Here is a 72089-nt window from a genome sequence, read left to right on the forward strand (position 1 = left end):
TGTAAAACATCATACTCGAGAATATTCCAGCAAGCATAATAGAAATCATTGGTAAAGTCGTTGGGACTTGGGGACTTGTGTTTAGAAATTTCCATAATAATTTCTTCGACTTTCTACATTGTGATTTCCTTCAAAAGGAGATCATTTTGTTCCCTTGTTACAAGTTTGGGAATGTGCTCTTTTATTTTCCTAATAGAAGGCCTTTTGTCCATAACCATTTATGTGACCGTGACTTGGAAATTATTCATGTGTTCCTAGGTTATTTCATCATTTCCTTCCACTTTTTGTTGATTGGGTGTTTTGATTCTTGATATTATATTACTTTTCATGTGGTTTATGATGAATCTGTGAATAATTACTATTTTTTTCTCCCTCCTTAAGACATTGTACTTGAGATTTTTGTATCAACATGATTTCCTCTTGCTTCAATATTTCCTCCACCTAGAGTGAGTGATTGATTCTTGATGTTCCAATTCCTCAAATATTCCATTTGATATTATTGTTTGTTGGATGGTGGCCATCTCTTATTCTAGCTTTAGTTTTTCTTTGCGGAAGCTACTAAAATATTCAATATTCTATTTCTTGGTATTTATTTTGAGATATTTTAACTATTATTGGAAGTGATACATAAAGGTCCCAAGAAAGCGATTTAAACGTTATGTTTATCACTTTGAAATGATTTAAATTTTACTTTAAATTGAGTTATATACATATGTGTTAGAAACTAGGAAAATACTAAGAGAGGGGTTGAATCAATATTATAGGAGTTTAAAAAAAAAAAAACACTTGCAATTATATTAGGACACCAAGAAATACTTTAGCAATTAATTCAGATGAGCATGGAAAGAATAAAAATATTGGCATACATAGTACACATAGATTCTTCAAATTATTTATTCAATATCTTCATAAGGCAAGCTACAACTTGATATTACAAAGTTCTATGCCTACAACTAGTAGGAATAAACTACTCCTTGATTTATCAATTACCACTAGAAGGAGCTACAGCCCCTGATTTTATCAACTTCTACTAAAAGGAGGTTCAACCCTTGAACATTTACTAGCAACTATTGGAAGGAGCTACAACTGCTAAATATTTACTAACAGCTGGAAGGAGCTACATCTCATGATATGCAAGCTACAACTTGCTTGAACTCAGTGATTCATCTTTCATACAATTCTCATACCTATAGGTTGGCCCCTTCACCCATAAAACTAAGGGCCATGACCTCGGCCTTAGTTCATGAGCACTTATCTGACCTATTCCTACCACCTATGTGTCCACATCCCTCTGGTGTCCAATCAAATAATTACATGTGTTCGTCAAACCCCTGACACATTCTACATAGTATGTCATATGTTCATTGGGTGTCACATCACAAGTTCGTCAGGTGTTGGAGAAAACTTGTTGTTGGTTTTCCAACCACCCCTTGATTGGATTGGTGGTTAAGATGGGGGGGGGGGGGTGTTATTAACCTTCGTGGTTGATCTCAAGATCAACGGTATGATTATTACCACGAATGGTTGACCCCACTATTATTAAACCTTGAGTGTGCTTTCCCCCACACATTTTCATCGATGTGTTGGTGGGGAGGCATGGTAGCAGATTTGCCCAACTACATGCCTGAGATTTAATGTTGCCCTTCAGCTAGCTTCTCCACCAGGTTTGAAGTTCTTATTATTTTGTTTGATCACCATACTGCTGATACCAATTGTTAGAAATTAGGACAATACTGAGAGGCGGGGTGAATCAATATTGTAGGAATTTTAAAAACTTTCTTTCACTTGCAATTATATTAGGACACCAATAAATACTTCAGTGATTAATTCATATGAGCATGGAAATAATCAACATAACTAGCACAAATAGTCCACAAATATTCTTCAAATGATTTCTTTAATATCTTCACAAGGAAAGCAACAACTTGTTATTCAAAGTTCTCTGGCTACAACCAACAGGAAGAAACTACTCCCTGATTTATCAGCTACCACTAAAAGGAGATACAACCCATGAGTTTATCAGCTTCTACTGAAAGGAGATTGAACCCCTGAACATTTATCAAAAACTATTGGAAGGACATAAAACCCCTTAATATTTACCAGCAACAACTGGAAGGAGATGCAACCCTTGATCTGCAGGATACAACTTGTTTGACCTCATTGATTCATCTTTCAAACATTTTTCATGCTCAAATCAAGAAGGCCAAATACTTAAACAGTTAATTTTTTCTTCACATCAAACCTTCAACACAACCACCTTTAGCAATATCTGATTACTCGTAAATCCACCATCCACTCCTACAACATCAATCCATCCAAATTCACACAATACACTTCACACTTCTTAATTCACGCACTAATCTTTCTCAATCGATTATGCTTATAAAGAAATTTTCATTTTAAATTTAGCTTCTTAGAATTTTGGTTATCCTTTTTCCCTTCTTGTGTGAATCTTTTGTTAATTGGTCTTCTTAGTGTGGTCGAACTATTTTCAGTCTATTGTTTTGATACAAATCACTGAGTCTAACTGAGTTAAACTTCTTAATTTTACATTTAAAACTTTAACTAAGTTCACCTCTTGTCATAATTTCTTCAAGTGTTCTCTTGTTGTCTTGATGTTCATCATGTTTAAACATGAGTTCTGCATGTGTGCAACTCAATTTCTACCTCTGCATGTTGTTCTGAAACTTAATCTCTAAGTTATTTTGTTTATTTTAGGCAATCAGTGAGTTTGTAGGTTTTAACTGTGAGTTTCCAACTTTATTTGGATATTAAATATGGAAAAAATGCAAATATTATGCTAATTATAGCATCTTCCACAAAGTGCCACTTAGTTTAGGCTAAACCCATCTCTTTGTAAACAATGAAATATCTCAAACTCTACCAAAAACTATGTCAGTTTTCTCCATTCACCATCAAATTAGCCCATGAAACTATAGGTTGGTCCCTTTGCCCATACAACCAAGGGCCATGACCTCAGACTTAGTTCCTAAGCACTTAGAAAACCTATCTTTGCCACCTGTGTGTCCACATCCTTCTACCAGCCGATCAAATAAGGCCATGTGTTCATCGGACCCTTGATTCTTGTCACACAGTCTATCATATGTCCACCAGAGGTCACATCACATGTATGTTGGGTGTCGAAGAAAACTCAATGGTGGTTTGAGGACCCCATGAGAATTTTGGTGGTTAAGAAGAGGGGGGGTTTCCGCTATTGTCCTCTACCATTTCTCCCAAGATCAGTACTATGACTATTATGGCCAAGAGAGGAGCCCACTACATTTAAACATCAAGTGCACTTTCCCCCACGCATTTTCACCAATGTGACAATGAGGAGGTGACATATCTTCCCAACTACATGCCCAACATATAAATTTCCCTTATTCCAGTCCTTCTACCAGATGCTCCACCAGGTTTGGCCAAATTCTAGATTAAACTACAACTAGGACCAACAACAAAACTTTTAGCTACATTCTTTGACTTTTAGGGTTTCATCTTTGATTGCTAATATATTCTAATCCAGGAGGGAATTTATAAACTTCCATATACCACTAGAAATATATTTCATATATATATCAGTGGGTTCCAACTACTCTTGAAGTAATTTTTTGTACTATAAATTACTTAGAATTCATTACACCTTCTCCATCTTTGCCTTTAACATTCATGTGTTGATCTTCATTTTTCTTACAGTGATCTATGCATTTACCTTCATCCACTTATCCTTTGCCATTATCTTCATCACCATTTCCATACATTTTCCATCAATGACAACATACTTCTAACATTCTCTCCCTTTGACATTGATGGCAACATCAAATTAAAAGAAAATAAAAACAAAGGGTACTTCTTATTTGTTCTCCTCCTTTGGGTGTTTCTCCCCCTGAAATGCACTCCTCTTTTGATGTAGAATTGTTGTGGTGTACTTCTCCTTTCTGTATAAGTCTTCTCTTATTTAATCACCAATACATCACCCTCTTTGTTTGAAGTTCTTTTTCTTTTGTTTGATCGCCATGCATCTCCCCCTTGGACATCAATGGCAAAGACATTAATGGTCTCCCCCTGCAACCTTGCTTCTCCACTCAACAGTATCCTCCTATCATATTGATCTTGTGGGCCTGGTATTTGCATATTTATATGTTGAATATTGTTTGTTTCCTTTCATCCTATGTTGAATAATGTTTATTTCCTTTCATCCTATATAAGGAAGATATAATGGAGGGAGACAAGAGGAAATACTCCCAGTCTCTGCGTTAAATACTCAAACATGATTCTTTGACATGTTGATGGCACTAGTATTATCACAAATAATAGGAGTAGATTGATCATACAACACTTGTACATCTTGCAAATTCTCCTTTATCCATAAGAACTAAGTGCAACAAGAAGCTACTACTATGTATTCTAATTCAACGGTAGATAGAGAGATTGAAAATTGCTTCTTGCTCAACCATGAAACTAGACATTCTCCAAGAAAGAAAGCACCACCAGTTGTGCTCTTTCAGTCCTCTACATCACCTACCCAATCAACATCAGTATAAATAGTGAGTGAAAATTTTTTACCTCTTAGGTACCAAAGTCCATAGTCCATCGTGGCTTTGAGATATTTGGGAATCCTCTTGGATGCTAGAAGATGGCTCTGTCCTAGGGCTACTTGAAATATTCCAACAATACCTACTGCCTGCATAATGTATGGTCATGAGGCTGTCAAATATAATAGGTTGCCAATAATAGACCTGTATAAAGCCTGGTTAACTTTAGTTATTCATCAGTCTTTCTAAGCTTGTAAATTGTAACCATTGGTGTTCTCACTAAACAACACTCCTCCATTCCAATCTTCTTCACTATTTCATTGAAATTTTTTCTTTGTGAGATAAAAATCCCATTGGAAGACCCCCCAAAGTGATTTGGTGATTAGGCCAGGGGGGTCTGCTATTAACCTTCATCATTGATCTCAAGATCGGTGTTATGATTATTACTGCCAATAGAAGACCCCCACTGCTATTAAGCCTTGATTGCACTTGCCCTCACACATTTTCACCAATGTGTCATTAGGCAAGCATGGCAACAAATCCACAAAACTGCATGCCTAGCATTTAATGTTTCCCTTCTACTAGTCCTTCCACAAGTTTCTCTGCTAGATTTGGGTGAATGCCAAATCAAACTGCTACTGTGACCAAAACCAAAACTTTTAGCTGCATCCTTTGAATTTTAGGGATTCATCTTTGACTATTAATATATTCTAATTTAGAAGAGAATTTATAAACTTCCTCTTGATGTTGTGATCAAAAACCTCCAAAAATTTTCCCACACTTTAATTTTGTAGCATACTAAGGATCCTACGATCTGCCATTCCATTGTTGATTCATGTTTTGTAAAGTGTTTAAGCCTTCTTCTAAGCTTTAACTATCAAAGTCACTTGCACACACTGCTAAGTCTTCGATGAGTTCATGAGAACACTTCCTTTATGCAAGCATGGTTTAATGAATAGGCATAACATCGTCCATCAAGACAATGCTTGTGTGATGTTCAACTCATGTTGAAAGACAATGCACACTTTTATTGACAATCGCCCTCACTTTGATGCGTATGTAATTCTATTTTGGTGAGTTTTCTCAGTTGTCATATTTTGCACCATTTTTCTTTCATGGTGTCACTTTCACTTTTGTGGCTGTTATTCTGACTTTATAATAAGTTTTTTTTTCATGTTATCTTCACTATGGCATGTGTATCTTTTAAGGTCATTTCCATTTTGCAAGTGTCATCTTCATGTTTTCGTCCTGTCACGGGTATTGCTTTTGTGTCTTTAGTCCTGCATGTATCACACCTTTGCACATCACCAAAATTAGCTATGGCACACTTTTCTGCATAAGAAATTCTTACATATCATTGGAACATGCGCCAGACATAATCCTACAACTTAGTGTACCTTTTGGTCATAGTCATCACAATTGTTGTAACTTGGTTTCTAAGTGTTGTAATGTGTCGTTTCAACTATTGCACCTAGAAATAGGTGTCGCTTTGTTGTTTTGTTAGGGTGTGACTATTTTTCATCAGTCCTTTGCATTCCATTGGCTTGTATTGATGGAATTTATGTGTGTGACATATGTTTGATTCCTTTTAGGATGCATTTCTTTATCCTACTCTATTGGTCCCGCACTTAGCCATTGTGAGAGTTCTTATTGCACCTTCATCCCAGTGCAAGTTCTATGGGAATTTATCCTCTTACTAGGTGATAACTACAACTTATTTATGAGCCTCATTGACATATCTCTCCTCCCATACTTGTGCACTAAGTCTTTTCTAAGGTCTCCTCCCTCTCACAATGCATTAATATTTCCTAAGGATAAGTCACCTAGCCTTGTGCTGCCTCCCTCAGTTAAAAGCGTATTCCAATTGAATCAATATCCATTGTTGGAGAGAATTGCTCCCTTCCAATCCTGAGCGCATTTTAAAATAATGAAGCACACTTCAAATGCTCAGTGAAAAAGTGAACTTCAGAATAAAAAGGACCTTCTCTCCTCTAAAAAGCGCACTCTGAACAAACAAGGACCTTCTTGCTTTAAAAATCACACTCTGGGAGCCTGAGCACACTTTCGAACAACAAGCGCACTTCGGGACCATGAGTGCACTCCTTTGACTAGAAGAATTGTGCCCTCCTTAAGTGCATCGCACAAGCACGAAGCATGAAGCTTCATTCTTCTCTTAGAGTGCATGGCACACTCACAAAGCACGAATCCTTAGAGAACATGGCACAATCACGAAGCACAAAATTGCATCCCTCCTTATGAGCACATGGCATAGTCATGAAGCCTAAATCTTGAGTGCACTCCTTCAGCACAAAGAATTGTTCCTTCTTTTAGCACATGAGCACATCCTGAAGGTTTGAGTGTTTCTCCTTCGTCTCTTTGGAATGCACCCTCGTTGTTATCATGAGTGCATGAGTGCACCTTAAAGGCCTGGAGGCCTAAAGCCTCACTCCTTCATCTCTTTGAAGTGTGCCCTTGCACCCTCTTATTCTCTTTGAGCGCATGAGCGCACCTTGAAGGCCTGAAGCCTCACTCCTTCATCTCTTCGTAGTTTTCCCTTACACCCTTGATGTTCTCTCTCTCTTGTTTGAGCGCACAAGTGCACCTTGAAGGCCTCTTGTGAGCTTTGTTGAGTTTAGATGCGCCCTCCTAATCAAGCCTTCTTATCTTAACCCTCTCACACACCTATCATGAGAAGATAATTATTTGAGCTAGGTAGTCATAGAATAGATGTTTTAAGATGGATTTTGCCTTTCCATGAATGATATTCTCTCATAGGATTACTATCTCATGATGACAAGATGATGCTCAAAGTAGATAGCAAGAGGAAAGCTTAAATAAATGCCTATGGAGAAGAAGAACAAAGGGGAGCTATTATGGAGACATGAAGCATATCATGGACTGAGAAATAAAGAAGACATTGCATGATGACTCAGAGGATTCTGATATTGATGAAATCCCCCTTGGAGAGTGAATATGAGAAACAGAGCAAATATTCCATGAAGATTGATCTGTAATGAAACTTGAAGGTGATGGAAAAATTGCAAGTAAATTTTTTATGTATTTTAGGCAATGGATCACTTTGAAAAACACATAAAATATTGGTTTTTAAACTTATTTAACAGCATAAACAGAGACAAAAGACCATATCATAAAAACATGACAACAAAAATTATAAAGGATTTCACCCCTCTATTGGGCTACATCCCCTGGTCTAACTTCCAATGTTGGGCCTCTTTCATTAAGTGATCAAATTTGTATTTATGTGGATTTACAATGCTTAAAATGTAAAAATTATGTCTCCAATGGCTTCAAAATAGTCAAAAACCCCTAGTTGGGCTTTTGTTGGGATCAATTTGGTCAAAACCCGAAGAAGTTATATTCTCTAGAAGTTTTCCCTCTTAACTAATCTACAAATTGGACAGATTTTTTTATCCATTTGTTGCTGGTGCTGGACCCACCAACATGTCAGGGATCTCCCCGATAGAAAGTCCCAATTATACCTCATATCGTTTGGGGTAGGACTCCCAGCAGTAGGTCGTATGGTATCGCCTTGGCAGTGGTTTCACACAGAGGAAAGTAAGATGTCCCTGCTGGTAGCAAGGGTGTGACGTATGCAGCAAGTCAAGGAAGGTGCATGAGCAGTTCTAACACATGGAGGGTGAGGTGAGTGCGCCCCTTGGAAACCTGTGAAAGCACAAAGTTAAGAAGGGAACACACAAGCTAAGATGCATCACAACATGGAAGGCAAGTGAGCTAGCAATCCAAAGTGATGGTTAAACCAACAACACGTTTTAGTAAGATTCATATATACATATACATAAAATAGCTACACATGCATGCATAAGCAAACAGATACATATATCATTTAGAGGAAACAAGATAGCTGAAATACAATATGACATATGCATGAAACATGTTGGATCTGTTATACTAAGAAGTGTAAATTCCAGTCATACAATACATCCATGTCCATCCACTAGTTCCGATAACGGAACATTACAGTCACTACCGCCTGGTCCTCCAAAGTGATATACTAGCTCTGCATAGTGGAGAAGCCAAGGATCGTTACAATATTGTCCAAGCTCTCTCTAAGATAGTCCTATCGGAAGCTTAGCTGACCAAAAGCCTCTACAATGAGTTATGAGGGACTATATATAGAAAAGGGTGGGGTGACCCTTGACATTCCCCTTTGTGATTGTTCATCTTTCCTCATGACTCTTCAACTACTCTATGATTTTTACATTCAACTATCGACACTTGAACTTCCACTAGACAAGACGTTACATTACAATGAACATGTGCCCATGTGAGACAAAATGGCTTGAGCAATCCATGCAAGACATCGCTGACACTCTAACCGTCGACCAACTCTTTGACATCCTTGTGATGGTCGAAGGTGGTGAGCAGATGCCAAGCTTGGTCGTCTGTGCGCTCAGTAGTGACATCTTGCTGAAGCGAACTCTTACCTTTGTTGCATCCAGGTACACTGATATGGATCCTCCATCCAACTCGTCTGATAGCATGTGCATGGTCATCTTGGGTGCGACTGGACCAGCAACATGTTGATGCATAGTGTCTGTGCTGATCTCCAAGCATGTGCTGGTGGTCATGCACATCAACTTGTCAAAATACATGTTCAACTCCAGTTGGACTTGCTTCTTGTCTTTGCCTCGATGAGTGTGCCAAATGGGTGGGATCGCATGCGTGTGCATAATGACATGCATGTTGTTGAATTCCCTTGCATGCAATCAACAACACTACTCACCTTGTCTACTCCATGCCAGCTGCTGGGATGGATCTATAACTTGTACGAGCACAGTTTCATCTGTCTATGCATGTTGCACCCCATGTTGTACCTATTCGTACTACAACTCATTCTCGTCCTTGCAGCTCATGTTCTTCCTTGAGTCATTGCTTCAGCACATGCAACTCCTTCTCTATTTTTTTCTATGCCTTCGCACGATCTTCATGTCGTGCCGTCACCTCATGGCCTCAATCTCCAAAGCTGTTTTCATCATGAGTGGATCTGCTTTGAACTTGCAGCTTTGCTTTGCCTCTATGTTGTCAACAACCTTTCTCTTCCATTCATCACGTGTGGGTGTGATGCCTTTTGTTGCTGCTGATGGTGCTGCTAATTGTGATGCTACTGCCATTGATCTTGATATCCTTGTCCATGAACAACTTGATGTCTTTGTGGATAGGCAAGTTCATAGACACTTGATCGACTGCATCCCCAGTTGCGCTCTTAACAGTTTCTTTGACTTTGCTCTCCTGGAAGTCGTTGTACTTGTGCTGCTGAGAGACAGATGAACACCTATGATTCCTGAAGACATGGCAACACTCATGGCAAGCAATTTGTTAGTCGAACCTCAAAACAAACTTGAAGACTGGTTTGCAACATACCTATGTGATTGAACGTGAAGGTTGTGCAATTTCCACCATGAGGTCGGGAGACTGACTGCCAAAACTGCGTAAGGCATAGTCTGGGCTATCAGGAGGCTGACTGACTGCTGGAATTGCGCAATGCACAGTCCATCCTGGCCTGCTGAGGACTAAAACTGCATGATGCGCAATTTCAATCAACAGTGACATGCAACCAGCAAACGACATTACGCAGTTTCTGGCGCCAACACCTCCAAGAATTGCGCTAGACTTGCGCAATTTCTAGATGGAAGGAAGAGCCTTCGCTTCCTGAAATGCACAGTGCTAGCCGGGCAAGGCACGGTTTGTGCCAAGGCAACCCAGTCTGGCCGACGGACGACTGAAAACATGAGAAGTCTGAATGCATGGTGAGATGAGTGCAAACAAGAGTGAATGATCATACATGCAAATATCAAGTGCGGGATTCAGAAAACAGGAAAGCATGTATGTGTGTGAAGCGAGTTGCCGCTACGGCGACCGCCCGTGCAAAAAAAACTCATGCATGCAACAACAATGCGATGCAAACAAAAACTGAAACGATGCTTCTACAAGCTAACATACATCAAAAAGACAACAAACGCTCACTAAAATCAAGCACATAACACTCACACAAAGAGAAACACAGAAAGTGATAGAAACGCAACGCAAGACATGAAAGGCGGGCTTACCCCAAAACAATTGAGCCGAATGTGTTGACGACTCCTAGATGCAATGTGGGATGTCAGAGCTGCAAGGTCAATGTGAGGAATGAGCTTTGCAGTATTCGGTTGATGAGTTTTGATAAAATTGAGGTTGTGACGTGCAAGCCACAAATCTAGGAAAAGTGACACTTTGCGAGAGGTTTCTGAAATGATCCTTGCATGTAACCTCCAGCTACTAAAAATAGATCTCTAAATCAAGGGATGCCTTTGCATGTTGCCTTGGGAGAAGCATTCCATGCATGTAAATCAGTTTTTCTTGGTCCCGGATGGAACTGGTCAACCCAATGGCACATGCAGTAGCCTGATCAGCTAAGGGGAAAATTTGTGCATTTCTGGGAGGGAGCTAGCCTGGCTTCCCAGAAGGATTGCGCAATTTCTGGGCTGAGCAGCTAACTGCTACATAGAATTGTGCAATTTCTGGGCTGAGCAGCTAACTGCTACCTAGAATTGCGCAATTTCTGGGGCTGAGCAGCTGACTACTGGGACATATTGCACAGTTTTTCCAGTGAAGGTTGACAAGAAGGATTGCGTAATTCTGGAGTCCAGTAGGTTGCTAGTCAGGATTGAATAATTTCTGGAGGGAAGGCTAGTTCCCCTCCAGAATTGCACAATTTCTTGAGGAAGTTTCTCAGTTTGCAGCTGGACCAAGTCCGTAGGAACATCCTATGAGGGGAATGCAACAAGCTATCATGCACAGGCTGGCAATCTACTAGAAAACCACTGAAGTTTGAGTACTTGACAGGGAAAGACATGCTGCTGAGGATGGTTGTTAGGGAGGCTCCAAAACAAAGCTAAGGCAAAATTTTAGAGGGTGGTTGTAGCCACTACAACACCATCCTACGAATCTACCTTTTTCGGGGCTCGCTAAGCGCCAATTTCTCCTTGCACCGACGAGATTCGCGTCAAATGGGGTGGAAAATTCCACTTACTTTAACTGCCCAATAAGGCCTGTGGTGGAAAAATTGGGCCACATGGGGCCATGCACCCAAGGGCTGGGGCTAACCGCCTGCCCCTATCGGCATAGCCCTCAAATATTCGGCAATTAGTTCTATGGCTGCCATATAACCAATGACGTTCCTGTTTTTCTGCGCACAAACAATGAACTCTGACAAGCTCTCATTGTGGTCATATGGTAGCGTTGAAATCGTGGGTTGGTCCCTATTTCTCTATGCTTGATGGTCGAGCCCTCCTCTACGAATGTGATGTGGTTACATGGTGATAAGGTGACCGAGGGCTAGTCCCCAAACTCTACCCAGCAATTGTTGGCGCTCTGGGTGTGTATGTTGTGGTCCGGTGATTATAACATGTGGTGTCGGAACCTTGGGCTAGGGCTAAGCCCAATCCCTTGACTCCCCTGCCTATTGTCTCATGGGCATGGGGTGATTAGGGGCCAAGGCTTAGATCCAACCCTGTCCCCCAATACCAACCTACATTCAATTTAAATATAATTGTGCCACTATACATAACAATAAACACCATGTGCACAAGCGGTAAGGCATTGCATTGTTGGTTCAGAGATGTTGTGTTCAAATTTCCCTGAGGCAGTTTGGCTATACAAAAAAATTATTGAACCCTCAGGTTGCCACGTGGCAGCGCATGAGTGGTCCACATGGCATCCCATCATTGGTCCAACTCAAAACTTCATTCACCAATCAAATGCACTGAAAATTTGACCAATGCGGTGAGGCCAAGTGGATGCCTGCCACTGGCCCAAGAAACATAGTCAACCTGTCCAGTCACCCTGCCCAGTCAGAGTACGGTATTCCCAATCAGCAGTTCTGCAACCAACCTGCAAATTTTTACCTGTTTCGAAAAATGATCAGAATGCGATATCGAGAGCATACAATATCAGTTTTGAGTGATTCAAGTTGCGTTGGATTCAGGAGAGTCACATAGTCATATATGGACAAAATGTCTTTAGGATAAGTCCAAAAGTCACATAGAGAAGTCAAAAGGTCATTTATAAATCCAAGAGTTGTTTAGAAGTCCAAAATACATAGTGGAAGTCCAAGAGTCATGTGGATAGTTCAAAGTTCATGAATATATCAAAGGTCATTCCTCTTGTTATAAAAGAAACCTCATAACTCAAGGAAATGGATTTTTGGAGGCTAAGATTTGGATATCTAGTCATGGATTCTTTACTTGGCGTAGGAGAGAATAACTATTCTTTGGAGAAGCAAGAAGTGACTTAATGTTCCACTGTTGGAACTAGTGCCTCATCATTGTAACTATGTACTTGGATCTTTCACCTAATTGAAGCTCTATGAGCCAACACATTTTCATGCATGTATTGCAAATTTTTTAGGACTATCATTGGGATGTTTACGATGTATGTTGCGTTCATATGTACTGGAGAAATTGAACTACTTCGATGGCTTGAGTACCCATATTATTGAATGTGTGTTGTATTCACTTCAACATCACTATGTGAACTATTTTTCTAATGAATATTTGTATGCTCTTATGTGTCTCTATTAGGTTAGTACTATTAATTTCCTTCTATAGCTTCATTTTTCTCCCCCCTCGTGAAATTCTCCTTTTACACATTACAGTTGGTGTTTCACAATGTCAACTTACTTTCTTATTCAAGGTTTATGTATATAATCTCTTATGTTATCCATTGAAACCAAGATGAACCTTTGTGTTATGTTGGCCGGGTTGATACTCTAGATGACTCTTCGATTCCAAACAGTGTGAGGTATAATTGGGAGTTTACATTAGGGAGACCTCATGTATGTTGGTGGTATCTAGCACCGTCAACATTTTTGCGCTAGAAGAAGGGCCAGATGACAAGATGTTCCCTTTGAGTTTGTGTTGAATCTCTTATCTTTAATGGCTCATTCTCAAATCATAACCGTAGAGTGTTTTTCTAATCTACCTGATGTTAAAATTTAAATCTCCATGAAAATTGTTCATGTCTTGTCTCAATTCAGGTTTTATGGCAAGGGTGGTACACTTTTGTCCAAACACATAAATGATTTTCTTGGTTTTTGTAAATCTCTTGAAGTCAATGATGAAGATGTTATTTGTATTCTATTCACCCTCACTCTTGAAGGTTGTGTTAATCAATGGTTTCATACCTTACCATTTGTTTCCATTCATTATTTTTGTTAATTTCTTAAGGAAATTCATCCAGATTTTGATAGTTATGATTATCAAGAAGTTTATAAAAGAATTAATCGGCGTAGAATGGATCCTAATGAATCAATTGATGATTTTTCTAATAGATTCCTTCAATTATGTTATGAGTTTTGTGAAGAAGATATGGATTGGGATTACTTAAAGAATTTTTTTTAACATTTATCTCTTTGAATTAGTGTGAATATAAACCACCAAATGTTCCTATTCTTCCTACTTTCAGAAAATTTGAGACACCCCCAATCTTAAAGGAATAGCCTATTGTTCCTTTTGTTCCTTGTCCTCCTCTTTTTCTCGTACCAATTTGGTTGCCTCCTTGTGATAATTTTGAAGTTGGGAAATCTGCAAATAAAATTCCTAATCCATCTTCTCAACGATCATCCATTTCCCATTATCCATTTCCCCTTGATTTGCTTGATAAGGCTCTTCTAAATCAAAGTATCGATCAAGATCAAGGCAGTCAAATTTCACAGGTAGAGGAGAAGCAAGGTGAGTATTCATTCGATCTTTATTTTCTTTTTTAGAATCCTCCATAGTTGAATTGAGGCTTTTGTGATCCATGTCAAGATTAAGAGAATTCTTCGGCTAAAATCAAATGATAGAATATTTGTCGACGTGTTTCGAACCAACCAGTGTGGTTCATCATCAGGACAAGTTGAAGAATTAGATCTAGAATGCATGTTAAATAGCTAGAGCAGAACTTCCAAAAGCTATAATTATTGACCAGGTAACGGCTAAATTGACTACCTAACGGCTATATTAGACTAGGAAATGGCTAGTTTGACTGGACACAGGGAAAAGGGGGCAAAAGACCAAATTGTAACTGAATTTGACCAAACTAGCCATTTCCTTGTCTAATATAGTCGTTAGGTAGTCAATTTAGCCGTTACCTGGTCAATAATTATAGTTGTTGGAAGTTCTGCTCTAACTATTTAACATGCATTTAGATCTGATTCTTCAACTTGTCCTGATGATGAACCACACTAGTTGGTTTGAAATGTGTCAAAAAATATTCTATCATGTGATTTTAGCCGAAGAATCCTCCATGTCGATATTATGATCTCTCATCCTTGGTGATTTTGAACCTAGCAATCTTGGTTATGTATTAAATGAAATTGATTTTTCTAATCAATCTGAATTCTTGGACAACCTCCATTATGTTGATTATGACTATGTTATTGTGTATAATGATGGTTTCCCTAGTGCACCTTTTGATCTTTCAGTTTCTAAAGAGAACTTTGTTTCAAAATATTTATATGTTGAACATAATTTATTTAAAGAAGATGTTCTTATTAGAAATCCCTCTTCACCTCACTATCCCTTGTGTCCAACCTTTTGTAAGGCATTAACTTGTGATGGAGATACTCCATCTAATGAGTTGGATTTTGAATTGACACATGGTAGTGAGATCATTCGTGATGAAGAGGAAAGTAAAGAAATATTTGAGTCTCGTTTCCATCCCTTATCATATTTAATTTTGCATGAATAAAATTCTTCCATTCGGGTTACTCATGAGATTTGTTCATTCTATCCATCTTTGGATATGCAATTGGAAGAACCTTATGACTTGGGTAATTTGTTTGTTGAAGATGTAAGTTATGACCAAATCAATGATGTAAATGGATACCATTTGGATAGTAGTGGTCTTAATGAAATTATTGGTAATAGTTTTCCTTGCACCATACATAATCTAATTCAATCCTCAAAATGCAATTTTACAATTCTTGAAAGTCTCGGAACTCACCAAAAAGTTGAGCCACTTCAACTTCTGTTGATGGTTATGTCAGGTTCTCGCAACTCTGGTAAGGCCCCCTAACCCAAAAATCTAGTGAGTTATTGTTAGTTGAACTTAGTTAATTGAGTTGTAGTCATTAATTGATCTAATTGAAGGTCATTTGAGTAGTTAAGACTGTTGTTAACTCGCTAATCTCTCAGTTAACTACTCAATCAACTAAAAATAGACACAATCATGCATGGAATTCGAATTTCCTAGTGGAGGTGGAGGAAAAGGCATGTTTTTTACTGTTGAGTGTACATTTATTTTGCACTAAGCAGGTGATCATTTCCTCAAACTATTGCACAATAGGGACTAATTCCTCTAGGATTGCACAAGGAAATAGGAGATTAGTTGTGGGTTGAATTGGCTAAGTGTTGGCCAGAGAAGGTCAGGAAGCAAGAGAACAAGATTACAGTGCAAGGTGTGCTTCAGATTTGAAGCAAGACATTGCAATTTTTTATCTTTTCATCTGAATAAATGCAAAGCAGTGGAGGTGTTTTTCCTAGTTGGGTTCCCATAGAAATCACAGTGTACTTGTGGTTTTTCTTATTGCATGTCTATGCATGTTGTTTTAAATAGTGATTTTCATTCTGTATATTAATAGAGTACAATGTGTATCTCCTGATTTCAGTGAAATTTCTTGAGCAATTGTAATTTCTATCAGATTTATACAGTTCAAGATATATCATATTCTAATCCTATCTACCAAAAACCGTATGCACAACTTAAAATTATTTTTCACCCCTTTCGAAGGGTATTTAAACTTTGAGCTAAAGGGAGATTATAAAGAGATTAAAATCAATATAATAATGGAAAATTTAACCATTTCCTCCAATTTCAAAACATATATGGACATTTGGGAGAAGAAGATGAAATTGGTTATTTACAAGAAAGAATATTTGCATGTGTTGGAAATGAAGGGAGGGAATAGCTTATAAAAATGTAGTTTTTGTGAACTAAGGATTGGAAATTTTTTGTTAACCAAGATAGGAGAGGTGATAGCAGAAAAAATAAGGGAAACCATGGGATGGATTGGAACACCAAACTAGTGGATCCATTAATTTTCTACAAGCTTGTATTGTGGCCTCTCTTTCCTCCTAGATATGGAAAATGTAGCCACATATTCTTGCGAAATTTTAGATGGAATGGAAGGTTTCGTAGATTTCCTCCCTCACTAAAATTAATTTGAGTATTTTTATATTGGTGCGATCAAAACATTATGTGAATTTTTCCTACTTGTTTATATGTTTATATATCTTAAAAATGTATTACATATTTCAAAAGTTTGCAATTGTTTGTTGATAAATGGATATGTTGTTATTTAATGCCTTGCACATTTATTATTTTCTTCGATAAATTTTCTTGAAAATGGTTACATGATTTTTTATAAATCCCATCACATTTTATTTTTCCAATTCTTGAATATCTAAGATTATCTCTCTTTAATATTTCCAACATTTACAAATATTTACATTTTCAATGTAACAACGCTCATTAAAAAACTCATGTGAAAATATATAAGACCACGGTTGATGGGACACGTATTCCAAGTTGAATGTTGGGAAAGACATCCTAGGGGGTGTTAATTTGGTTTTTTATGGCCAAGGAAAATGGAAAAGGAAATGGCTAAGGATTTGGAAAGGAAAAATGGCATTTTTGGCACATTTATTTATGAAAATAATGGAAACTAGGAGAAAAGGAAGGTGAAAGGTTACAAGTTGCATGTGAGGAGGAAAATGAAGGAAAATATTGGAAAATGAAGAAAATAGAGGCCTCATTGATAAAAAGGCTTATGAGGATCAGTGGGCAGGGCTTGATCAATTTAGTTTTGGATCTCTCTCATTACTCTCTCTCTCTCACTCTTGGACACTTAGAATTTTCTTGGAGCACTTTGGCATTGGAGCATAAAAGGAAAAGAAGGCAAGAGGAATCAAATATCAAGCATGGAACGTCCAGATGAAGCAGCTACAATAGGCTTCATTGCAGGTATCGACTTGCATGTGTATTTTCCTTACTAGATTTGGCAAGCATGGGATTGCATGTGTTTCTTTTCTACAATGGCATGGGTTTTTCCAGGTGTGACAGTGTTCTCAGCCTAGCCTTGCCATTTCCTGATAGATTTGATGAGATGGGTTCTCTCATTTGGTTTATGTTGGATGGTCATATTGGATTCGAAGATGAGTGGGGTGGATCTCCGAATTGACAAACACATGGTCTAGTGGTTCCTGAATGGGACTATAGATCACGAAGCCACTGGCCTAGTAACCCCTGAATCGGACTTTGGGTTGTGGTAAAGCTAGATTGTGTGCCTCGGTGGGCCTAGGAATCCTTATCGGTGAATGGTGGGATATACGGTAAAGCCAAGAGGTGGATTTTCTATCTGTTAGGCCTAGTGATCCCGAGATGGTATGCAAGGTAAAGCCTAGAGATTATGCCTCGGTATAGGGTCTAGTGATCCCTGGATCAGATTGTGCATGCATGGTAAAGCCTAAGAGACTATGAGGCACTCAAATTCCTCACAGTGTAGGTGGAGAACTCCAGTGGCATCCATGTTGATTGGTGTTTTTGGTGTCTTCTATGACTCCCACATTCATGCTTGGAATATGGCACGGGGGTGATTGGCTGAAGAGAGACTTGGCTCAACCGATCTATGGTTGAGTGGAATGTGGTAGTCCCATCTCCGATTGGTTCATTGCATTCATTAACGAGAAATGAATTCCCTTGATTTTCCTGTGTAAATGTATTGATGTATATGTGGATTTTGATGGCTGATATGTTTATGATAATTTTATTCCTATTATGCTAGTTATATGTATATTATATGACAGTAGCTATGTATGGCTCTCAACATGTTTTTACTTGTACATGAATGGATAATGTGTCTATGACCTAATATATGATAATGCAACAATTTACATGAGGAAACAATGGTTCGTAGCAATTCTAAGATAAGTATGAGATCCCTACACTTAATTATGTTGTTTACACCTGTAGGTTACATGTTGATGATATGTTTGATGAAATGCATGTCACGACTAGTAGGGGTCTAGTTATGGTCTTGCTCAGTTTATTGCTTTTGCATTATTATTTCCATGTATTTTTACTAATTCTAAGTTATCACTCCATTTTGGGCAGTGGTCTGGGCTCTGGGCCTAAAAAAGTGGCTTAAATCCTGAGGTCCCTGGCACAAAACTAGAAATTTTGGTCCCTGGTCACTTGCAGGCTAGCCTATGAGAGCGATTTTGGGTTGTTGGTCTCTCCCTTTCCCATAGCATGAGAGAGACTACGGCCTAAGAGAACCAGAACAACAGTGGGACCCAGGGATAGGCTGTATGATTAGTTGGCTTGTCTCCTGAGGGTTTTGTTGATGATTTTGGATGACTATGTGTGATGTTCTGTCAATTCCACTTTGTTAAGGTCACATAGGAGGTTGAATATGATCATAGTAGCCTCTTGTCTCATGTTTACCTCAGTTGGCATGGTTACTTGGGTGGATGTGGGAGGAGTGTGTTAGAGTGGTATCAAAGCGTGGTTGCACTCTACTTGGCTTATGTGTTGGTCATGCATTCATGTTAGTTGCATATGTGTTCCTTATGCATGTAGTCCATTTGCTTGTTGCATTTTCATGGTGTTGATCATGGTTGTAGTGATGTATTCATGTGAAGATTGAAGGCATTGTCATGGAGTATGTCTTCATCTGTGTATGGTTGATTATGCAGTGTTAGGAACGTCAGTGTTCACATGTTATCAAATGCATGTAAGGTGGTTGTTGTTGTCATGCATGAGGTCATGGTTTGTGTAGTTGATATGGTCATGCATTGATGACTGCACTCTAGCTAGAATGATGTGTATATGGTTTTGTACTCATGTGTTATATGTCCATATGCAGTTGTTATGCATGTATGGCCTTTGTTATAGTTATGCATGAAATATAGGTCCAACATGCCTTGTGAAGTCATTTTATGCAATTTAGGTCATCATGTTGATCTTGATTGTTATAATGCCAATGTGTTGGTTGAGATAGAATAGGAGATGCAGATCATCATAATGAGGTTGCAGCATTGGACTTTGATGTAAGAGCAGATCGTCATATAGGTATTGTATGTTTGGCATGCAGGTATGTAAGTCAAGGATTGTTATATATATTAGGTTTATGTACATGTCTTTTGATGTTATGGTTACATTCATGATAGATGTTAGTTGATTAGTATAGCTATATGTACATGTGTCAGATAGTAAATAATGATAGTAACATGTAGTTGTATGTATTGCTATTGTTGTTTTATATTAGATAACTTGATGATTATGTTATATGTTGTTGATGCAATCTCTTATAGGTTAACGTGTTATTGTTAAATGATAGTTAGCTTAATGATTAGGGTTATATCATTTATATGTTGATGTTATATGTATCAAACTAAGTTGGATCGGCCTATGCAGATGGTTAGGGTTATGACATTTAGGTATGAATCAACTTATTAGGTTGCATTGTGTTGTACTAATCTGGATCGATCGTACATATGTGATTGCTATGCATAAATGATAATTGTGTATGAGTTATGAAGTAAACATGTTAGCTAGTGACTATTTTGGGTATCATGATCTTATTTATGTTTGATTAAATATCTCGCAAAGCTATATCATGCTAACTAGATTGATTGTGCAAACAAAATTGCCTCCCCTGAGATACATTAAGGTATGAACTTGTTTATGTCATCTTGTGCTTGACTTTTTGATTATGACATCTATTTGGTGTTTGATGTCTAGTTAATTTAGTTAACATGGTATGTTTTCAAGTTGGTTGAATTTTCGATGAATTGCATAATATAAGTATGTGTTTATAAGGTTTCTTTCCAAAATGATCTTGTTTTAAGAGGATTGCACTAACACATATGTGTTGATACAATTGATATGTACTTGAGTATAGTAGGTGATAGTTGTAGCATTATGTCTAATGACTATGAGTTGACTATGGATTATGACATGATTGTTAGTCTTGGTAAAGGTTGGTTTAAAATTGATACATATGATTGTCTTGATGTTTGGAACATGTGGTTGACATGTGTGAGAAGTTGCTGGAAACATGCTTGGTATTAGTGTGATAAGGTAATAGTTGATGTGTTTATATAACTAACAATTGGGTGATGTGGCGATGCATAGTAAGCCTCGATTGCAACAAGGTAAAAAGGGAAAAAGAAGGGATTTGGACAAGAATTATAGAGGGATTCTTCTTAACCTTAATCTCGTCTGACATTATGTGGATATGTGCTAGATTCATGAACATGTACTTGATAGGTATATTAGCTAGTATTTAGTTACAAGTGGATATGTCAAAGGATTGGAGTCCCTTGAGAGATGGCATGAATGTGTTCAGTTGCAAGCAATGTGCTTGGCATAGCAAGGTAAGGTAAGTAGTATGTTGTTATGTTTATTTGTGCATTGACAGTTTTGTGTTTATGGTAGTATGATGCAGGGGATTGCATGGCAAGACACTGCCATGAAATATTAAAGAAGGTTTGGGTTGAGCTTTCCATGGGAACCATGGGGATTGAGTCATGGTGTTTTTTGTTAGTCTTTTTCTTTTGGTCTTTGTGATTTTCTTATGCTTGATTTTCAGTTTTGTTATGTCTAGTGCATGGTCATGCCACTTTTTTGTGGTGTCATATTGCTTTTGGTTTTCATGGTTTTCTTCTTGCTTGGTTCTTGTGCTTGCATTTTAAGTTTGGAGTCTTGGGAATTGGTCAGGAAAGAGGAAAGTCGATGGAGATCGAGGAGAACTGTGTGGTACCCAACATGTAATGTGAGATTCAAATGAAGCTTTGTGCAGGAGTATGTGCAATGGAAGGTAAGACTATGACAATCGATTAGATTGGGTCGATCCATTGGTGTAAATCGACAGTGGCAATATAGTCATGAGAAAGGTAATAGGAAAGGTGAAGTGAATTGTTGAAATTTATAAGTATTACCCATTAGAAATTTAATCTATATTCTATGGTTTATTTCTCCTACTTGTTAATTAAGAACAAGTTATTTAAACATATAAATATTGAAATAAACACAATACAGTCTCAACCATCTACAGATCAACAACTAAAAGAAATAGAAAACACACAAGTGACACCATTATTTTTGGACAACTTGTTCCCGGAAAAACCCAACTTGGGAAAACCGGTGTAGAAATTCTGAGGGTTATTTTATTATGCAGTCTTTTTGAGTACAACTAGGTGCTAAACTGGCTCACCTGACAGAGAAAATAATCTAGCAGTAATTCCTCTCTATTCGAAATCAAATATTCGGAAGTCTACCCAAAGAAACCCTCTCCAGCACAATTTGAAGCTCAACGTCAGCCCTCCTAGCCTATGCGTCAGCCTGAAACCCTCTGTGCCAGCCTTCTTAGACTTTGTGCAGCCTATACCACCCTCTATGTCACTCCTGCAGCCTCTGCGTGGATGACGCGGGCCCTTCTGGCCTCTTCGCAGTCCCTTCTACCTCTGTGTGGCTCCCTCTAGCTCAGCTTCTGCCTCTCTCGGCTTCTATGTTGGTCTCTCGACACTATCTCTGCCTCTCTGTCTTGTACTCACTGCCCCGTGCTGCAACTAATCAATGATTTGATTTCTCTTAGCAAACCCGCTCTAGAAAATCGAATCACTGATCACTCTGGTGTGTTCTCCAACTGACACTCAAGCCTCCTCTTATACTTTTCTTGTTGGTCCTTCAACAGCTAAGATTACATCTCTAATCAACTGCTAAGATTATATTTGGCTTGATCCATGTCTTTTAGAACATTCTAACCCAGTTTTATATTAATACCCATTAATATTTTATTTTTCCTAAGTTTAGACTTAGGAACTCCATTAAAAATATTAATTATTTTAATATCTCCTAAACCATGTAGAATCTGCCCAAACCATTTATGGGTCTTGGAGATCTCATGTGTTTTAGCCTCTCCACCAATTTTCATGGCTAGATATCATCTGATGCTACCCAAAATCAACACTCCCTCTTAGCGAGGACTGTGCTCTAGTAATACTCCAATCGAGCATCACTCTAATTATATAGCACCGGTACCTGTGTTGATGCTAGGCCTCCCCACCCAACATCCTCTGCGCTGCTGCATCCTATACTGCTACCTATGGATCTGCCACTGCCACTGCTACATCTGTACGGAAGCTCTCTCTGCATTCGTGCTGCTGCTGGTCCTTTCTCCCAACATTACAACCCCTTCTCATCATGCTGCATCATCCTACTGCTAACTGCTACTGCACTGCAACTCAGTTACTGAGAAGTAAGTAACTGATCCACCCAACTACTGACATCCATATCAGGCTAGAAACACTGCCGATGCTGAAGCTCCCTCTGCTACTATCTCGTGTTTCCTCTACTACCTCTGTGCTGCTGCAACAACTCCCTGCCTCTCGCACCGCTGAAAACCTCTTTGTACCATCGTGCACTGCTGCAACCTCCTCTATGCCTCTCGCACTGCTGCAACCCTCTCTGCGCTGCCAGGGACTTCTGCACTTCTAGCACTCTCTGCCGCTTCATCCGCATACATTTTTACTGACATCTGCCATCATGCTACTTCTCACTTCGGGGATCCCGTAGCAAGGTATGATCCAAGAGTTTCGATACCTCAAGGATCCTTCCCCTCATCGCATGTAGTCCTCCTGACTACAGATCGATGTCTCCCCACCTCTTCTCTAGAGGTACATGAGCACTCATGGCACAATCGTCATCCTCCTCTACCTCCTTTTCCACCTTCGCTGGCACTACCTTGGAGTCAGATGCCTCTGCCTTATTCTTCTTCCTCAGACACTGGTTCGCATAATGCCCCAGTTCCCCACAGTTGAAGCACTTTATCTTGGAGAGGTCTTTCTTCTTCCTCTTCTCCCGCTTCCCCGCAGTTGCCAGAGTTGCATCCTCTTCCTCCTCTTTCTTGATCCGAACTCCTTTGTTGTTACTTCCTATCTTGGACAGCCGTCTGATCTCTTCTTGGCGAAGAGATGCCCACAATTCTTCCCAATCTGGAAGATTAGCCCTACCCAAAATACTCTAGACAAATGTCTCCCACTCCTCGGTGACTACATTTAGGGCGGTCCTCACCGTCAACTCTTGATCCGACGTGGCCCCTATGGAAGTCAGTTGATCATGAATCTCCTTCAATTTGTCGAGGAAGTGATCTCTCTACTTCCCCTTCTGCATCTAGTATGACCTCAATTGATTCTCTAGTAACATCTTCCTCTCCATAGAAGTATGCTGGTATAATGTCTTCAAGGCGTCCCACATTTCCTTTTCCGTCTCCTTCTCGGCAATATGTTAGACCACATGATCCTTGACCCCATCAAGGATTATGCATTTCGCCTTGGCCATTTCTTCCTTGTACTTTTCATTGTCAGCTGGGTCAACTGGGATAGCCATTGTTCTCAAGGCGAAGGCCTTGATGCGATGTTTATCTAGAATGGACAGGATCCTAGCCTTCCAGACGACAAAGTTGGACACCTCGTCTAGCCTGTCCTAATCCCTCTGTCCATTCATGTCCATCTCTCTGCTCTTCCTTTCGACTCCTCTGAGTCTCTACTTCCCTCTGGAAGTTCTCTGCTAGACTCCCTCTAAGTCTCGATTTACCTCATGGAAATCTGCCTGCCAACCGTCAAGTCGCACCTCTTCGATCTCATATGCACCTGCAACACGGATATCGATTTCTTGGCTAGAAATCCACCTAGGTAACAACTCCCTCTACCTTGGTTTTTACCCATTAGGTATTGTTCTGTCTCAGCAGCAACAATACCCCACCAGCTCCACTCCCCGAAATCAGCCCACATCTTCCAATGCCCTAACAACTGAAGGACTGAGCCTCTAGGCTCTACACAATCTCGGCTCTGGCTAAAATGTTCCCCTGGCCAAATTCGTCAACCCTCCTAGTCTCTGTGTGGCTCTTCGTGAGCCTTTTCTGCCCTCCTCAGCCTCTATGTTGACCTCTCTCTAGCCCGAATTGATGACGCAGTCCCTCTACGTCAACCCTTCTCCGCCGCTTTCTACTAGGAATAACTTCTATCACTTCAGACAATTGTTTTTGTTCCAAATTCTCTGCTTTAGCTAGTGCCTTCATATCTCCTGTGATCTGCAACCATGCTCTGGTACCATGTTGAAATTTCTAATTATTACCCATTAGAAATTTTATCTGTATTCTGTGGTTTATTTCTCTTGCTTTTTAATTACGAACAAGTTAATTAAACATATAAATATTGAAATAAACACAATACAGTCTCAACCATCTACATATCAACAACTGAAAGAAATAGAAAACATACAAGTGACACCGTTATTTTTGGACAACTCGTCCCCAGAAAAACCCAACTTGGGAAAACTGGTGCAACAATTCTGAGGGTTATTTTATTATGCAGTCTTTCTAAGTACAACTGGGTGCCAAAATGGCTCACGCGACAGAGAAAATAATCCGGCAACAATACCTCTCTATTTAGAAACAGATATTCGGAAATTCTACCCCAAGAAACCCTCTCCAGCACTATCTGAAGCTCAGCGTCAAACCTCCTGGCCTCCGCGTCAATATAAAACCCTCTACGTTAGCTTGAAACCCTCTTCGTCCGCCTTCTAAGGATCTACACAACCTCTACGGTCCTCTGCGTCACTCCTGTAGCCTCTGCGTGGATGGCGCAAGCCCTTTTGGCCTCTTCATAGTCCCTTATACCTCTGCGTGGCTCCCTCTGGCTTATCGTCTACCTCTCTCTGCTTCTGCGTTGGTCTCTCTACACTATATCTACCTCTCTATCTCATACTCACTGCCCCTCGCTGCAACTGATCACTGATTCGATTTCTCTTATAAAATCCCGCTCTAGAAAATCGAATGACTGATCACTCTGGTGTGTTCTCCAACTAACCCTCAAGTCTCCTCTTATACTTTTCATGTTGGTCCTTCAACGGCCAAGATTACATCTCTAATCAATGGAAAATATTAGATTTGGCTTGATCCATGTCTTTTAGAACCTTCTAACCGAGTTTTATATTAATACCCATTAATATTTTATTTTTTCTAAGTTTAGACTTAGGAAATCCATTAAAAATTTTAATTATTTTAATATCTCCTAAATTGGGTAGAATCTACCCAAACCATTTCTGGGTCCTGGAGATCTCATGCGCTTTATCCTTTCCACCAATTTTCATGCCTAGATCACATCTGATGCTACCCCAAATCAATATGAATGGACCTGAGACATCAGATGCCTTAGCTATGTTGGGAACAATTGTTCTCAATGTTGTGCATGATGGGCATGGATAAAGGGAGTTCTCTTAACCTTGACCTTGGTATCTAGTAATTATGTAACTATGATTATGATTACGTTGATGTTTATATATGTATACATGTAGGTGTGTATGTGTGTCATGTTCGATAGGGTCGTCATGGATCATGACTATTAACGCTAACATTTATGTGTATATATATGTATGTATGCATATCGTTGTCTGACAGGATCACGATCATTTATGCTAATGTTTACGTATATGTATGTATGTATCCATGTATCTATGTCATTATCTGACATGGTCATCAAGAATCGTTCTTGTGGAGGAATGATTTGCTTACGCAGGCGGATGACATGAAGAGGTTCCTGGTCTTACTAGGAATCAATGGGGAGGAGTAGCCCTAAAAAATATATGAGGTCAGTATCATGTGTTTATGAGTTGATATTATGTGATTATATTATGTCTATTCTATGGATAGGTAACTCGAGGGATACATTAGCGAAATGAAGACAGTGTGGTCTGTGACATGTTGGGATAAGCATGGATAAGACACTGGAAGCTAGTTTTCTTAGTAAGGACAATGTGATTATGGATGTGTGGCACTAATGTTGTGCATATGGTGTATATGTCATACATGTTGCATTTGTGATGTTTTTTGCATGCGATGTGGTGTATATTTAGTGTGTGTACATGTTGTTTATGCAATGTTATGTACAAGATGGTATATATAGTGTTGTGTGAATGTTGCATATACAGTGTTGTGTACAAATGATGTTATGTACATGTTGGATATGCAGTCCTATGTACATGTGGTGTTTCGTGCATGTTGTACATGTGGTGCTATGTAAATATGGTGTGGTGTGCATGGGTGTACAAGTGGTGATGTGTGCATGTGGTGTTGTGTACATATTGTACAATTGAAATTATGTGCAGGTGGTGTTATGTACATGTCGTGCATGTGGTGTTGTGTACATGTGTTTCACGTACATGTCATGTATGTGGTAATGTGTACATGTGGTATTGTGTGCACATTGTATAGGTGGTGTGGTTTATATATGGCGTTGTGTACATGTTGTGCAAGTTGTGCTTTGTACAAGTGGTCATGTGTACGTGTTGTACATATGGTAGTAGTGTACATGTGGGATTGAGTGCATGGCATACATGTTGTATTTCGTGCATGTGGTACTATGTATGTGTATTGTGTAGTTGTGGTGTCATGACATGCGTACTTGTTGTGTTGTATTCTGTGTGGGTACATGTATCGTGCGGCGTTGTACATCGGGTACAAATGTATAAGTTATGTTGTATATCGGGTGTATGTATATACATTTTGCAGTGTCGCACGTTGTGTGCAGGTGTATGTCTTGTGATGTACATTATGTATGTATACGTGTTGTGTTGTGTCATACACCAGACGTAGGTGCATGTATTGTGTTGTGTTGTGCACTGGGTGTAGGTGTATGCGTTGTATGTCAGGTGTGAATGCATGTATTGCATGGTGTGGTATGTCGTGTGTGGTTGTATGTGTGGGATGTACACTATGTGTGTGTGCACATGGTTGAGGAAAATTCATTGGGTTTTGTTGGGTGTGGCAATTGACTCGGTGTGTGTACAAAAAGAACAAAGGTAGATGTAAGGATCGATGAAGGACAAGTATCATTATTGTATGTAAGTTTTATTATGCATGTGATCTATGGTTCTGGTTTATGATGATTACATGTGATTTATGATTATGGTTTATGATGGTTACATGTGATTGTGATGTTGATTTATGATGGTTGTGTTTGAGCTAACCTAATGTGATATGTTTATACATGATGATTTGGTCAAAGATGCTAGTTTGACTTGTTGTGGCAGGAAGTAATAGGATTGCAAGTATACCTTATTGACGAGCTACTAATGAGGTATGATTTGAAGTTATTTCAATTTATTTTGAATCTAATGGAAGTTATGTGATTGGTACAAGAAGCATGAAATGCCCGGTTGGGTGGTTGAAACTGACTACAAGAATTAGCAGTGTCGGCAGAAGGAATTGGAAAATACAACAGTATATAGGTAAAGAACTTCAGAAGCAGGGCCATTATGGGATACTGGTACCCAATAGTGTCCATTGATTTCCATGAGAATCCTATGACCCGTATGATGGTTTTAAGGTGGGGATAGGCCTTGGCTTTTGTATCTTCCGATGCGAGGAAGCCTTGCCAAGGGATGGACTTCCCGGAACGGGGGTGGCAACAGAACTTGGAAGGTGGGTGACTGCATGGAAGGGGTGATCAGATTCCCGAGGGAATGTCTAGCAGAGAAGGGAAGGTCATGGATATATTTGATTTGGTCATTATCACTTCCATATGGAATCAGATGCACATTGGGAGTGTGCCCTGGAAAAATGAGTTGGTAACTGTTCGCTAAGAGGACAGGTGGCACAAGATTGTAGTGCTAAACATTAGATGCAACTTTGAATGTGGCAGTGGATTATGGAGTTCCTGGGAAGGATGTGAATCCTCGTATTACTTTGATGGTGGAGGTGTGAGCCTCTGGATTCCCTTGTTGCAGATGTAGGCATCATATACTTATTTGTTGGTTTAGCAAATGTGCATATGTGTATGTGTGGTTATTGTAAATATCGTAATGAGTTGTGTTATAAAGCTCCAATATGCGGTATGGTTGTTAGTTGGTCATGTTGTCATGATGCTTTTCTTTGAGAAGGCCATTCATTATAAATACTACAATTAGATTTGTTATAAAGCTCCATGGGCAGTATGTTTTGTTTTTAGCGGCCTTGTTGGTTATAGATGTCATTGAACACTGAGGATGGTGTTCCCCCAAGGGGGAGGGTTTTGTAAAAACCCTGGTTAAAAAACCCATGTAAAAACATATAAGACCATGGTTGACAGGACATGTATTCCAAGTTGAATGTTGGGCAAGACATCTTAGGGGGTGTTCAATTGGTTGTTTATGGCTAAAGGAAATTAGCAAAGGCAATGGTTAAGGCTTTGGAAAGGCAAAATGGAATTTTTGGCACATTTATTTATGAAAATAATGGAAATTAGGAGAAAAGGAAGGTGAAAGGTCACAGGTTTCATGTGAGGAGGAAAATAATGGAAAATGAAGAAAATAGGGGTATCATTTATAAAAATTCTTATGAGGACCAGTGGGCAGGGTTTGATCAATTCAGTTTTGGATCTCTCTCATTATTCTCTCTCTCTCTCACTCTTGGACACTTAGAGTTTTCTTGGACCACTTTGGCATTGGAGCAAGAAAGGAAAAGAAGGAAAGAGGAAGCAAAGATCAAGCAGGGAAAGGAAAGATCAAGCATCTATAGCAGGCTTCATTGAAAGTATCGACTTGCATGTGCATTTTCCTTGCTAGATTTGGCATGCATGGGATTGCATGTGTTTCTTTTCTACCATGGCATGGGTTTTTCCACATGTGAATATATTTTCAACCTAGCCTTACCATTTCTTGATAACTTTGATGAGATGGGTTCTCTCATTCGGTTTATGTCGGATGGTTGGATTGGATTCAAAGCTGAGTGGGGTGGATCTCCGAATTGACAAACACATGGTCTAGTGGTCCCTGAACCGGACTGTGGATCACGAAGCCACTGGCCTAGTAACCCTTGGACCAGATTATGGGTTGTGGTAAAGCCAAATTGCGTGCCTTGATGAACCTAGGAATCCTTTCTGTTGAATGGCAAGATATACGATAAAGCCAAGAGGTGGATTTTCTCTCCGTTGGGCCTAGTGAGCCTAGGATGGGATACATGGTAAATCCTAGAGAGTATGTCTTGGTGTAGGGCCTAGTGATCCATAGATCGGACTGTGGATGCACGGTAAATCTTGAGAGACTACTAGGCACTCAAATTCCTCACGATGTAGGCGGAGAACTCTGGTGGCATCCATGTTGATTGGTGTTTTGGTGTGTTCTATGAACCCACATTCATTCTTGGAATATGGTTGAAGGGAGACTAGGATTAGCCAATCTATGGTCAGGTGGAACATGGTAGTCCCATCTCTAGTTGGTTCATTGCATTCATTAACAAGAAATTCATTCCCTTGATTTTCATGTGTAAATGTATTGATGTATATGTGGATTTTGATGGTTGATATGTTTATGGTATTTATGTTCCTATTATGCTGGTTATATGTGTATTTTATGAAAACAACTATGTATGACTCTCAATAGGTTTTTACTTGTACATGAATGGATAATGTGTCTATGACCTAATAGATGATAATGCAACAATTGACATGAGGGAACAAAGGTTCATAGCAATTCTCAGATAAGTATGAGATCCCTACACTTAATTTTGTTGTTTACACCTGTAGGTTACTTTTTGATGATATGTTTAACGAAATGTCTGTCATGGCTAGTAGGGGTCTGGTTATGGTCTTGTTCATTTTATTGCTTTTGCATCATTTTTTCCCTGTATTTTAATGATTGTAAGATATCACTCCATTCTGGGCAGTGGCCTAGGCTCTAGGCTTGAAAAAGTGGCTTAAATCCCGGGGTCATTGGCATAAAACTGGAAATTTTGGTCCCTGGTCGGTGGCAGGCAAGCTTGTGAGAGTGACTTTTGGGTTGTTGGTAACTCCCTTTCCCATAGAATGAGAGAAATTATGGCGTAAGAGATCCAGAACATCAGTGGGACCCAGGGACAGGCTGCCTAAGTGGCTCACTTGTCTTTTGAGGGTTTTGTTGATGATGTTGGATGATTGTGTGTGATTTTCCGTCGATTCCACTTCCTTAACGTCACATAGGAGGTTGAATCTGATCATAGTAGACTCTCGTCTGATGTTAACTCCGGTTGGTATGGTTACTTGGGTGGATGTGGGAGGAGGGTGTTACATTCAATTCTACTGGTTCAAACCAAATTTAATGTAGTGTAGATGGGCAGAAAGGTGTGTGGCAGGTAAGGTTTTAAATTTTTTGATATCAATCTCTTGCATACTTATATTTCATTCTTTCGTGGTCCTTATTTTTCAAAACTGGAACTTTGAATAACCTCTTTTTTTTTTTTTTTCCTTTTGAGATCATTGAAAAATCTATAATTAGATATTCACTTAAATATGGAATTTTCAAGTCTGAATAGTGAAGTTTCTGTTGCTAAGGTGAAATGGGTAGCAATATTTATAGAAGTTAAAGTATTAAACCATCGTCCCAAGAGCTAGCTTGAAGTGTACACTAGAATTTGGATCACATGGCATCATTCCTCACTCAAGGGGAATATAGTAGGAGATATCATCTAAATTGGTGCCATTGTTAGGGAGATCGATTTCCATCGTATGAAGGAAGGAAAGTGAATGATAGTATTGTTATTCATGACATAGGAGGAAATATTATTTTATAATACTTTTAGATGTTTAATAAATATATTTTTAAGGAAATAAGTTTCTTTAGGTCACCTAGAGACTTCAATTACATCAAGTTGGAGGATAGTGGAAGACATAGAAATTCCTATTTTGATAAAAGAATTGATAGAAACTTATTTAAACATGGATAAATATTTCACACATAAAGAAATCATATTTTTGAATCATAATTTCTTTAACATGGAACCAACTTTCTAGATTTGCAGTATGTCCAAGCTAGATTCAAGTCAACGGATATGGTTCATTGTGGAAGATAGATTGATATATGTTTAACAGATATTTAGTGGTTAAGCGTCAACTTGCTTCATTAATTTAAGACATGACTGAAAGTTTGGTTTTATTAATGAGGACGATGGGGGTAAGTTTATCGATGTTACTTTCCAAGAGGTGAGAGGAATTGGAAGATTTGGTATCAAAGCAAAGCTTTAATTTCTTTTTTCATTTTTTTATGTTTGTTATTAGGTTCAAATGCACCAAAGATGAGATTCATTATGTTGATCTTATTATGTATTGGATGAGGGAGACATCCCCAAAGACAACAAAATAGAGAAGATTTGTAAAATTTCCGTGTTCACTTCTCATCCATTTTACTCCTTATGGTGGAATTAATGATATCGTATCTTGGTCAGAGTCTTTTTAACTGAAGCCATAAGTGTATTTTGTTTCCTAATGTAAGTATTTATATATTGTTAGTCCAAGATACCTTAAATTTCATGGCATGGTCATCCACAACCCTATTTGTCTTTTCATCCATAGTTCTCCTTCTAATGTCAAAATAATGCATGAATGCGAATGACTCGATAAGTAAAGTATGTTGGTTGTGGCATTTTTACCTAGCTTTTCTACTTTCACCAAGTAGCTTAGGTAGGTATGATTTATTTATGTTCTAGTTTCAATCACGTTAATTTTTAAGTCATGAGTTCTCTTGTTTCCTTCATAGCTTATTGTATTTTACTAAGTAGAGAAAAACTCAATCTTAGAAAGATTACCCATTTTTTTAATAAAATAAACGAGTGAATGCCTTTTGGGAATTGGGAGAAGTCACATACAACATCATATATAATGCGCACGATTGAATTTTTATCCAAGACAAAAGATTTGCAAGGGTTAAAATTTTCCCAAAATAGGCAAAAGATAGGAAAATGAACATGGTGATATTTTTGGCAAGTTTGATAAACTAGATGATTGAAAGAATGAGATGATTAATATGGAGATGTGGATTTTTGTCTATATGAAAAAAAATTAGTTTGATACCCTTGGTTTTACTCTTGAATGCTTATTCATCACATGGCACCTATTTTTCAAAGCCTTATTAGGTAGTTTTATGCTCTTTTGTGGGTTTGGATTTTTCCTGTCTTTTTGTAATTATAGATATTATGTTATTTGTTTTTGGAAATATAGTGATATGGACAAGTCCCTTATGCCCCAAATATCATTCATCAACTTTCATATTGTGAAAAATTCCATTGTTTAATGGCAGACACACTTTCTATAGATTGGGGTTAGCAAGTACATTGGTGGACTTTTTCACTATGGCTAAAGAACTTTGAAAGAATTCCAAACATTCACTAAAAGGTCAACTCACAGGTGTTATCTGTGACTACTACATGGAATATTATAGAATATTTCATGGAGGTTAAATCCTTACAATCCACCTAATAATAATGGAGTTGTCTTTAGTGCGACTTTTTGGACATTCCGGTGCCGGAATCCGGAGGAACAATTTGAGGTGAAATGTTGGTTTGTGTAATCTAAACTGGTTTTTTGACAATATATATGGATTCAGCACTGTGAAAAACCCCTAAGGCACTTAGATTGTGCAGGGGTTACCGATCAAACTTGTGTGTTTCAATAAATTCCTGCCGGATTTTAGAGAAATTAGACCAGAAAAAATTCACCGGAAAAGCTTCCAAAAAGTCTCACTAAAGACAACTCGAATAATAATTGATAAGTAAGTTAAAATTATGGAAGCCCTATTACAAAATAAATGTGTTGGTCAATGTGAATATGCTTGTTAGTAAATACATGAAAGAAAGATATGGAGATACAAGAATTTGATTCTTATCTAGAATGACTGCTAAAGGATAATCTCCCAATGCTGAATTATGTACCATATGATTCTTTAGAACATCCTATGGCGAACTAAGAATGCACCTCCATTTCCTTAGCTAGTTTGGGTGATTTCCATAAAGCATATGCTTTTGTCCTATTGTTGGTAAAAAGAGCAAGACTCTGATCATTTTGTTTTAAATGTGTTTGTTAGTTTAAACAAACAAATCCAAGTGACAAGAATTTGTTAGAGTCACGGATTTGAGCTGTAAACTCTACACAATCCAAGTGCCCCATATGTTTTCCAGGACGTTGAATCCATTTATTAATTCAAAAGTGCATTTTAAATAATAAAAAGTCATTCCAGCTAAAAAATCCAAAGTATAAAATAGCTAGACAATGCCTTTAGAACTCCAAAACATAGAATAGCTGAACAATGCCTTTAAAATTTATAAGTTATTAAAAAAAGCTTTGTGTTAATAAGTGAAATTAAGGTTTTTCTCAGTTTGATTGATTGTGTGCGTTTGAGATTACTTGAACTTGCCATCTGGTGAAAAGTGACTCGGGAGACACCTTTGGCAAAGTTTTAACAAATCTAGTCGTGACCTGTAGAGCCTTGTCATTTGTTTCATGCTTGAGATCAAAACCTTCGCATGCCTCTTGTATATTTCTTATGAAGTTTTGGGTGATTGTATCTAGCATAGACATTGGAGTGTGCTTGTGATTATCTCTACCAATATCATACAACCCTAAAACTGCATAAGTTTGTTGGTTTGGTTTGTATCTTGTTTTTGTTTGATTAGATTAAGAGAACATTTGCATTTTAGAAGCAATATAGCATACAAGAAATTGAGTGCCTCTTGAGAGGTTTCATTGTTGTAAATATCTTCTTTTGTGGGTTGCATAAGAATTGTTCTGACATATATGGGATGGTTATTAAGAGAGTGCGAGGTCGTTGTGTTATTATACAATGTTGAATATGCAAAATATCTCTTCCTCCCTCTATATAGTTTCCGTTGAAAGAGAAAGATGTGTTATTTGCATTCATTATTTTCTTCATTCTGGATTGGAAAGTGTCTTCACCCCAAGAGATTGCACAAGCAACCCCAAAGCCTCCTTTAAGTGGACATAAAGATCGAAAATTAGCATAGCTCCCAAGAGACCATGGTAAAAACCCCGAACAAGTGAAGTCCCACCTCCAAGTGACTCAATATTGTGACTCTAGTTAAGAGTTGAAGAAGTCAAAAGTAACCACTAATTAGATATCAAATTGTGTTATAACCAGGCCACTAATTAGGTATCATTCATAAACTTTCGTATTGTGAAAAAATCCATTTATACTAAAATTCAAAATTCAAAATTTTCATATTGTGAAAAAAATCCATTTATAATAAAATTCAAAATTCAAAATTCTAATCATATTGTGTATTCATAAATAAATTATTGAAATTCAAAATTCTAATCATTTATTAAAAAATGCACTTGAAATTCAAATTTGATTAAAAAATGCATTTTGTATTCATAAATAAATAAATGATTGAAATTTAAAGTGGTGTAATTGTTTAAATGCAATTCTATATCAGATAATGCATTCACTATTAAGCAAAGTTTCGTTTCGGAGGATAATGCATTCACTATTATATTAAGCAAAGTTTCGTTTCGGAGGTTATACATCTGTAGAGTTTCGAAAATTGGAAATTATAAATTGCGGAAAGAGAATGAGTCGAACCGGGTCTGTTTCGGAGGTTATTATACATTTCGAAAATTATTATAAATTGCGAGAGGGGTGCGTCTGCCGGGAGTCGAACCCGGGTCTATTGCTTGGAAGGCAATTATCCTAACCGTTGGACTACAAACGCTAGACACGAAAGATGGAAGTACTAAAGATGAACACTGGCAGATATATACATAGACGATTCGCCGGTGGGAAAAGTAATAAAATTCCGTCCATCCTGTAAACAAATAAAAGGAAATCACAATGGGAGTGGTGGTGGAAATGTCGTCCAATCGAATCGGAGGACTCCACTCACTCACTTACGGTTGACGTGATGGGGTATGTGGGCAACGGAGGGCGTGACGTGGACGTTCCAATTCCTTCCCACATGCATAACGCGAAAGATATACAAGCCGTTTAAATACGAATTCCACCACACTTGCTATTGTCTCTTCGGAGACATCCGATAAAATTGGAACGATACAGAGAAGATTAGCATGGCCCCTGCGCAAGGATGACACGCACAAATCGAGAAATGGTCCAAATTTTTATCATCTTTCCGGCTTTCACAATTTCCGCTTAAATTTGCAATTAATTTCTTTTCCCGCTACAATTTTTCCCATTTTTGTTCCCCGCCACAAAATTTGCAATTAATTTCTTTTCTCGCTACAATTCTTTTCATTTTTGTTCCCCGCCACGAAATTTGCAATTAATTTCTTTTCCCGCTACAATTCTTTTCATTTTTGTTCCCCGCCACGATATTTGCAATTAATTTCTTTTCCCGCTACAATTTTTTTCATTTTTGTTCCCAGTTGTCGCTGGGATCTGCACTTTTCATCTTTGTTTCACAACTTAAAATGGCGTCACTATGTCAATTTTCCATTTTCTTTTGAGCAAGCCATTAGTGTGAGAGATGGTAACTCTTGTCAAAATGCATCTATCTCTATATATTGGATGGGTTCCTGTGGTGACATAAATGATTTTTCATTAGAAATTGGCAAGAATAATGTTGAAGGTTTTTTCTTTCAATGAGATATAATCAATTCACGAAACAAGAAAAAAGCCAATGCGATATAGGGAGATCATTCAGACTGGATTGTATTTCAAAATTTCTAATTTTTGAACCAATACCCCTAACAAATGAGAAGACACATCACACGAAGTTAGACGCATTGTGTGTAATTGGAAACTTGCGAGGAAATAAAATTGTTGTCGTTAGATATAGTAGACAAGCATGCATGAAAGGCGTATACTTTTCATAAATGGTGAGAATAAATATATTTATCAAATGGAAATATTATGAGAAACCTTGACATCTAAAGTTTGTAGATGAGTATAAAAATACTTAATAGGAAACCACTGCCCCGCTTCTCTACGTGGACGTAGCGGCCACTCATTGAGTGCCCGTGAACCACATTGAAAAAAAAAAAAAAACATTAATAGGAAACCTTTGAGAAATAATATACTATGAGTGGGAACATTAGTAAATTATAAATGTTAAAAGTATAATAGAATATATTAGTTAATATTCAGTGACCTTTAATTAATGTATTATATAAGAAATAATGAACTTTTAAAAAGTAATATACAATATATAGAGATATATGTATGTTAATGACTTTTAAAATGCTAATATAGTATATTAATTAAAAGTATAATAAGATGTATAAATTAATACTTAGAAATGCCCCTAAGGGGTGTAGTTCGATTAGTGATCATCGTATTAGACGTTGTGCAAATTCGAGGTTCAAATCCCTTGATTTACCGTGTAGCCTATGTGTGGGGGTGTGTACAGGTTCATGTAGAGGTATAGTGGTAGTAGTCAGAATCGACCATGTGTCATGTGAGTAGGAGCCTAGCCCAGTTTTTATTCCTCTAGACAAAAAAAGTAAAAATTATTTAGAATAGAATATAAGTTAATGTATAAGGGCCTACTACAATTACTTGATCAAAAAAATAAAAAAGAGACAAGGGAACCTACAAGGGGAAACCTAAAGAGAAAGCTTATGGAAAAAAGAAGTTCAGGGAAAGGGGAGACAATAGAAAGAAAGTTAAGGGATAGTAAGGTAGCAGATGAATAGATAACGACAAAAAGACGGAAAGAGAAGGGGGGGAAACAAGGAGAAAGAACAATGCAAGGGAAGGGGAGGAAATGTAAGAGGAGTGGATACTAGAAGAGAGGGAGGGGGAGAGGGAGGAAAGAACAAAGGGGAATGAACGAAGGAAATTTGAAGACAATCAAAGATAGCAAAGGAGAGAAAGGAAAAGAAAAGGAGAAGGAATAAGATAAGGGGAGAAATGCATAAAGGTGGGAAAGGTGACACAAGGCAAGGAGGAAAAGAGGAAATGGGTGGAATCCTAGGAGGAAAGGACAAGAGATGAGGCATAGGAAAGAGATGAAAGGATGAGAAGAGGGGGGCAAAGGAGGAAGGAGGAAGGGGTAATGCAATCAGAGAGATTCAGGGGGAGGGAAGGAAGAGGGGGGCAATGGGAAGAAGAATCCAACCACCACAACTGGCTTGGCTTGGATTTCCTTTCGAGGCCTTGTCGAAGTTAATTTTTATGAAGTACACTTGGGTGGGGGGAGGGTAGAAGGAAGGGCTAGAAGGGAAGAAATTAGGGACAAAGGGAGTCTACCATAAGGAATAAGGGGAGAGACCCATTTTGGTTAGAATGATTTTTTCAGGTTGATTGCATTCCCGATATTTGGAGGACCAAGGAAGAGAAGATATTGTTTCCCTTAATTTTTTTAGGATAGCTTGCCAAATAAAATTTATGGAGGCCCTTATATTCTTAAATGTTTGTTTATTACGCTCCTACCAAATATCCCATAGGATGAATCCTTGGATTAGTTTCCATGCTCTTTTGACAATGGTATTAGTAAAAGGGGAGTGACGCCATAATTGTAGAGTGGAGAGGACATTATTTTTTATTATGTTAGTTTGTTAGAAGAGCATGGCAAGGTGGTCCCAAATAGAAGTAAAGAAACTACAACTATTGAGAAGGTGATTGACATTTTATAAATTGGAGAGACAAAGAAGGAATTTTAAGGGGCCCTAAAAACCATGACTTTGAAGCTTGTCCCATGTCAAAGGTTTGCTCCATAATAGAAGCCACAAAAAAAGAGTGATTTTGGGTTATTGTTTTAGATTTCATATTTTATGCCATTTTCCTAGATCATCCTAATCTTTGTTTCTTGTGAGAATATTGCAAGATTTAGAGAGGTTAAAATTCCCTGAAGGATGATAAACCCAACAAAGAATATGATTTCCCTCTTGAACCACTATTATTTTGTTTGTTAATTCCTGCTTGATAATTTTGCTTTCATTTTTGGAGTGAGGATAAATCCATTCCTCACATGACGTCCATTTGTACCATTAACAAGTACAGAGGGATGGTTCCCATTAATATGCAACTAATATTTGGCCCTTGGAGATGAGGGAGTCCCTAGTTGGGTTGAGTTGTTCATTCTGAGCTAACTTTGGCCACTGATGCCAAGAGCCATCCCAAAATAGTGCATTGTTCCTGCTTTTGATTAATTCCACAAGATGTTTTTTTCTCTGAGCATCATTCTAGATATGAGAACCACTGATGTTTGCCATCATTATGATGACATGATATTCCTAGGTATCGCGGGCATACTTACATTTCCACATTTTTCTCCATAAATCCTCTAGGTTTTTAATCCATCTCCACCAAGTTTTTGCACTTAAGGCTCTATTGAGTATATATGGATCACCATGACCAATGCCTCCTTTTTCTAAACAACAAATTTTGTCCCATGCAACTAAAGCCCATTTTTCGGTCCAAAAAAAAAAACAACATAACACAAATTTTTGAAAATTTTAATTTTTTTTAAAAGAAAATTCATATTAATTAGTTTTTAAAAAATGCTAATTTTGAACAAGAAAAAAAAATCAATAAAAAATGATTTAAAAAAAAAACCAATTTATGGAAAATTTTGATAATAAAATACATTAATCTAAAAAGGGCAAAAAAACAATAGTTAAAAAATCTATATTGAAAAAATAAAAATATAGTTAAAAAAACTAAAGTATACCATAAAAATAAAAAATAATGATTAAAAAAATGTAAGGTAGGTTAGGAAGAACATATACTAAAGCATGTCGGCTAGGGAAACAAGAGATCAAAGAGCTTAGAGAAGAACCCAATAAAACAAAAGTTGCATGGCTTCAAGAGAATAGATGTTATTAAAACACTAAACCTAATTGTAATCATTTATTATAGATATGTAATAATAAAAGATGATATATTTGTTATTCTAATTATGATTAACAGTTTAATGTTTCATAAATGTAAAAATATTAATCAATGTATTATAACATTAATAGGAAACCTTTGAGAAATAATATACTATGAGTAGGAACATTAGTAAATTATAAATGTTAAAAGTATAATAGAATATATTAGTCAATATTCAGCGACCTTTAATTAATGTATTATATAAGAAATAAAGAACTTTTAAAAAGTAATATAAAATATATAGAGATATATGTATGTTAATGACTTTTAAAATGCTAATATAGTATATTAATTAAAAGTATAATAAGATGTATAAATTAATACTTAGAAATGCCCCTAAGGGGTGTAGTTCGATTAGTGATCATCGTATTAGATGTTGTGCAAATTCGAGGTTCAAATCCCTTGATTTACTGTGTAGCCTATGTGTGGGGGTGTGTACAGCTTCATGTAGAGGTATAGTGGTAGTAGTCAGAATCGACCATGTGTCATGTGAGTAGGAGCCTAGCCCAGTTTTTATTCCTCTAGACAAAAAAAATAAAAATTATTTAGAATAGAATATAAGTTAATGTATAAGGGCCTACTACAATTACTTGATCAAAAAAATAAAAAAGAGACAAGGGAACCTACAAGGGGAAACCTAAAGAGAAAGCTTATGGAAAAAAGAAGTTCAGGGAAAGGGGAGACAACAGAAAGAAAGTTAAGGGATAGTAAGGCAGCGGATGAATAGATAACGACAAAAAGACGGAAAGAGAATGGGGGGAAACAAGGAGAAAGAACAATGCAAGGGAAGGGGAGGAAATATAAGAGGAGTGGATACTAGAAGAGAGGGAGGGGGAGAGGGAGGAAAGAACAAAGGGGAATGAACGAAGGAAATTTGAAGACAATCAAAGATAGCAAAGGAGAGAAAGGAAAATAAAAGGAGAAGGAATAAGATAAGGAGAGAAATGCATAAAGGTGGGAAAGGTGACACAAGGCAAGGAGGAAAAGAGGAAATGGGTGGAATCCTAGGAGGAAAGGACAAGAGATGAGGCATAGGAAAGAGATGAAAGGATGAGAAGAGGGGGGCAAAGGAGGAAGGAGGAAGGGGTAATGCAATCAGAGAGAGTCAGGGGGAGGGAAGGAAGAGGGGGGCAATGGGAAGAAGAATCCAACCACCACAACTGGCTTGGCTTGGATTTCCTTTCGAGGCCTTGTCGAAGTTAATTTTTATGAAGTACACTTGGGTGGGGGGAGGGTAGAAGGAAGGGCTAGAAGGGAAGAAATTAGGGACAAAGGGAGTCTACCATAAGGAATAAGGGGAGAGACCCATTTTGGTTAGAATGATTTTTTCAGGTTGATTGCATTCCCGATATTTGGAGGATCAAGGAAGAGAAGATATTGTTTCCCTTAATTTTTTTAGGATAGCTTGCCAAATAAAATTTATGGAGGCCCTTATATTCTTAAATGTTTGTTTATTACGCTCCTACCAAATATCCCGTATGATGAATCCTTGGATTAGTTTCCATGCTCTTTTGACAATGGTATTAGTAAAAGGGGAGTGACGCCATAATTGTAGAGTGGAGAGGACATTATTTTTTATTATGTTAGTTTGTTAGAAGAGCATGGCAAGGTGGTCCCAAATAGAAGTAAAGAAACTACAACTATTGAGAAGGTGATTGACATTTTATAAATTGGAGAGACAAAGAAGGAATTTTAAGGGGCCCTGAAAACCATGACTTTGAAGCTTGTCCCATGTCAAAGGTTTGCTCCATAATAGAAGCCACAAAAAAAGAGTGATTTTGGGTTATTGTTTTAGATTTCATATTTTATGCCATTTTCCTAGATCATCCTAATCTTTGTTTCTTGTGAGAATATTGCAAGATTTAGAGAGGTTAAAATTTCCTGAAGGATGATAAACCCAACAAAGAATATGATTTCCCTCTTGAACCACTATTATTTTGTTTGTTAATTCCTGCTTGATAATTGTTCTTTCATTTTTGGAGTGAGGATCAATCCATTCCTCACATGACGTCCATTTGTACCATTAACAAGTACAGAGGGATGGTTCCCATTAATATGCAACTAATATTTGGCCCTTGGAGATGAGGGAGTCCCTAGTTGGGTTGAGTTGTTCATTCTGAGCTAACTTTGGCCACTGATGCCAAGAGCCATCCCAAAATAGTGCATTGTTCCTGCTTTTGATTAATTCCACAAGATGTTTTTTTCTCCGAGCATCATTCTAGATATGAGAACCACTGATGTTTGCCATCATTATGATGACATGATATTCCTAGGTATCGCGGGCATACTTACATTTCCACATTTTTCTCCATAAATCCTCTAGGTTTTTAATCCATCTCCACCAAGTTTTTGCACTTAAGGCTCTATTGAGTATATATGGATCACCATGACCAATGCCTCCTTTTTCTAAACAACAAATTTTGTCCCATGCAACTAAAGCCCATTTTTCGGTCCATAAAAAAAACAACATAACACAAATTTTTGAAAATTTTATTTTTTTTTAAAAGAAAATTCATATTAATTAGTTTTTAAAAAATGCTAATTTTGAACAAGAAAAAAAATCAATAAAAAATGATTTAAAAAAAAAAAAAAACAATTTATGGAAAATTTTGATAATAAAATACATTAATCTAAAAAGGGCAAAAAAACAATAGTTAAAAAATCTATATTGAAAAAATAAAAATATAGTTAAAAAAACTAAAGTATACCATAAAAATAAAAAATAATGATTAAAAAAATGTAAGGTAGGTTAGGAAGAACATATACTAAAGCATGTCGGCTAGGGAAACAAGAGATCCAAGAGCTTAGAGAAGAACCCAATAAAACAAAAGTTGCATGGCTTCAAGAGAATAGATGTTATTAAAACACTAAACCTAATTGTAATCATTTATTATAGATATGTAATAATAAAAGATGATATATTTGTTATTCTAATTATGATTAAAAGTTTAATGTTTCATAAATGTAAAAATATTAATCAATGTATTATAACATTAATAGGAAACCTTTGAGAAATAATATACTATGAGTAGGAACATTAGTAAATTATAAATGTTAAAAGTATAATAGAATATATTAGTCAATATTCAGCGACCTTTAATTAATGTATTATATAAGAAATAAAGAACTTTTAAAAAGTAATATAAAATATATAGAGATATATGTATGTTAATGACTTTTAAAATGCTAATATAGTATATTAATTAAAAGTATAATAAGATGTATAAATTAATACTTAGAAATGCCCCTAAGGGGTGTAGTTCGATTAGTGATCATCGTATTAGACGTTGTGCAAATTCGAGGTTCAAATCCCTTGATTTACCGTGTAGACTATGTGTGGGGGTGTGTACAGGTTCATGTAGAGGTATAGTGGTAGTAGTCAGAATCGACCATGTGTCATGTGAGTAGGAGCCTAGCCCAGTTTTTATTCCTCTAGACAAAAACATAAAAATTATTTAGAATAGAATATAAGTTAATGTATAAGGGCCTACTACAGTTACTTGATCAAAAAAATAAAAAAGAGACAAGGGAACCTACAAGGGGAAACCTAAAGAGAAAGCTTATGGAAAAAATAAGTTCAGGGAAAGGGGAGACAATAGAAAGAAAGTTAAGGGATAGTAAGGCAACGGATGAATAGATAACGACAAAAAGACGGAAAGAGAAGGGGGGGAAACAAGGAGAAAGAAAAATGCAAGGGAAGGGGAGGAAATGTAAGAGGAGTGGATACTAGAAGAGAGGGAGGGGGAGAGGGAGGAAAGAACAAAGGGGAATGAACGAAGGAAATTTGAAGACAATCAAAGATAGCAAAGGAGAGAAAGGAAAAGAAAAGGAGAAGGAATAAGATAAGGAGAGAAATGCATAAAGGTGGGAAAGGTGACACAAGGCAAGGAGGAAAAGAGGAAATGGGTGGAATCCTAGGAGGAAAGGACAAGAGATGAGGCATAGGAAAGAGATGAAAGGATGAGAAGAGAGGGGCAAAGGAGGAAGGAGGAAGGGGTAATGCAATCAGAGAGAGTCAGGGGGAGGGAAGGAAGAGGGGGGCAATGGGAAGAAGAATCCAACCACCACAACTGGCTTGGCTTGGATTTCCTTTCGAGGCCCTGTCGAAGTTAATTTTTATGAAGTACACTTGGGTGGGGGGAGGGCAGAAGGAAGGGCTAGAAGGGAAGAAATTAGGGACAAAGGGAGTCTACCATAAGGAATAAGGGGAGAGACCCATTTTGGTTAGAATGATTTTTTCAGGTTGATTGCATTCCCGATATTTGGAGGGCCAAGGAAGAGAAGATATTGTTTCCCTTCTTTTTTATAGGACAACTTGCCAAATAAAGTTTATGGAGGTCCTTATATTCTTAAATGTTTGTTTATTACGCTCCTACCAAATCTCCCATAGGATGAATCCTGGGACTAGTTTCCATGCTCTATTGACAATGGTATTAGTAAAAGGGGAGTCACTCCATAATTGTAGAGTGGAGAGGACATTATTTTTTATTATGTTAATTTTTCAAAAGAGCATAGCAAGGTGGTCCAAGATAGAAGTAGAGAAACTACAACTATTGAGAAGCTGATTGACATTTTATAAATTGGAGGGACAAAGAAGGAATATTAAGGGGCCCTGAAAACCATGAATTTGAAGCTTGTCCCATGTCAAAGGTTTGCTCCATAATAGAAGCCACAAAAAAAGAGTGATTTTGGGTCAGTGTTTGAGATTTCATATTTTATACCATTTTCCTAAATCATACACCACAAAGGAGCTTGTTGAATTTTGAAAGCAGACTAGGATTAAGAGAGATCTAATTGTCCCCTATAATCCACAACAAAATGTTGTAGCAGAATGAAAGAACAAGTCCATTAAAGAATCTATCTTAACTCTAAAATTTTCTTGGAGAAAAATGAATTGTTTCTATATATGGATGTATGAGTGGCTAAGGGATGATAACCATTTTGCAACAACTTCATTTTCTTTTCCAGACCTCTAGAACATGTAATGGTATTATGATGGCGCATCTAATAGATGTTTTTATTTAAAATTGGACTAATCTAACTACATTAGTTAATGAAGGTCTATCAATTAAACCTTATACATGAGAAAATACATTCATGAGGCCAGTGGTATTCTTTATAATCAAGTCATGCAAAGTTTCATGGCACAATATGATGCTAGAGGAGAACTTGCCCCTAGAGACATAGAGGAGCACAATATTGATGATCATTTAAAGAAACAGAATTAGAGATATGTTCAATTGGAAGTAAATTTGTATCATTTCCCAAATATTATTGTTGAATGTCTAAAGTATGGCCTTGACGTAAAATTTCCTATACAATACTTCACGATGCCTATTGGATACATGGGAATTTTAATAACTTCATGGAAATTGGAGACAATAAGAGAATAATTATCATCACTTGTGAAACCATACAAGACTTATTAAAAATTCTAAATGACTATGGGTTGAGAAAAAATTAGATGAATCAAGCATGCATGGCTAATATAATGACAATATGTGTGTGTCAACAATTTTTTTTAGACTAGATCAACCATTATTTGAAGGGACTTCAAGATGTTATTGGGTATGAAATTGATGTATTATATCATCATAATTTTCATTTGGATGGAAAGGGAATTTGGACTGGTATTTCCAACCAATCTTGGAAATTTAGATAAGGAATCATTTAACATCTCTCCTAATAGCTTGGTAGAGGGGTGCATGACAAAATGCAACATATTCACTTTGGGGGAGATGATGAGTGTTAAAATTACCATATTTTGACATGCTCCTTTCCTTATTTCTAATCCCTCTTCATTTACATGTAACCTTATATTTTCCCGTTTTAATGCTCACATGTGGATTTAAGCTTTAGGAATTTCCAATTACATTTCTTAGTATCTCATTGAATTGTGATTAACATTAGGGAGAATTAGTGTATTATGTATTTACTTTTGAAGTAATTTCTCATGTGTGAATAAGTTGTTATAGGAATGGGTCCACAAGCTACGAGGTTGAATAAATTTGGGTTAATGGTGTAGAGCATTTGTAGATCATGTATTGCAGATCTAAGATGTCATGAAGGAGGAGATTGACCACCACTAATCATGTAGCCACGTCGGGAAGATAATACAACAAGTATTTCATGGTTTCATTTATTGGAAGGTATATTTCTATGTGCTCAAGTGTGAATATTTATTTTTATTATAGATTTAAAGGTATCCTAAGTATATATAATGGATATAGGGAGCTAAAGACCATAATAACTATTTTTGAATGTATATTGAGCAAGTTATTGTAACCTGCATGGCGAATTTCAAATTTAACAATTAGTTGGGAGTTATCATGAATCTTGAAACTATTAATGCATTGTTGTAGCCACTTGATAATATCCTATCCTCAAGTGGATTTACACTTAATATTAGTTTCAATCAAGATCATGATAAAAGAGAGTTTCTTATCCATTTGAAAGGGATGACCCTTCAAACACACAATCCAAATTTTCATGACATCGAATATAAATTTCATGAGATATTTCTCCAACTCAAATATTAGTTTTTATGGTGGTGTGTGATTTGGCTTGAGTTACGAAATTGTAGCTTCAATTCGGTGCCCTATGCTTGGAGGTAGAGCTCACTCCATTAGATCATAGCATTGTATAGTTTGGTAATCTATCATTTATTTGGTGTGTTTATTTATGTACGCATCTTTATTTTCCTTACAGTTGATTTCCCTTTCATGCAAGTATATATTAATTTTCTGCAATGACATTTTTAATTCATAAAATAGTTTTTTCACTAGTCAAAAATCAACTTTTCAAGTAAACTTTACAAAATATTATAAGCTTATTAAGCTTTTGATAAGTGTTTTGTTTGAAAAAAGTTAAGGCAAAACACATTAAACTCACTTGCTTGATATTGATGAATTAAAGTGAGTTTGACAAAGAGTTTCAATGATACCGATAAAATAACTTGTGTTGTTGGAAATACCTAAATGATTATGAAAATTTTGTTATGTTTTAATATTTTTTCCCAATGTTTAGAAAGTTGAGGTTGAAAATTTGGACGTAAGAAAAATCTCTTTGTGAATCCACAAGGGAAATTGATATTTCATTTTGTATATCTACAAGAAATATCATGAGTTAGAGGGTTGTATAAAATGTGTACATCTAAATATACCTTTTCTTGTGCAAATGAAAAGTTAAAACCCTTTGTTTTGCAAAAACATCAAAATTTTTGTTGTAGGATAAAGAGGGAAAACTCTTAATTTTTCCTTCTTAAAATGCGTCGGTGTAAAGGAAATGCACTCCAAATGGTGAATTTTGTATGATGAGATGAAGGATATAAAGGTTATTAAGTACTAAATGCATTGATAAGAGATATGTATTCCTTAAGAAAAAAAAATGCTGAAAATGGAAATTATGTGTTTCGGGAATGAAAGTAAGGCATGTTGTAAAATGGATGTCCTAGAGTGCAAAATGCACTACCTTGTGTGAGGGTTTGTATGATAATTTATATGATTCTAATGCTAGTTAAAATTCACATCTTTAGATGAATTATGCACATTATGCACATCGTCCTGATGAAATTCCATGAAAAGAGGGCATTGATGAAAATACATACCTTGTTAATGAAAAATGCATGCCCTCAAGTGAAAATGCTTGATGAATGCATGAAATGGATTTTGTACTTGTTAGGGAAGAATATGTTCACAATGCTAAGGATAAATACAAATTTGCACTATAAAAATGTATGCATTGACATAAGTTGCAAACATATAATGACATAAACCATAATTGATTCTTTCTTAGGCATATGAATGATATTCATTGGAAGGATGTTGAAAAATGAATGGTAATCCATTATGAGATGATGATGTTGGTATGGCATGGTTTATAAAAAAAATACCTTTTAAATGTAAAAAAAATGCATAAAAATGCAAAAAGAAAAAAATGCATATATAAAAATGCATGAAACTAGGGCATGATGAAAAATACACACCCTAGGAAGAAAAAAACATGCTTTGTGTTGGTAATTGGATGTTGACCTCATAAAATTACATGAAAAAAGGTATTTAGGAAAATGCATGCCTCAGGTTGAAAATGCATTCCAAGTCCATGGGATTGCATGTTTACATAGTATGGATTAATTCTGACACCTTCTCAATGATAAATGCATACCTTTGTTATAAATGTATATCCCTTGACATGTTTTGTAGCTATATGTTGGTACAAACCCTAAATGGTTCTTATTTAGACCACATGACATAAAAAATAATTTTGTCTTCCTTATCCCATATGTCTTATTACGTTTATCACTTTGAAATGATTTAAATGTTACTTGAAGTTGAGTTATATACATGTGTTAGAAACTAGGAAAAATACTGAGAGGGGGGGTCAATCAATATTGTAGGAGTTTTAGAAAAAAAAAGATTCACTTGCAATGATATTAGGACACCAAGAAATACTTCAACAATTAATTCAAATGAGCATGGAAAGAATAAACATAATTGGCACAGATATTACACATAGATTCTGCAAATTATTTCTTCACTATATTCACAAGGCAAGCTACAAATTGATATTACAAAGTTCTCTGGCTACAACCAGTAGAAAGCAAATTCTCCCTGATTTATCAATTACCACTGGAAAGAGCTACAACCTCTGTGTTTATCAGCTTCCACTTAAAGGAGCTTCGACCCTTGAACATTTACTAGCAACTACTGGAAGGAGCTACAACTGCTAAAAATTTACCAACAACCAGAAAGAGCTAAAACTCCTGATATTCAAGCTACAACTTGTTTGACCTTAGTGACTCATATTTCATACAATTTTCATACCTATAGGTTGGCCCCTTCACCCATACACTAAGGGCCATGACCTCAGCCTTAGTTCTTGAGCACTTAGCCAACCTGTTCCTGCCACCTATGTGTCCACATCCCTCTGTCGTCCAATCAAATAAGGTCATGTGTTTGTCAGACCCCTAACACCTGCCACACAATTTTTCATAGGAGTCGTCTAACGAGGTGAAGGAATTGCCCAGACGGCCAAAAGTGTTCGAAATCCGGTCAAATTTTTTTCAAAAAATCTTGTAGAATCAGTGTTTGAATCATGTTTTTGATGGTAGAAATGGATTAAGCACCATCAAAAACATCTAAGACACCTAAAATTTTGAAGTTTAACAACTATAATTTCGATTTGCAAAAATCCTTGCCAAATTTTCTCTAAATATGACCAGAATTTCGATAACTTTCCGAGCAACTCCTCCGCCTAGTTAGACTGCACGTTTTTCATATGTTCGTTGGGTGTCACATCACAGGTCTATTGGTTGTTGGAGAAAACCTGTTGGTTGTTTGCGTACCGCTCCCTGATTGGTTTTGTGGTTAAGACGGAGTGGGGGGTGATCCAAGTGGATGTTGGTGGCCACCTACCTATTCCACTTGGCCCCCAGCATTGTCTCTTTCATTTTTTCAATTTCCTTAAAAGTAGCAAAGTTTACTATTTTTGGCAACTTTTCGGGTCCTGAACTTCTAGAGCCATTTTGAGGCCCTAAACGATGTTTTTTGGGAAAATCGGTGCAAACATAATCCCTTGTCTATGTTTTCTGTGCAAAATTTGTAGTCCTTGGATAGATATTTATAATGAGGTATTATGTGCGTCAAACAGAGATCGCATGCCAAAGTTATGACCCCGGGAAGTTGACGTACCAATTTAGCCAAACAGGGCCCATAGGTTTGGCACTTCATCTCCTAGGGTTAGGTTTTTGGATGTTTAGGGGTTTCCATTGTTTCTCAATAATAAATAAGCCTTCAAGACTCATTATGACAGAGTTCATAGGCATGTAGCCGCGACATCTCTTCTCAAAGATAAGCTACCATCGCCTGAGCTAGTTTTATTACCATTCTATTTGTAAGCATATTTCAGTATTTGATTTTAATGAAATGAAGTGTTATTTTTGTTACATCTCTGTATTCATGGGTACATATGTAATTTGTTGTGTCCCTATTTAAGTTCAGATCAAGGGGGTATGTTTTTAACCAATGTGGTCAATATCAAGATCGACGGTATGATTATTATCACCAATAGTTAACCCCCCTATTATTAAACCTCGAACGTGCTTGCCCTCGCACATTTTCACCGATGTGCTGGTGGGGAGGCATGGCGACAGATCTACCCAATTACATGCCTAAAGTTTAACGTTTCCCTTCTGCCAGCTTCTCCACTAGGTTTGGCTGGATGCCAAATCAAACTGCAATGAAGATCAACACCAAAACTTTTAGTTGCATCCTTTAACTTTTAGGGCTTCATATTTGATTGATAATATATTTCGATCCAAGAGGGAATTTTCAAACTTCCATATACCACTAGAAATTTCTTTCGGATCTCTATCCATTTAAGTGGGTTCCATCTGCTCTTGAAGTGATCTTCTGCACTATAAATGGCTTAGAAGTCACTGCACCTTATCCATATCTGCCTTTACCAATCATGTGTTGATCTTCATTTTATTTCAGTGATCTCTATTTTTACCTTCATCCACTTGTCCGTTGGCATTATCTTCATCACCTTTGCCATGCCTTTGCCAAAAATGACAACATACTTCTAAGATTCTCCCCTTTTGGCATTGCTGGCAACACTAAAGTCAAACAAAACAAAAGCAAAGGGTACTTATTGTTTCTTCTCCTCCTTTGGGTGTTTCTCCCCCTGAAATTCACTCCTCTTTTGTTGTAGTATTGTTGTGGTGTACTTATGATTTCTCTAGAAAACTTCTCTTATTTTATCACCATTACTTCTCTCTCTTTGTTTGAAGTTCTTATTCTTTTGTTTGATCACCATATTACTAATACCAATCGTTAGAAACCAGGACAATACTGAGAGGCAGGGTGAATTAGTATTGTAGGAATTTTAAAAACTTTATTTCACTTGCAATGATATTAGGACACCAATAAATACATCAGTTATTAATTCATATGAGCATGGAAAGAATAAACATAACTATCACAAATTGTCCACATAGATTCTTCAAATTATTTCTTTAATATCTTCGAAAGGAAGGATCAACTTGTTTTACAAAGTTCTCTGGCTACAACCAGCAGGAAGAAACTACTCCCTGATTTATTAGTTACCACTGAAAGGAGCTACAACCCATGAGTTTATCAACTTCTACTGAAATGAGCTTCAAACCCTGAACATTTATCAAAAACTATTGGAAGGAGATAAAACCCCTTATTATTTACCAACAACAACTGGAAGGAGCTACAACCCTTGATCTGCAAGCTACAACTTGTTTGACCTTAATGATTCATCTTTCAAACATTTTTCATACTCAAATCAAGAAGGCCAAATCCTTACATAAACAATTAATTTTTTCTTCACATCAAACACTCAACACAACCACCTTTAGCAATCTCTCATTACAGGTAAATCCACCATCCACTCCTGCAGCATCAACCCTCCAAATTCGCACAATACGCTTCACACTTCTTAATTCACGCACTAATATTGCTCAATCAATTATGATTATAAAGAATTCTGCCTTTTAAATTTAGCTTCTTTTCCTTTTAGTTATCCTTTTCCCCTTCTTGCATGAATATGTTTTTGATTGGTCTTCTCAATGTGCTCAAACTATTTTCAGTCGTTGATTTATTGTTCTAATATGAATCACTAAGTCAAACTGAGTTAAACTTCTTAATTTTACATTTACAACTTTAACTAAGTTCACATGTTGTCATAATTTCTTCAAGTTTTCTCATGTTGTCTTGATGTTCATCATGTTTAAACATGAGTTCTGCATGTGTGCAACTCAAATTCTATCTCTGCATGTTGTTCTAAAACTTAACTCTAACTTAATCTAATTATTTCAGGCAATTTGTGAGTTTTTAGGTTTTAACTGTGAGTTTCCAACTTTAGTTGGATATTAAATATGGAAAAATGCCAAATATTATTCTAATTATAGAATTTTCCGCCAACTTCACCAAGTGCCACTTAGTTGTGGCTAAACCCCTCACTAAATTGGGTAAACAACCAAATATCTCAAACTATGCCAAAAACTCTACCAAATTTCTCCATTCACCATCAAACTAGCCCATGAAACTGTAGGTTGGCCCCTTCTCCCATAAAACCAAGGGCCATGACCTCAGCCTTAGTGCTTAATAGCTTAGACAACCTACACTTGCCACCTATGTGTCCATGCCCTTCTATCAACCAATCAAATAATGCCATATGTTCGTCAAACCCCTGAGACATTTCACACAGTCTATTGTATGTCCACCATGTGTCACATCACATGTCCGTTGGGTGTCAGAGAAAACTCGTTGGTGGTTTGAGGACCCACATGATTAGTTTGGTGGTTAATAGGGGGGAGTGGTCCATTATTGACCTCCTCCATTTATCTTAAGATCAGTGGTATGATTATTACTGCCAATAGCGAACCCCTCTACTATTAGACATCATGTGCACTTCGCCCGCACATTTTAACAAATGTGGCAATGGGGAGGTGACAAATATACCCAACTACATGCCTGAAATTTAAAATTTCCCTTCCGCCAGTCCTTCTTCCAGGTGCTCCACCAAGTTTGGCCAAATTCCAAATCAAACTACAACTAAGACCAACACCAAAACTTTTAGATGCATCCTTTGACTTTTAGGGCTTCATCTTTGACTATTAATATCTTCTGATCTAGGAGGGACTTCATAAACTTCCATATACCACTGGAAAGGTATTTCAAATATATATTCATCTGAGTGGGTTCCATCTACTCTTACAGTAATCTTTTTTTGTGTGAAGGTAAACCCTCTTTGTGGACAGAGACAATCCCTCAAGCCCAATGAGTGGGTCTAGCAACTGAAGTGACAATTAACTAGACATCTTCCTAGGTTACAATTAAAAAGAAGAACGAAGGAGATGGCCTACCTCGTCCTGATGCTATTCTGATTTGCTTTGTTGAGGACCCTGAACCACTTGTATCACAGGCTTGTTCCTACTTCTCTCAGTGTTTATGCAACTGCACAAGTGATCAAGACACAATAAGGCATGCCAAAACAAGTATCAAATGCAGTAGCAACCTACTTAACTGATCAAGGAATGTTAAGCTAAATGATACATGAACATATACATTTTGAGAAGATGAACCAACGGTTGTGTATTACTAGAAAATAAAGGGAAGATTACAACCAAAGCCTTGATGTTGATAGTACCTCCTTGAGTGGTAATCCAAGTCCAATCCAAGAACTCTCCAAGCACTCCTTCTCCAAGTCAAATTAATAACCTCTAGGCATAATCTTAGCATAAGGATGCAAATAGACATAGACCAACCATTTTGGAATGGGAGAGGATGAATTTATAGGATGGGAAAGGGAGTTAGGACCTCTCCAAAGATAGGATAGGCCCTCATCTCAAGGAGGTAGCTCATAGGGATAAGAAAAAGAGGCCAAGTTGGGAGGATTCAACCTCATCTATTCCAAAAAATCTCTAGCTCGTCGCTATGGAAGCTTCTAGATCACGAAGCTTCTCATCCGCTTTGGGAAAATTACCTCTTTAGGATCATCGCAGGTATGCAAGGGAATAGAGTGATTCCATCATTGGTCAACTATAGTGCAACACACGACCATCGTTGTTTTAAGCCTTATAAGAGCGATGATTCTCAATTTAAGGTTTTAGAGTTATTTCTTCAGGGAAAGCTCAAGGCATTTTCCAATCAATGTCTTAGGAGGGATCTGAGTTGTATACATGAATGAGTACACTGCATAATGGTCATGTTTCAAGCACTTCGGGGTATTTCACAGGGAAGTGCACGAGGTGTGACAAAATATTGTGTAACAGATGCCCCCTAAAGCATGAAGGCAGAATGAGGAGTGATGGTTGAGATACTTTACGAGCTTTCAAGGACGAGGACAAACATTGCCAGGAGACCTGAAAATCAAGGACACACATACATATACATATCTGCGATCAAGACATGAATCTACGGCATGGGCACAGCCATCCGGATGATGAAGACTATATGAAAATATCCATGGTATGGGCGTAGCCATCCAGATAACAAGGATCATCATAAATATAAAGTTTCACGGTATGGTCTCAACCATCTATATAGTAGAAACATGTGTAAAATTATGAACAACATATAACTCCACGCAACCTGAATCATATTAGACAAGACTCAGGGCCTTGCGCTCCATCCCAACCCGATCAAAGTATGAATTCTAACATGTGAATGAATGTGTTGAAGTCAAACATGCTAGAAAACCACCTGATTACAGGCCAATGATGTGGACCGTTAATTGGTACGAGAGAAACCACCAATAATGACAATGGCTCTCAAGGTACAATAGTACAATCTGTGAATGTGATTAATGAAGTTGAATTCGAACACTCGTGGAATCACTCGATCAAAAGCCAATGATGAAGACATGTCATTAGATGCGAAGAACTTGCCATTAAGGCATGCAAGCTCTAAGGTACTGAAAGGGATTTTCTAAGTCATCTTCCTAGATAATGAGCTGAAGTTGACAAGAAGTGACCCGTCGAAGGAAGAAAATGATGAATCCCCCATCATCAACACAAAATAAGGAATAAAGTGAAATAATTTTCAAGACTGTAACAATGACTCAAATGGTGTATAGGTAAATAACTGCAGATTGGACTTCTCTTGAACATTGGCGACGCAACTCCGGGGTGTGGCAGCATCTGAATCAACATAGGACTAAAGGTCATGATGACAAAATGGAATAGTCAAAGGGGAGGAAAAAATGGATCACCCAGACCCATAGGACAAGTGACTGAGTGAGGATATCCCAAACCCGACACGAGAGCAGAATAGTGTCATGTTCAAGAGTGACATGCTGCCTATACAAAGGATGTTTCATCTTCATTTTTCCCCCGCTATTTCTAGTGAGTACCCAAATTGTTTTTATCACAAGATTGAAGGGGATAGCATATTCTTGTCATGTAAGTTCATTCCTCGAATGAATCCATCCTAGTAAGTTTTACGAGTCCTAGGAAAGAGAAACTCGATCTCATCATGGTGACGAGTATTTTGTCGTAAAATCGTAACGAGTTCGACGTAAGAATAACTCGATGTGTTTTTCATATTTAGAGAGTTTGAGAAAGAGACGAAAAAGAAAACTCCATCAGGTCCCTTTTCGTAATTTGTCTCTCGAACCCGAAAAGGTATAAAACAATATTTGAAAGAACCTCTTGACCATGTCGACCAAGGTGTTCCTTTTTTGTACAGTAGTCTATCTCAATCTGGAAAAGGGTAAAACTTTTACTGAGTAGACATCATTTCATTTACTTTTACGAGTTCTAAACAACAAGTACTTGACAATCTTTTCATTTTTCGAGAGTCAGAAAAGAGATGAAAGATGACTCGGCCTGGAAGAGCAAGTGGTAAGAAAGGATAGCAACTGATTCTGGTAATGAGGGAACTGCTCAAAACATGTAATGGTCAAGAAGCTTGCTAATAAGACCACTAATTGAAGATGATCCTCAGGCAAGGCTAAAATAACCAAGTGAAAGCTAATGATTGGCCAAAAAGGTGGTGACGATGGAATGGACAAAACGAAGGCTTATGTGGTAAAAATTGGCTGACAAAAATAGCAATAACAAGATGTAAAGTGGGAATGGTTTCATTTTTACACAAGATTGAAATGGCAACAAACTATGCTTGGATTTGGTTTCATTTCTTACAAGCTTGAAACAAAAACAAACTATGCATGGGTTTGGTTTCATTTTTACACAAGCTGGAAACAAAGATAAACTATGCTTGAGATAAGTTTGCATGCCTCCAACATAATGACTCAATTTGAGGTAGATGCCCCCAAGCTTCATTTCATTCACCTAAGTAGACTACCGGTTACTAACAGGTGGATGGAATGAAGTTTCACTTACAAGATCAAGTGAAAGACTCCGCTGGGATTTTATGAGATCTAATCAAAGAATCAAATCAGAAGGGGATTTGTTTCATTTTTTAACGAGATTTACACGAGATAAGAACCATTCTCATGCCACCTTGTTCATTATTTAATGAGGTTGACATAGTAAAAGAATTATCCTCATGGTCCTTGTTTCATTTTTTAATGAGCTTGACACAAGACAAGGAACTCTGCTCCAGACACCTATTTCATTTTTTAACAAGGTTGACATAGTAAAAGAACTATCCTCATATACCTTGTTTCATTTTTTAAGGAGCTCGACACAAGATAAAGAACTCTGCTTCAGACACCTATTTCATTTTTTAATGATGTTGACATAGTAAAATAACTATCCTCATATACCTTGTTTAATTTTTTAAGGAGCTTGACACAAGACAAATAACTCTGCTCCACGACACCTTTATCACAACCCCAAAGAGGCCATGGCTTCCAAGAGGTTCTCATTAGATGGTAGAACAATACTACGAAAGTGATACAAGTCTAGGGATCCAAATGAAAAATCGGGCTCTAATGCCCCCAGTACAGGGTGTACTACATCACCTACTATATCATCAGTAGATGTGGGCATGGAACAGGTAGCCACGTAATTAACCTGTGGTGGGGGTGATACTGCTTGCACATAAGAACCATTTAGGGATGATGGTTGATGGGGAGTTGACTCAGGACCAATGAATATAAGCTAATCAATGATCACAATGCTTCCTTCATGGGGGAAACGCATCACTTGAAAGATAGAAGAGAAAAGATCTCCCATGACATAAACATAGTCACAGCCAAGGAATAGATTAAAATCTAAAGGGCCTTGGACAACCATCACGTCTATATAAATAGTATTTCCTCCCAAAGTAATAGGTAACTGAGGAAGGATCCCTAATGTTTGATTGGTTCCTCTATTAAAAGCTAACAGATTCTGAGTGACGGGGACAAGCTGAGGACAACCTAAAGCTTGCTAAGCAGTTGAGGAAAAAATGCTAACAGATGCACCTTCATCTATGACTGTGCTAGGTACAGCCATATGGTAAGCATGTATCATAATCTGGAAAGGCACATAAGACGAAAGACGATATCTTGCCAGTTGAAACCAATCAAAAGAAGTGACTAAACTACTTGGAGGGGGTGTCGTAGGAACGTGAGAGCTGCCCTCTTGCACTATGGGGACAGTAGAAATGCTCTCATGCACCTTGGGAACAAGAGGGTTTACCTCAATTTCATTCGAAATTGAAGAAACCAGAAGAAACTGAGCAGTATGGGGTTCACTATCTACCAGAAAAGTACGGTGAACTGAAGGTGGAGTCAAGTTTACCAGTTTCTCAACCAATGATTGGTCGAGAACAGACTCATGAGACTCACTTTCAGAGAGAGTGGGGTTGACCAAATATGACTTTTGATCAATCGTTGGATCAACTAGTGAAGGATCAGGGAAAGCTTTCAATACCCATTCGGAAGACGAGGTTGAGAAGCTGTAAGGTTTTCCAACTATTTGGAAGCTTCATCCATAAGAGGAAGAAAGTGAATGGGATGATTACCTTCACACAACTTACAAGGAAATTTGAATTTTCCCTTTTTCCCATGATATTTATTGTCACTAGTTTAGGGTTTATCACTAGCATGATCGGCAGAGGTTGATGAAAAAGGTTGATGTGAACCTGTGGACCACACTTCTAAGACCTTAGGAATGCTAGGACAATTCTGAAGAAGGTGGTCACCTTTACATAACATGCAAGGGAATTTTGCTTTCTGGGGCTCGTTGGAAGATTTTTCTTCATTAGTTGCATCCGTAGAAATGGCTGCTTGGTTGCCCCCTTGCTTATTTTTCTTCTTCTTCTTCTTAGCTTCATGATTACTAGAATCCATAATTTCACGAGGCGAAGAGGAAGAACGGGGTGAAGAAATAGGCGAAGAAGGCAAGAGGTCAACTTTAGGATCAAGATGAGCTTGATGTTGTTCAGGTGGAGGAGAACTTGGTTGGAAAGCAGTTTTGACACTCGAAACCACCGAGGTCGAAAATAACCAAACTGGTAGACCAATGGTCAATCCAGGAAGAGACAACATCTCCATATACAGAGCACCAGTATTTCCAAAAGAAGGAAAAGGACTAGGATTCCCATCAGAGGGGTTTCCTTGACTGGTTGGCTCAGGAAATGTTACCATTGGTATCAACCTAAGATCTACTAAGGAGTATTTCCACAGGAAGGATGTTGTTCCACGGTAAATTAATTTTAGAATTTGAAACAAAAACTTTGCCTTTTCATGTTTTAAGAGTCGATAAAAGGAAAAAAAATGTGGCTCTAGTCGCCTTCGTTGGTTTAGCAAGCTTGAAAGGACAAGTGCTCGATGATCTTTTCAAATTTAAGGAGTCAAAAAAGATAGAAATGACCACTCGGGTAACTCTAGGAAAAAGGAGTACCATGTAACCGTGAACTGAAATATACACCTTAGCAAATAAATTTACCAAGGACTTGACGTACATGTAGGAAATGTCCCCGGATGTTGTGTTCAGTGTATCACGTTTACAGGGCGGTAGACTCAGCTTCCTATGGATAAATGCTTGCAACCTATGAGGGTCTCCCTTTATATACTCGACGATACAAGGATCAAAAGTTCGTGCTAGCGTTGTCTAATGCAAGGGCGAATGACAATTACTTAGATTTATAGACGCTGGAACACGTCTCTAGCCTAGACCACTAAGTATGAACATTAATGTTTCAAATGTTCCTTAGATTAATTGAGGTAAATTTTAATGTTTATCTTCAATTATGTTTCAGTTTTAAGTCTCAAAATGATGTCACTTGAACACCTATGATGCAACTATATGAGAAAAGGAAAACTTTTCATTTCAATGAAAGCAATATTAACCAAGGGAAGAAATTTCAATTAATAATGCATCATGCAAAATGCCTTCCATGAACTTTCACTTTCGTCTTCCAAATGCAATTCCGAAAGTCAAAAAGGTGTTCACTTTTCACTATCCTAAATGCAACTTTTTCGAGAGAAAAATGGTTTTACTTTACAAAGATGCACTTATTTGAATTATGCTTTTCTTTTCATTTTGGATGACTTGATGCACCTAATACAGATTTTGGCTTTCAATCACTGAAAAATGTGATCTATTTCCAATGATGAATCTAAAAAAATAAATTTCCAATGCAACTAATCTAATGCATTTTCACGAAAAGTAAATTTTGAAATACAAGCTAAAACAAATGCAAAATGATGTTTTCAATGATTTCCATAGAAACAACATTCAATCAATCCGCAAAACAAGTATTTCAACGACACCAACATGCAGCAAGTGATGACCAATTGACTAGAAACCCTAGAACTCAATCAGTTTTCACTTCAAAGCCAATAAGACAAATATTGCAAATTAATCAAGACAATTAAACAAAAACACCATAGACACGCTAGAAAATCACTGAGAGAGGACACAAAGACTGTAAACAAGAAGAAAAACCCTATTTTCTCTTATACCCTGGGATCATCACGCCTGTCATAGGAAAACCAGTGATAATCGCGAATGTAATTAAAACATCCACGATGTCATCGCGACTGTGAGAGGCAAACCGGTGATGGGTGAGAAAAATGAAGAAAAAATAAGAAATCTTCAAGACCAGACAAAAATCAATGTTCTCAAGCAATCACCAACAAGTGAGAATAGTTACAGAAAAGCAAACAAGCTAGAAAACAGACATTTGGTAAAAGCAGTCACAAAAAAAAGGTGAAGGATTAAATGGAAAGGATCATAGGTTCCCCAACAGAGTCGCCATTTTGTTGTGAAGGTAAATCCTCTCTGCGGATGGAGATGATCTCTCTAGCCCAATAAGTGGGTCTAACAACTAAAGTGGCAATCAACTATACATCTTCCTAGGTTACAATTGAAAAGAAGAACGAAGGAGATGGCCTACCTGGTTCTAATGCTATTTCGATCTCCTTTGTTGAGGACCCCGAACCACTTATATCACAAGCTTGTTCCTGCTTCTCTCAGTGTTTATGCACCTGCACAAGTGATCAAGAAACAACAAGGCAAGCCAAAACAAGTAGAAAATCCAACAATGACGTACTTAACTAATCAAGGAATGTCGAGCTAAATGATACATGAACATATACATTTTGGGAAGATGAACCAGCAATTGTGTATTATTAGAAAATAAAGGGAAGCTTAAAACCAAAGCCTTGATGTTGATAGGCTCTCCTTGAGTGGTAATCCAAGTCCAAGCCAAGAACTCTCCAAGCACTCCTTCTCCAAGTCAAATAAATAGCCTCTAGGAACAATCTTAGCATAAGGATGAAAATAGACATAGACCAACCATTTGGGAAAGGGAGAGGATGAATTTATAAGCTAGAAAATGGAGTTAGGACCTCTCCAAATATAGGATTAGGCCCTCATCTCAAGGAGATAGCTCATAGGGATAAGACCAAGAGGCCAAGTTGGGAGGATTCGACCTCATCTATGCCAAACAACCTCCAGCTTGTCACTTTGGAAGCTTCTAGATCACGAAGCTTCTAATCCTCTTTAGGAAATTACCTCTTTGGGATCATTGCGGGTATGTAAGGGAACAAAGCGATGCCATCGCTGGTCAAGTACAATGCAACATGTGACCATCGTTGTTTTAAGCCTTATAAGAGCGATGATTCTCAATTTAGGGTTTTAGAGCTATTTCTTTAGGGAAATCTCAAGGAATTTTCCAATCAATGTCTTAGGAGGGATCTGAGTTGTATACATGAATGAGTACACTACATAATGGTCATGTTTCAGGCACTTCGGGGTATGTCACAATGAAGTGCAGGAGGTGTGACAAAATATTGTGTAACTTCATCTTTGATTATTAATATCTTCTGATCTGGGAGGGAATTTATAAACTTCCATATACCACTGGAAAGATATTTTAGATATATATTCATATGAGTGGGTCCATCTACTCTTGAAGTAATATTTTATATTATAAATGGCTTAGAAGTTACTGTGCCTTCTCCATCTTTGACTTTACCATTCTTGTGTTGATCTTCATTTTTCTTACAGTGATCTTTGCTTTTACCTTCATCCACTTGTCCTTTACCATTATCTTCATCACCTTTCCATACATTTTTCATCAATGACAACATACTTCTAACATTCTCCCCCTTTGGCATTGATGGCAACATCAAAGTAAAAAAAAAAAAAATCCAAAGGGTACTTCTTATTTCTTCTCCTCCTTTGGATGTTTCTCCCCATGAAATGCACTCCTCTTTTCTTGTAGAATTGTTGTGGTGTACTTATCCTTTTTGTACAAGGCTTCTCTTATTTTATCACCAATACTTATCCCTCTTTGTTTGAAGTTCTTCTTCCTTTTTTTGATCACCATACATCTCCCCCTTTGACATCAATGGAAAAGACACTAATGTGCTCCCCCTTTAACCTTGCTTCCTCCTGTCAACAGTCTCCCCCTATCATATTGATCCTATGGACCTAGTAGTTGCATCTTGATATGTTGAATATTATTTGTTGGCTTTCATCCACTTTAAGGAATATCTAGTGGAGGGAGACAAGAGGAACTACTCCCAGTCTCTACCTTAAATACTCAAACTAATATCTTGGTAGTGGTTTGGTGAAAATATCAGCCACCTGCTCTTTTGTAGGTACATACTCCAGCTTGACAATCTAATTTTCAACATGCTCTCTCAAGAATTGGTACTTGATTGGAAATGATTTGTTTTTGAGTGAAAAACATGATTCTTTGACATGCTTATTATCACAAACAATAGGAGTAGTTTGATCATAGAACACTTGTACATATTGCAAAATCTCCTTCATCAATATGCACTAAGTGCAACAAGAAGCTACTGCTATGTATTCTACTTCAGAAGCAGATAGAGAGATTGAATCTTTATTTTTTCTCAACCATGAAACTAGACATTATCGAAGAAATAAATCACCACCAGCTCTATTATTTCGGTCATCTACATTACCTACCCAATCAACATCAGTATAAATAGTCAGTGAAAAATGTTTACCTCTTGGGTACCAAAGTCCATAGTCCAACATGACTTTGAGATATCTGGGAATCCTCTTGGATGCTAGAAGATGGATCTGTCTCAGGACTACTTGAAATCTTCCAACAATACCTGCTGCTTGCATAATATCTGGTCTTGAGGCTATCAAATATAATAGGTTTCCAATAATAGACTTGTATAAATTCTGGTCAACTTTTGGTGATTCATCAATCTTTCTATGCTTGCAACTTGTAACCATTGGTGTGCTCACTAAACAACACACCTCCATTCCAATCTTCTTCACTATTTCCTTGAAATATTTGTTTTGTGAGATAAAAATCCCATTGGCGGACCCCCCGGAGTGGTTTGGTATTAAGGGTGGAGGGATCTGCTATTAACCTTCATCGTTGATCTCAAGATCGGCGATATGATTATTACCCCCAGTAGCAGACCACCCCTGCTATTAAACCTTAAGTGCACTTTCCCTGGAACATTTTCACCAATGTGTCAATTGGGAGGCATGGTGACAAATACACCTAACTGCATGTGTGGTGTTTAATGTTTCCCTTTATCTAGTGCTTCCACAAGCTGCTCTGCTAGATTTGGATGAATTCCAAATCAAACTACAACTAAGACCAACACCAAAACTTTTAGATGCATCCTTTGAATTTTAGGGATTCATCTTTGAATATTAATATTTCTAATTCAAAAGGGCCTTTATAAAGTTCTTATTGACGTTGTGATCAAAACCCTCCAAAATTTTTCCCACGCTTTAATTTTGGATCCTACTGCAGATCCTACAAACTTTCATTCCATGTTCAATTGATGTTTTGTAAAGTGTTTAAGCTGTCTTCTAAGCTTTAACTATCAAAGTCACTTGCACGCATAGCTAAGTCTTCAATGAGTTCATGAGAACACTTCCTTTATGCAAGCTTAGTTTAATGAACATGGATAACACTGTCCATCAAGACAGTGCATGTACGATGTTCAAGTCATGTCGATAGGCAGTGCACACTTTTATTGACAGTCCCCCTCACTTTGATGCGTATGTACTTCTATTTTGGTGAGTTTTCTCAACTGTCGTCTTTTGCGCATTTTCACTTTCCCAAGTGTCACTTTCACATTTGCGGCTATCATTCTGACTTTATTTTTAATTTAATAAGTTTTTTTTCATGTTATCTTCACTCTTGCATGTGTTTCTTTTAAGTTCGTTTTCATTTTGCAAGTGTCGTCTTTGTGTTTTCCTCTTGTCGTAGGTCTTTCTTTTGTGTCTGTAGTCCTGTATGTGTCATGCCTTTGCACATCACCAAAGTTAGTTCTAGCACACTTTTCTTCTTTATAAAGTCTTACATACCATTGGAACGTGCGCTAGACACAACCCTACAACTAAGCGTACATTTTGGTCATAGTCACCACAATTGTTGTAACTTTGTTTATAAGTGTTGTAATGTGTCGTTTCAACTGTTGCACTTAGACATAGGTGTCGCTTTGCTGTTTTTTTAGGGAGTGACTATTGTTCAACAATCCTTTGCATTCCATTGGCTTGTATTGATGTAATTTGTGTGTGTGACCTATGTTTGATTCATGTTAGGATGCATTTCTTTCTCCTACTTTGTTGGTCCCACACTTAGTCATTGTGAGAGTTCTTCGAGGACCTTCATCCCAGCACAAGTACTAAACAAATTTATCCTCTTAATAGGTGATAAGTGCAAATTAGTTATGAGCCTCATTGACATATTTTTTCTCCCATACTTGTGCACTAATTATTTTCTAAGATCTCCTCCCTCTCACTGTGCATTAATATTTCCTGAGGATAATTCACCTAGCCTTGTGCTGCCCCCCTCAATGAAAAGTGCATTCCAGATGAATAAGTAGCCATTGTTGGAGATAATTGCTCCCTTCCAAGCCTGAGCGCATTTTAAAAAAATGAAGCTCACTTCAAATGCTCAGTGAAAAAGCACACTTCGGAAGAACAAGGACCTTCTCTCCTCTAAAAAAGCACACTCTGTATAAACAAGGACCTTTTTTCCTTAAAAATCACACTCTAAGAGCCTGAGCACACTTTAGAACAATAAGTGCACTTTGGGACCATTAGTGCACTCCTTTGACTCAAATAACTATGCCCTCCTTGAGCACATGGGCGCACTCACGAAACATGAAGCTTCATTCTTCTCTTAGAGCGCATGGCAAACTCACGAAGCATGAAGCCTTAGAGCACACGGTGCAATCACAAATCACAAAGCTTCATCCTTCCCTATCAGCACATAGCACAGTCATGAAGCTTGAAGCTTGAGCGCACTCCTTCAGCACAAAGAATTGCAGCCTCTTCTAGCACATGAGTTTATCTTGAAGGCTTGAGTGTTTCTCCTTTGTCTCATTGGAATTCACCCATGTGCCCTCCTTGTCCTCATGAGCACATGAGAGCACCTTGAAGTCCTGGGGGCCTAAAGCCTCACTCCCTCGTCTCTTTAAAGTGCTCCCTTGCGCCCTCTTATTCTCTTTGAGCACATGAGTGCACCTTGAAGGCTTGAAGCCTCACTCCTTCATCTCTTTGGATTACACCCTTACGCCCTTGGTGTTATATCTCTCTTGTTTGAGTGCACACGTGCATCTTCAAGGCATCTTGTGATCCTTATTGAGTTTAGATGTGCCCTCCTAATTAAACCTTCTTCTTTTAACCCTCTCACGGACCTATCATTTGCAGATCATTCTATGAGCTAGGTAGTCATAGAATAGATGTTTTAAGACTGATTTAGCCTTGCCATGAATGATCTTCATTCATAGGAGTACTATATCAGCATGACAAGATGATGTTCATAGTAGATAACAAGAATAAATCATAAAGAAACACATGCGGAGAAGAAGAACAAAGGGGAGAAATCATGGAGACATGAAGTAGATCATGCACTGAAGAAAAAAAAAAGAAAAAAAGTATACATATATATATAGTAATAATAATAATAATAAAAAATTAAAAATAAATTAAAAAAAAAATAAACTTTAAAAAAATAAATAAAAAAAATCATATTGATCAAATCCCCTTTGGAGGGAAAACATGAGAAACAAAGAAGATCTTTCATGAAGATGAAACATACATCATATTGATCATCAAGAATGCAAGATGAAGCAGCAAGGAAGAAAACTTGGCATTGTCACCTCATCATGAAGTCCATGTCATCATGGTCAAGTTGTAACATGTAAAATTATCATCATAATGGTGAATATGTGTCCATGTCTCTTGCCACATTATGTGGGATGTAATGATGTATTCTCAAGAAAGGACAAAATGTAATGTGTGAAATTCCAAGAGTCATATGTGGAACATGAAGAGTCACATAGTCATTTATGGACAAAATGTCTTTAGGATAAGTCCAAAAGTCACATAGAGAAGTCCAAAGGTCATTTGTAATTCCAATAGTTGTTTAGGAGTCCAAAGGACATGGTGGAAGTCAAAGAGTCATGAGGATAGTTCAATGATCATCAGGATATGAAAGGTCATTCCTCTTCTTAAAAAAAACCTCATAACTCAATGAAAGGGATTTTTGGAGGCTAAGCTTTGGAGATCTAGTCTTGGCTTCTATACTTGGCATAGGAGAGAATAACTACTCTTTGGAGAAGCAAAAAGTGACTTAATGTTCCACTATTGGAACTAGTGCCTCATCATTGTAACTATGTACTTGGATCTTTCACCTAATTTAAGCTATATGATCCAACACATTTTCATGCATGTATTGCAAATTTTTTAGGACTATTCTTTGGATGTTTATGGTGTATGTTGTGTTCATATGTACTGGAGAAATTGAAATATTTTGGTGGCTTCGGTACTCATATTATTGAATGTATCTTGTATTCACTTTAACATCGTTATGTGAATTATTTTTCTAACGAATATTTTTTTGCTCTTGTGTGTCTCTATTAGGTTAGTTATATTACTTTCCTTCAAGAGGTTCACTTTTTTCTCTCCCCTCATGAAAGTCTCCTTTTACACATTGAAATTGGTGTTTCATAATGTCAACTTACTTTTTGATTCAAGGTTTATGTATATATTCTCTTATGTTATCTGTTGAAACCAAGATGAACCTTTGTTTTATGGTGGTTGGCTCGATACTCCAGATGGTGCTCCTACTCCAAACAACATAAGGTCTAATTGGGACTTCACACTGGGGAGACCCCCTGTATGTTGGCAATATCTAGCACTGTCAACATTTTGGCACTAGAAGGAGGGCTAGATGACAAGTTGTGCCCTTTGAGTCTGTGTTGAATCTCTTATCTTTAATGGCTCATTCTCAAATCATAACCCTGAAGTGTTTTTATAATCTACTTGTTGGTAAACTTTTAATCCCCACAAAAATTGTTCATGTCTTGTCTCAATTCAGTTTTCATGGCGAGGGTTGTCCACTTTTGTCCAAACACATAAATGATTTTCTTAGGTTTTTAAAATCTCTTGAAGTCGATGATGAATATGTTATGTGTATTCTATTCACCCTCACTCATGAATGTTGTGTTAATCAATGGTTTCATACCTTACCATTTGCTTCCATTCATTCTTTTCATTAATTTATTAAGGAGATTCATCAAGCTTTTGATAGCTATGATTATTGAGATGTTTATAAGAGAATTAATCGATGTAGAATTGATCCTAATGAATCAGTTGATGATTTTGCTAATAGGTTCCTTCACTTATGTTATGAGTTTACTGAAGAAGATATGGATTGGGATGTAATGTCCCTTCCGAAATTAAATTGTTATAGGTTTACTATTCTACAATTTTGACAATTTTGGAGGCCATGGGACCCATGTGATTTTTGGAAAATACTTAGGAAGGAAAAGGGGGCCAAAATGTTTTGTTGGCATAGCATGGGGGCCACCCACATGAGGAAATACGCACCACCTTAGCGGGAACTTCGAATGACTAAGGAGGGAAAGTCGAATTACTAGTTGGAGGGGGCTCACATGGGAAAAGAGGCCCACCAATTATAAATAGAGGAGGCTTAGCCTCATTTGGTATCTTTTTGACATATTGAACTCAACCTTAGTTGCTCGAGCTGCTTAGCCGGGTTACTGTGATGTTTAGCACACGAGTGTCTCCGAGCGGAGATCTCAACCCTTGTTGCGATGAACTTCGAATGCCACCCTAGGAAGTCAATTCTTACTACCTTGGAGGAGAGTCGGTGGAATTTCACAGTCATATCATTCAACATTTGTCTCATCCAATGCGTGTTTCTGGAGGACACAAAAGGGAAACACAGAGGTGTTGCTTGTGGGTTCATCTGGGCAACAACTGTCGAGGGAGTTTGGGCATTGAAGCTACAATGGAGGATCAACCTTTTGGGAGAGTTTTGGAGCAGAAGGTTGTTGCATTGGGGCAGTTTGATTTACAGTCACCTAGGCCTGCACAGAGAGCCATCACTGGGCTCACGTGGGAGTTGGAGGAAGGCTTTATAGAGCTAGACGAGAGAAGTAGGAGATCACTTAGAGGGCCATTTTAGGAGGATCACTGGAGTTGGGAGAGTAGATATTGACAGGATTATTCAAAGTAATAGAATTCGAAATTGGAGGAGGGCCAAGCTGTGAAGGGTCAATTTTTGAAGGTTGGAACCAAGAGAAACCCTTTCTGGGTTTTGGGCACGGATCACACTCCTAATTTTATAGAATTTTCTGGGCAGATCTAAGCGGTCAAACAGGAGTCCCAACTTAGCCAACAGCGAGAGGAGCTAAGGGGAATTTGGGATAAAATTTGGAGGTCAACATTTGGCCAATTCCTTCATGGGTTATTCTGGGTATTTGGTGGAGAGGCTTATTTTAATTTCCAGTAATTTTCTGACCACCAAAGGTGGGGTTTCCAACAACATCTTTGCAGCAGACAACACAATTTTACAAGGGCAGCGCAGGGCATCATTACAGTAGTTATTTGTGCCATTTGGGTTTGACCTATTACCACATGGGCTTGACCATGCTTTCTATTAAGGTAATCCTAGGTGCACTACTACATTATTGTACTTTCCTCCTAGATTTATAATAAAATGGCTCAGTTGTTGGTTATTCCTGGAATTTTTATGGGTGTGCACTGAATGTTTCAATTTTATGGTGTTGTTTTTATTGTTTTCTTTGCATAACACTATTTTTTCTGGTTTGGAACATTACAGTGGTATTAGAGCCATAATATTGGCTCAACCTTTGGGAAATATCAGAATCAAACAACATGTCGGTCACATGGAATGAGGTGGTGAGGATAACTCAAATGATGATTGATGTGGGGAAGAAGTTGATTCATTCCTCAGTTGGGAATTCGGACATGATTGCAACTGATGTGGAGTTATTGGGGGGAAATTGAAGGGCATACCAATCATTGGGTCATGGCATTCAGGTGTCCCTCTCTTTTTGGGAATTCTGTGAAGTAAGGGGTATGCACAAATCAATGGAGATTCAATGGGATTTTGCAAGGATGATGAGAAATATTAAGGAAGAAGATGAAAGAGTAGTTGAAGGGGTCATGATTGGCCAGGATACAGTTGAGCATACAATGATTGATGAGGCATCATCCATTGATGATGTATTTGGGGTTGTGACCAAGTTCTCAGGTGATAACAATGCACCACAGGTTGATGAGGTGTCGGAGGACAACTTCACCATTGTTGAGGAGCTAATAGGTACAGAGACCTCCAGATCTATGATGGAGCTGTCAGACAACGGTCGCCTACAGCTTACTAGTGATCATATCATGCATATTGGGTTGTTTATGGAGGATCAATTGAAGGCTCATGTTGAGCCCGTGATGGAGGAGGATGTGCAGTCATCCCTTGGGCTAGCCATTGATGAGGGGCAGCATAGAGGCCACACATTGGGTTTTCAGCAAATTTCACTTCAGAGGCCAACTGGCAGGGTCTATAGTGTTATCAACCCACCCTTATGCATTGGATTAAGGGAGGATGAGTTGTCTAGACATACCCAAGGGGGTGGATAGGTTAGCAGGACCGAGCTGAGCATGATACCACATCAACTTGGATGACTTGTTCCTTCCACACAGAATTACACATTCAATCTCTCCTTTGGGATTGGATGGTGAGAGGTACTAAGCTGGTACTCGATGGATTAGGTTAGGCGGTTGGATACATCCATGGTAACATGTCAGCAGAGGCCATGGATTACTGGAGGGACTCGAGGTCCAAACTATTTTTTGGACCCAGGTGTGATTTTTCATCACATCATAGAGCTGGTAGGTGATGGTAGTATCTATGTGATGGATTTGATGCTTGATCGCACACACATTTTCATATCTCCATCAGAGCCCTAGTCAACACTAGTGACAAGATGTTTTGACAGGCGAGCAGACAGATTTCATGAGTTGTCTTGGCATATTGATGGTGCCTGGAGTGATAGGGCGACTAGTTTACTCTAGCAGGAGATGGTAGGAGGAGGTGGCATCAGCAGGCTATCAGACAGGGCATTGTATGGAGAGAGTGCTCTCTTACTAGCATAAGGGACACATGGACTATTGAGCATAGGCGTAGTAATGTCATTTCCATTAGCATGTGGGGAGTTGTGCCGCTCAGGTCCTTCAAAGAAGATGGGGGGATGTAGCCCACATCATGGAGGGCGTACTAGTAGAGAGGTGCATATTTTGGCCCATGCAGGATACTGTATGTTACAGGGTGGTATGATAGTGGGCTACATAGAGTTATGTCATAGGGTCCAGTGTTATGTAGAGGGATGCAGTTTGATGCATATAGACCCAATGTTAGGCCATAGCATCCAGTGGTGTGCATGGCTATGCAGCGAGGAGAAGGGGCCTGCAGAGGAGCATGGAGATGCAGGGTGGTGTGTCGTAGTATGTTGGACTGCGCTTTGGAGTGGGAGTGCCTCACATCCCAATGAGTACATGCGGGGAGTCAAAGGTACATTGACATAGGTGGGACATAGGCCAGTACAGGATGGCATAGCCATAGCTGAGGGTATCCAGTGGTGTACATGGGTAGGCCGCGGTGTACGGTGGCATGTTCAGGAGTATTGGTATGATCAATGGTATGGAGGGGTGTATAGTGTTGCACAACAAGGTCTTGGAGTGTTGCCTCCAGGGAGACCCTTGGACAGAAACATCGAGCATACCTTTTGGTTTAGTTCACCTAGGATAGATGGGGACACAGATGAGTGATACTTGGATGGTATCCGTGAGGACTCACATGCCTAACCCTCTTCTACATCCCTCACAGGCGCAGTCGATTTTGTTGTCGACTTTCTGCACTCTGTGCATGAGCAGCGGGGGACAAGGAGCTCACCTGAGGTATTTAGGTGAAACTTAGCACACTAGGGGGAGGCTTTTCAGCAGTGGAATTAGGTTGGTGCGTCAGTTGACAGCCACAGGTTGGGGGATGAGGTAATCATCTGCAGGGGTGGCATATTGTTCATCACTGAGCCTATATCTAGGGAGCTAGTCACAAGGGAGACATGTGTCACTCTTTTCTCAGGGCATATCGGGTTGACTGAGGTAGTTTCCCAGTATGTGTCCGGGCTCCAGACCTTATATTGGAACATTATCAAGAGGGTGAATGGTAGGCCTAGGGGAGATGGTTGGCAAGGACAGGGGGGATCCACATACCCTGAGTCGATTATGAGTATCAGATACCCATCTTTTGGTTGCATTTAGGGTTTATCTATTTGGCACACATGGTTTCCAGCGATCATCGGTACTACACAGTGGCAGGCATAGGGCAAATTAGCATGCATCAAATTAGCCCACGATACATGGAGCTTATATATTGATCACATGTAGGGACTACAGATGAGGCATGGATAGATTCCTGTAGTTTTCAGAGCTATGTTGCAGCAGGTCCAACTAGGCGATGCATGGATTCAGTTGATTGATAGATTACTCTATCTCATGATGGTCGGAGTCATGGTAGAGAGTGGTCTATTTCACTCTGGGATTGGCACATGGGGGTACACAGTGGCCTTCATCAGATGGCGAGGCAGGCATTCTTTCTGGTTGCACCGATTCAGAGTTAGATTTAGATGGGTAGACTTTAGCGTCATGGAGATGTTGGGGTAAGATGTGTCTCGCCTCTATCATTGTTCCACCATCGAGTTCCAAGAGAGGAGGATACAATGTACACACGATGGGTAGTCATCTAGAGCCAAAGTGGTGCAGCGACAACATGGTGGCACCCTTCTATGGCTAGCAAGGGACCCAGACATCACAGTACTAGACATCTCAACAACCATTAGGGGTCAGCCAGCTGCAATAGGGGGAGTCTACTCAGGTCTTCCTTTTGGATTTAACGAGTCACCAATGGCATGGGGGACTCCTCGTATTTATACCGCACAAGATAGTTGCTGGCACGAGGGGAGCTTTAGGTGGGACAGGATGGATTGTGATCCTGGTATTGAGGGATTCTTTCATGTCAGGACAGTGTAGGGACCTAGGATGACTCGACAACACGTTTGGGATCCCGGTATTACTGATGGTGATAGGGGTGATCAGCAGACAGAGGAGACGCTTGTTCAGACATTGTTGGAGGACAATCAATTTTTGGTGCATTGGAGGAACTTGTTGGATGATGATGCCACATAGGAGGGTGAGCAAATACGTGAGCATCTGGTGTTGAAGTTGCTTGGGGACAAGCAACATTTGGGAGGAGAGGATTGTCATGTACTTTCCGAAATTAAATTGTTATAGGTTTATTATTCTACAATTTTGACAATTTGAGAGGCCATTGGACCCATGTGATTTTTGGAAAAGACTTAGGAAGGAAAAAGGGGCTGAAATGTTTTGTTGGCATAGTGTGGGGGCCATAAGAAAATACACACCACCTTACAAAGAAGTTCGAATTACTAAGGAGAGAAACTTGAATTGCTAGTTGGAGGGGGCCCACATGGGAAAAGTGGCCCACAAATTATAAATAGAGGAGGCTCGACCTCATTTGGTATCTTTTTGGCATATTGAACTCAACCTTAGTTGCTCGAGCTACTTAGCCAGGTTACTGTGTTGTTTAGCACATGAGTGTCTCTGAGCGCAGATCTCAACCCTTTCTTCGGTGGACTTCGAGTCCCACCCTAGGAAGGAAATTCGTACTACCTTGGAGGAGAGTTGGTGGAGTTTCACAGTCATATCATTCATCATTTGTCTCAGCCAGTGCATGTTTCTAGAGTACGCAGAAGGGAAACATGCATGTGTTTCTTGTGGTTTCATCTGGGCAGCAACTGCTGGGGGAGTTTAGGCATTGAAGCTATAGTGGAGGATCAACCTTCTAGGAGAGTTTTGGAGCAAGAGGTTGCTGCATTGGGGCATCTCAATTTACAATCACCTAGGCTTGTGCAGAGAGCTGTCACTAGCCTCACGTGGGAGTTGGAGGAAGGAATTGTAGAGCTGGAGCTCTTCGAGAGAAGTAGGAGATCACTTAGAGGGAAATTTGAGGAGGATCGTTGGATTTGGGAGAGAAGATATTGACAGGATCAGTCACAACAACAAAATTCGAAATTGAAGGAGGGCCAAGCTGTGAAGGGTCAATTTTTGAAGGTTGGAACCAAGGGAAACCCTTTATGGGTTTTTATGGGTTTTAGGCAAGGATCACACTCTTAATTTTATACAATTTTATGGGTAGATCTAAAGGCTCAAACATGGGTCCCAACTCAACAAGCAGCTAGAGGAGCTACGGGGAATTTGGGCTAAAATTCTGAGGTCAACATTTGGTTAATTCCTTTGTGGGTTATTTTGGGTATTTGGTGGAGAGGCAGGGTTTAATTTCCCATAATTTTCTAAGCACCAAAGGTGGGGTTTCCAGCAGCATCTTTGTAGCATACAACATAATTTCACAAGGGCAGTGCAGGGCATCATTGCAGCAGTTATTTGTGCCATCTGGGCTTGACCTATTACCACATGGGCTTGATCACTCTTGCCATTAAGGCAATCCTAGGTGCACCACTTCCACATTATTGTACTTCCTCCTAGATTATAATAAAATGGCTTAGATGTTGGTTATT

The 72089-nt window shown here is 38.1% G+C and overlaps 2 non-coding genes across 2 annotated transcripts; one reads left to right on the forward strand and one right to left on the reverse strand.

Moving 5' to 3' along the window:
- Positions 1-35037: 35037 nt before the first annotated feature.
- TRNAG-UCC (transfer RNA glycine (anticodon UCC)) lies at positions 35038-35109 on the reverse strand. The gene has a single exon. It is a non-coding gene; the product is annotated as a tRNA-Gly (tRNA).
- Positions 35110-35411: 302 nt separating this feature from the next.
- LOC149141890 (U6 spliceosomal RNA) lies at positions 35412-35514 on the forward strand. Its single transcript, XR_016265412.1, has one exon. It is a non-coding gene; the product is annotated as a U6 spliceosomal RNA (small nuclear RNA).
- Positions 35515-72089: the final 36575 nt, after the last annotated feature.

Source organism: Pinus tabuliformis, chromosome X (assembly GCF_031772625.1).
Source record: "Pinus tabuliformis cultivar Carrire ecotype Pingquan chromosome X, CPIR1, whole genome shotgun sequence".
NCBI lineage: Eukaryota > Viridiplantae > Streptophyta > Pinopsida > Pinales > Pinaceae > Pinus > Pinus tabuliformis.